Here is a 60,670-nt window from a genome sequence, read left to right as displayed (position 1 = left end):
TCATTTTCGGTTGATGAAACGTGTGCACAGATTGAATGATTGTACGTGTTACCAATCAAATTGATCCACTGAGGTTCAGTTTGTTCAAGTAGGGAACTAGAATGTCTACCGTTCGGCTGTGTATATGTCTGAGATCTGAGATCGGGCTATTGAGGTTTTGTGAAGTTTGACATAATCGTAACGCTTATATTTCTGTTTCTTATATATGTGATTAGGCTACGCTCAAGAATAACGGTAAGGGGCTGAGGAATTCGTGGTGGATTCGGAAATTTTGGGAGATTGCATTGAAAGTTTTGATCTGCTTATAGGGGAACCTTACAATGTTATGGTTCCCTTTTACTTTTTACAATTCCAAGGTTTCCAAAGTAATTTAATGTAATTTAATAGCATTTAAATGTCACCCGATTGTTCCAAAGTTAGTAATAATTAAACAAGATTTCGAATCGTTTTGTCGCATTTCATTTTTTCTCGAAAATATCTTGTATTTTGTTCTGTCTTGCTGTTGCATTATTGTTCTAATGTATCGTTATGTTTCGCGTTTAACAAGGTTGCATGAACTTGGATATCCGTTAAGCATTCTACATGCAAATACTTTTCATTTGATACATCACTCGATAATTTACAAAGTATGTTCAGAGTAGTCAATAATACATTTCTAATATTATATCGCATTTATGCAAATTTAGTACCCGTGTGATTTATGTAAACTAGGGGGTACGGCAGTACTTGACAGCTAAATATTGTCTATTTTCTTCAAGTAGATATAATAAGCTTTCAAATTATGTATGATGTGGCTGTAAGATGTAGCTGTATGTGTTAACATTTTTAAAATATTGTTATTCAAAAGGGAAAATGTTTTTTTTTTCAATATAGATCTGAAAAATTTCAGTGAAATCAATTAAAATATCTTTTTGGATATCCATTTTGTATTCTACATGCAAATACCTTTCGTTTGATATATACTTTGTAGTTTAAAGGTATGTTTAGAGTAGCTAACAATGAATTTCTTAATTTTATATCACTTATATGCAAATTGGGTACCCATGTGAATTATGTAAATTAGGGGGTTATGGCCCTACTTGGCAGCTCCGAATCGTCGATGTTCTTGAATTAGAGATGATAAGCTTAGAGATAATAAGCTTTCAAATGATGCATGATGTGGCTGTATGTAAAGTTTGTACATTATGTGTCAAAAAGAAGTGAGCTTGCCGCTCGCCTAAGTTTGCAATAAACAGCGCAAGACGACGAAATACTCGGCAAAAGATTTCGCTTTGAAAATGAGTACAATTAATATTATCTTAAAATAGTAAGTCAGAATGATTTAGTAGATAACTACATTGGTAAAGTAATGCAGCTGTTGATGTACTGGAAAAAGGAAGCCACCTCGCAATCGAGCAACGAGGAACAAATTGGGATTTGACAGAATTTGCAATGAAACTGAGACCAACTGGATGGAACAACACTTATTGTTGAATTTTACTGTAGGTTAGTATGAGCCAGGCTTCTTTCCAGTTATTGCAGGTTGATAACTACACGCGCAGGAGATCAATTCTTGTTTACTTCTGAGTTTAGTCATATTTCAGGTCCCCAAAATACACGTGGTCAATGTGGGAAATTTATCAGCTTTCTAGACTGAAAGATTCAGTCGTGTGAGGTCGCGGGGGTCGCTCCGGCGCACTGCCACCTTTACCCTTTTGTAGGATCGTAGTTTACAGTGGGCCAGAGCACCCGCACACGACTGAATCTATCAGTTTACATCATATCAAATTAACATTGGTATATATTCAGGAGAAAACAGAAGTTTTATGTACTCCCTCAACGTCCACATAGTGTATTCTTCACTGGATGTACGCGCTTTACATGTACCGTAGCATTCGACTCTCCCGATACAAAACGATAATCCAGAGCATTATTGCGACACCTTTCGCAAGTCGGTCTGAAACATTCAATTAAAATTCTTTGAGTGGTACATGTTTTACTGACAAAATCATTAATCGAAGAAGCTGTGATAAGCATTTCTTTTATCCATCAATGAACATGATAAGTGACTCATGACTTTTGCAATTCGTTTGAAAAGTAATCACAGACAAAACATGCTCCATTTAAAGAAACAAAACTAAGGTCGTATGCACGCCGAAAATTTCCTCAAGTAAATTTTCAACAATTTTCTTTGAAAGTCAAGATAAAAAAACTAGGGTCACTAATTGGGCAAATTTTGGTACCCATGGAATCAATTTCTTTAAATTTATATATTTTTGAAATTCACAGTGGTGGCCATTCTTGTGTTGACTATAGGGAATTGCCCATTGTCACAGAAAATGAGACGGTTTGTAAATCTACGTCAAGAGCTTCAAAATGAGCCTAGCACAGATCGGGAAATTACTGAAAAAATTTTGATTCGGAATATTCGTCCCTTTGCAAAGTGTACATGTGGTAATATAGAAACAAATTATCGGGTACCTAACTATACTTGAAAACGACTGTATCAAAGCGGTAAATCTAAGGCTAAAAATAACACTTTTGACTTCAAAAAAACTAAGGCGGTGAAATTGTTTTACTCCGAGGGCTTTCAAACGCGTCCCCCACAAGTGACACATCAGAAAATCATTGTAATTTTTTGAGAGTCAAAACAGGTGTCCCCGGGGCGCGTTACGTTGTACCTTCAACTTCTTCCAATTTGGTCATACGACGTAAAAGAAGCTAGGCAAGACATAGTTTGAGGGATTCTAGAGTGTAGGGATTGTCAAAAAGAAAAACTTGAAGACCGGCCTTTCTCTACTGGATTCTCACTTTGATTAAAGGTTTAAAACGGTTAACCTAAAAATTCACCACTTTAATCTATTTCTAGTGATACAAAGAGAGTAGAAGCACGCCTTGCTCCTACCATCTATGGTAACATAAAAATGACTTGTGTTGTATGTTTTCTCGATAAAGATAATTCTATAACTTTGCCGTAGACACGTCTGCTTGAAGCCTCATGTATATTATAACTCCAGTTTTTAAGTCTTGAAAATTCAATACTCAACCATGAAATGATTACAATCAGTGTATTACACTTGAGCAACATGTTTCAACAATACCAAAGGAAAAGCTAAAATGCATTGACGACAGAAAAATTGCAAACATTGTTTCCCACCATACAACAAAAAGACTTGGAAATGTTATCATGGCTGCTTTTGAGACTGAGTGACGTTAAATATTTCATATCCCATCTTAATTTTCACAGCACGTGCTCTAATTCCTGACCTCATAATTTAAAATAGGAAAACGCTGTAGCTTTTTCATTTATATTCTTTCACAAGCGTAATTTCGAAGACAGGTCTCGTTGGAAACACTCGCCAAAGCTTCTATCAAAGCTGGTAGTTATTTTCATATAGGTAAGAGGAAATCTTGCAAGAGAAATGGACAGGGACTCGGGACTTCCCTGCTCACATGATGAGGTTCGCGGTGACAACAGCTAGATAGCGACTGATACAGCCATCAAATTACGTCTTTTTTGAAAGAATGCCAAATCAGCATTTTTTTCATCTATCTTTATATTATGGCTCACTTTACCCCGGCCAAGGGTGGGAACCATGTTATTTTCTCTCCAGTTGCAGAATGTATGGCAAGGCGCACCTCTATTAATTTGCCAAAGCAAGATATTGATGAAGCCAGTCAGCTTGCAGGTAAGTCAATCCACAGGACTGTGGTCAAGCATACAAGATGTCATTAAACGATGCTACTGGACCTTTCATTTTTCTCACCAAGCAGTTTCAATTAATTTATCAAAATGTGAAGATTCACTTCCTCTAGCGAAGACAAAATTATACGGAGTTAATAAGTCACAGTTTATTGACAGTATCACTTCTCTGTTTGTTATTGGTATGTCTATTCTTGTATAACTTTATGACTTCTTGAATGGTACTAGGCCGTGCGTGTGTGAAGGCGGGGTCTCCCAAGATACTGAGTATGAAATCTCGAATGAAAGTTTTGAAAAGGAAAGACAATCGTTCCATAATTTTGGAGAAGTTTGGATATTCTTCTTAGTAAGCACCCATCATAGACAGCAGGAATGACCGTTATTTTCGATCACTACGACTAAATTTAGTTGTTTTTGGGGGGTTCATTTTAAAGGTGTTGGATTAAGAAATATCTCCATCGTCTTAGTTTTCGAAAACAGAAAATTTAACTTTTCTTCATAGAGTAAACAGGGATGGTGGCCAATTTGAATTTCGCATATAGGTAAATGTCATGTTATTCGTTTCTCTAGTACCATACTTCCTTCGGTGACCTCTGATTTCTATTGTTGGTTTGGTTTTGTAAGAGAATGGTTGAAAGTTTCGCTGAGGAAAGTTTCAGGAAAAAGTTTAAATCTTTCACTTTCGAGGCGCACACTACCTTTAATCAACAACATCGTAGTTTGAGCCCGATGACACTGAACTTGTCAGCGCTTCAGTCACATGTATAAAACATGCTAGTGTCGTGCCGAGTAATTTCCAAAGTAGTGTGTTACCAACTCCTGCTTTATTTGCTTAAGGTAGAACGCACCTCAGGGACAGACATTCGGACTCTCAAACTTTTACAATTCTCTTTAGATATACCACATGTGGGGGGTTCATCTTAAAGCTGTTGGTAAAAGAAAACTTTTCACCGGCTTAGTTTTTCGAAATTCGAAAATTTTTATTTTCTCATTAGAGTTAACACAGGGATGGCGGCCATTTTGAATTTCTAATATCGGTAAAACTTGGATAATTTGTTTCTCTAGTACAAAAATTTGCAAGGTGACCCCCTATTTTCATTCTTGATTTTGAAAGAGAATGATTGAAAGATCCCTTGAGGAAAGTTAGAGCAAAAGTTTAAGTCTTTCACTTTCGAGGTGCATACTACCTTAAGCAACGGTAAACTCATTGTATCAAAATGCTTTGCACCTTTTATGGATTCTAAAAGAAGCGAGGCAATGAATAATCACAATCATACCCATCCAGAATCAAATAATACTAGGTGAAACTCGCTTAAGTATGGTAAGTTACAAACAAAGACACAAAACAGTACAGAACAGACAGCACAGTACCGGCACACACAGCAAAGTCAAATCCGCTTAGGAAAGATATATGGACCCCCGGCAAAACGATCAAGAAATGATGTCAGGTGTTTCGAAAATAATAAGCGCTTGCTGTCCCAAATGTGGTACCCGCCATATATCAATCTGTAAGTCAAATACGTAGTGGTCATCAACTAAGGCCCAATTTAACTGATGCCATCAGCGATCATTCATCGAAGAGGGACATCATACTTATCTACCAGCTCGTAGTGCCAAAAATGCTAGTCTGCTCAAGAGGAAATGCCGAGGTTTTCTAACATAATGTACTACGTTCTTTGAAAGTACTTCCATCATTAAGTTTGCCCGCACCATAACAGTTTGTATGTGAGTACTCAAAGAGAATACCCGTATTAAAGATAGACAGATCTGGAGCCAGTGGAATCAGTAGTAGCATCCATTATCGACTTTATTTGATTATTTAAAGATTCAGAATTAAGAATCCGTTAGAAAGATATCTATGCCTAAACAATCTCACTTCAAGCGAACTAAAATGCAGGTTCTACGGTATACGGAGTTATAGTTGTGTACTTCATAGCTTCATAACAATGATTTCTAACACCATCCTGGTGTCCAGGTGCCGTTGAAGAAGATGTTGGGATTGGCAACGTCGGCGTCGTTGAATGGATAGAAGGGTTCCGGTGCCCCTACTGTTATGTCTTCCGCTATCTGGAGCAGTTCTGTAACCTTCTCTGGCATACTGTCTGCCAAGTTGTTGATTTCACGTGGGTCAGCTTAAAGAGAAATATTTTAGGTTGTAAGTTTTTTTTTCAGCGAATGTAACTTGGAGGATATGCTTTCAAACTGGCGAGATATCTCAACAGTAACTCCCGAGTTGCATACACAGCTAAAGACTTCGTAATGTTTTAGATGCATCTCAAATAAAGGTGTATTTCTGTAAATATTTTAGTCATGCCCGACAATTTTATATTCAACGAAAGAGTGCTTTGTATTTTGTATAGTAAGTATTTTGGCTTAGTATGCAAAGGCCAATTAATAACACTTGGTTGCAACTTGGATGACTGAGAAACTATCGGAGATAAAATATTTCATGTCAATGTTCACATATCGGCATATGGATGAATTACTATACAGAGCTCTCACATTATTTAATATGAAACTTATGTACAATGTCACCTTTGTGGCATTGCAGTTCTCTTTGTCTTTATGATACAATGTTTTTGACTGTGGCTATGTTTCAGTTTCTTTACATCCTAAGTCTTCATTCAGCCGTGAATGAAACAAATTAAGTTAGAGTATATGCAATACTCAAATATACCATTACATACAGTATATATGTAAGTCAATTTTCTTCGCAGTAAGGCTGTAAAGCGGACATGTAGTCACAATTTTTCCACCCTTTGAGTCGAATCAGCAGATATTTTTTCAAGCTCGTTACAAAACTATTCAGTAGGTTTTACTCATTCATATTTATATTATTTTAATTTGGAATTAATTTTGTAGGCAATAAATGTTTACATCTTACAAATCATACATATCTGACATATGTATTCAAAAAGTGATAGATATGCAAAGGAGTATGACGCATAGTTGCACAGGTCTATTTAGTGTGCAATACGACCAACTATGGCTTTACGAGTCAATTCGTTATATTCGATTTCTTTCAAAGTTGATTGTAGAATATTTTGCACCAGTAACTTAGGTAAACACTTTACGATTAAGCGATAAAAATTTGTATTATTTTTTTATTTAGACAGAGGCATATAACAGAAGAATGCGTTTCTTTTTGCATTTCAGGCTCTCTAGATTTGTACTTCAATTGCTACTGTCCACTCAACAAGAACCGCCACGCACACTTTCTGTACCAGAATCGGGATACCAAAATTTAAACACATCTAAAATTAGAGAATTATTTGGAAATTACCAAAAACAAATATAGGAGCATATACATTCTGGATCAGCAATTAGAATTTGATGAAGAAAAGTGGAGAAAACTCATTTTACATGACCCTGTGTTTTATCATTCAGATGATATAAAATGAACACAAAATTGTACAGCTCTTGTAGCAACAGCAAGACAGTTTTGATTTTAAAATGCAAAAACGAAGCTACGTATTGAATAAAATGATTCAAAAGTATTCCCCGCAGTCTCATTGAGACTGCAAAGAATGCTATAAACTGCTCTGCGGAAGACAAGTTTATCTTTGGTAGTGCTTATTACAGTAACTTTGAAATACAACAGTTGGTTAGGTTTGTCCGAGACGAGACGAAATCAAGATCACAATACCTTCTATGTCGAAAAGCTGTGTTCCAACCTTTGGTGCCACAACGTTCGGCACATCGGGATTCTGTAATTCAGGTGGCGGAAACCATGAATCTGTGGTGTTAAGCATAAGCAACCGTCAAAACAATCCATGGTTATTTTTTATTTTTTTTGATTTACAAAAATATGCAGTAGTATACGTCACTGCGGTGTAAAAAAGGGGACGAAAAGTTGACTGTGCTCGATGATCAAATGAATAACATTGACGTTTTCATCAAATGTTAAACATCATGCAGTGGTGACTTTCGAGAGTTCAGTGTCATTATGATCATAACGTTCATGACAAAATAAAATTATCAGCGTGCTCCTTTCTTACCCGACGGTAAGTTATCAACATTGAAGGTGATATTCCTCACGACGTCATATCTTCCATCAATAATCTTATAACGTCCGACCCTAAAATCGATCAAAATAAGAAAAGAACAATAAGAATAAGGGCCATAATTGTAGTGACATAGTGGTAGGTAGCCTACGTTCACATATCAGCGTCACATTCAACTCCCCTTCGATTTTCCTAAACAATGCATGTGACCTTCGGTAGAGGCCGCTTTTGATCGAATAACAATCAGTTTTCATCAACCCCACAGATTTTTCTCCTATATGGTCGCAGTTTCTCCATCAGCTGTCCACCCTAATTTCATTTAAGCAGGTCCACAATCGCCATTGATAACAATGGGTTTAGGCCAAACAATTACGGTGAAGGGGTGATTATTTATACGCTGCAGACCAGTCATGATGACTACTGTATAGGGAAATCCTTATGGTTTTGACTTGTACAACGTTTGTTCATTTTGCATCAGACCGAAAAGAAAGAAGTTTGTAACCAGTAGCCTTGCCCATGCTTGTCGACACCCCTTCACTTTTTGTGTGCGTCCGAAAATTCTCACTGAATAGGAAAAAGTTGCTAAACTTGCACTTCCCATAGTGATACCAAAGGATATAAATGCTATGCCCTTTATCATCCCAGCATTAACAGATAACTTATAGGAAACGAAGTTCAACAAACTATTTACATTTGGTGGTCGTCTGACTGTAGCTATACTGATGACCTACCTAATGCTGGTGCAGGGACTAACGGGATGTGTGTCGTAGTGCAACAACGCCGTGGTTCTTGGTGATGACTTGTCCTCCGATATGGTTTCCCAAACATCCATGCCATCCATGTTAGGATCTTCGGATGACATTTGAAAGAAAAGAAAACCCGAGTTTTATGCGGCCTGTCTTAGTTTTGAGCAGTGTTATTGTCAGTTTTCATTTATCTTATATTGCTCACTTTGTACACTTCAAGTCTGTCGAAACGAAATCAAGCTAAGCGCCTGACTTCACATTGTATATAGCGGTACATCACTTTCAAAACGAGTCTCGACTAACTAATATAATAAGAGTGCATGGGATATCGATGTTTCAAATGGGAGACAGACGGCTGGCAAAGGGGTTATGCAATGTGATGCAGAAATAGTCTACCGTTTGAAACAGTATTGCTGCACACTCCAAAACAACAATGCCCCTTGATATTCCCAATTGATTGAACAGCTACAATCTCCTGACTTAAAAATATTATTTCCTATAACCAGTCCCAAACGTGAGAATCATTTGCCAGCCTTGTCTGGATTATACCTTTGGTTTTGTAAGAGAGGGCAATAACCCCTATACTTACCTGGATCTCCTCCTGCCAAAGACAATAGCGTTGGGTGGAAATCTGTGATGTGGATCAATCTACAGCAAAATCATAAAATAACAGAAGCAAAGTTGGCGAAGTATTTTTTCACGACACGTTTAAAACAGGTCGCTAGAAGTAATCTTCCCGAATACATTCGAAAAATAGTTTTGAACTACCTTCAAAGTAAATAATATATACCTCAAATGTCCACGATTTTAAAGACTCAAAGATAGTATGTCCAGCAACAAAATCAAGAGAAACATGTCACGATATTACTGTATTGGATATTATATATTCTTATTGGACACTCAGAATTGAAAGACTTCGTGGTAAAGAATAGTATTACGCACAGTAGCTGTATATTTGTTACCATGGTTCCTATAAATGCAAATGATTTCTCTGACAACTAAATTCACAATAAGCTATAACAATTACTTAAATGTGTATGTGTCCAGGAATCACTGCATCGACAATGGAAGAATGGAAGATATAGAAACAACACTAAAATATTAAAATGTAGATACAATTTAAACACTGCTCTGCTCCACGGTTATCAAGTACAAAAAAACCTCGAAATTCTCACTCGTTGTTTACGTATCCTGTCTTCTTCAGCAACGGACTGTGCACAAAGGCGGTTGACCTCACTCCACCCTCAAAGGGACTTCCTCCAGCACCACGCAGTGGCCACTGGGAGCCGAAAAACCATGGACCACCATTCTGCAATATGATTGTCGGTGAAACAGAGGTTTATGAGACTCGGAGAAATTAGAGTAGTAATGCAGGTGTGTCATTGTTAGGTCGAAGGCAGTTGAGCAAATGCTGAGATATATTTACTTACATCACTGAGGTACACGATGACTGTATCTTCGTACATGTCGTTATCCTTTAGTGCCTTTGTTATGTTGCCAATCGCCTCATCGAGCATAGAAATCATTCCTAAAATGACAATGGGAAAGTATATCGTGTTACCTAGCGTTTGCGAGTGTGCGTGTTCTAAGCCGTGTATTTACCTGCATAATTATCTGGCTGTTTGCCAGATTTATCGATTTCTTTGTTTCGATGTCACCCCTCAGGATTACATGTATTTGCGATACAGGCAAAATACCTCTTTGCACACAGCAAAATATATAGCCATATAGCCATATATAGACAAGCGCACGTTTGGTCCGCATTGGCTTTGCTTTTTTAACCTGTTTTGATTTTATTGACAAAGCTTTGATAAGGCAATATGAAGAAAGAAAGACCACCCTATTTGCTAATCACATCACTCAAAACATATCTACAGAACAACATAAGATCAGACTGATGTCTAGTTTGTACTTTGTGACTAAGAACCATACTTACCACGGTATGTTTGGAGACCAGGCACTGGTAGCGGAGCATACATATTCGTGTAGCGGTCCGGTGCCTAAAAGGAACAAGCGGAGAGACTCTTTTTGAAATGTCCCTCTTCATATTACGAACACAGCGAACATATCTCATCATAGTTCTTGCCAAGGGAAGAACCCATAGATTAATGGAACTCACCTGGAATGGGAAGTGGGGCAGTAGGAAACTCATGTACAGGAACATTGGTACGTCTGGATTATGATTTTTTATCATCCACGGCTCGTTTACCAGTGTGTTCCTGTAATATGAGATAGTGTGATGACGGTAAATCATGCAGGTCAACAATTGTTATTCATTTTGAACAGAATAGATAACATTGAACGTCATGTGTGCTCTTTTAATGTTATGTCTACACGAATCAAACAACGAAGGACAAACATAAACAACGACAAATGTAAACAGTATAAATCGCAGAAAAAGCTATTACAGGAAGATACATCTATTTTTAGCAGATGGTGAAGCGATATCAGGAACTTCTAGACTGAAGAATGCACCTATTCCGTCCTGAACGTGGCACCCTCTATATATCACCCTAAGACGACCAAGCGTTACATGATTGTACACGTGCTTCGCTTATAATTGCAGACTAATAAAACGTTCATATTCGACACCTTGGACGCACAATGCAATCGTGATCAGTGCTACACGTGGTAAACCATTAAGATCATAAGGACCAGCTACTCTTTCTGTGTTGCTTTTCTTCGAATGAGTTTGCAGAATTGTTCTGTCGTGGTATATGTTTTGTGAAAGTGAATATCTGTTATTACGCCTCTCGCGAGGGCAGCAGTGAACATGTGAAATTTGACGAAAACTTCACCAGCATAACATCGAGATTATTACTGATTATGTATTTACTTACGCTAGCATGGGTTCCTTGGTGGTGGAACATTGTTCCCGTGTTATCCTGGAAATCGAGTCCTGTCTCCCCTGGGTCCTGTCCAACAACTGTTTCACGGGATCAAAGATCGACACTGGGCCAAGGATACATAAGAAAGGAAAGTATGAGTTTTTTGTTTGAGTTCATTCTATTTTGAATTCGGAAAATGACACTATGATGGCCTTTTTTCATTTTCAATCCCATTCTACCTTGGCCGTTTAATGCCCCGGCAGTAGTGGAATACAATGTATTTCATCACAACACGAATAACTGAGATTTACCATAGTTCATTTGGAAAGATCTCCCCTTTGAATTATTTGACGGCAGAAGCAAACTTCTGAAAACGTCAAGTCGATAAGTTTTTAACTCTCTTTGCCTTATTCAGCCACAATTACTACCACCACCATTACTAAAGCTATCATCAGTTAAAGAGGGAGTTTCCTACCTGTTTGAGAGTAGTAATCAATCAATGGATTATATATTCCGTAAAACGAGTCAAATCCACGATTTGTCGGTGTAACATCCCAACGACAAAATCCAAGATGCCACCTGTCATAGGAAGGTAGAAGAGAAAGCGTTTTCATTCGAGAACTTAGCAATTTGTGAGTGATAACATTGTTTATGATATGCCTTCAAGGAAATGCGTAAGCCATTTCAGAGTACCAGCATAAAACTCAATCGGATTCGAACTCACATGATAACTAATTTGCAGAGCAAATAAGTTAGCCATTAAAATGGCTCAGCTATGTTGTCACCTCAAATTACAGGAAAATATCGTCAGATATAGAAAGCAAAATCATGCTTGATGCTTATCACAGACAAGGAGAAACACTACTGTTTCTCTTTGTCTGTGGTCTTATGTAATTGATCTGTAAGGTTAGTGTGCGGGATCAGTTAGCTAACGAAGTCTCAGAGCGCTCGACAGCAATTACGGTGTTCAAAATAATGATTGCTGTCTTCGCTTTGGGTACATTATTCAGTGATAGCTTATCGATATTGTTGCGTGTGAACATGAAAGAGTGAATGATGTAAAATGGTATAAGAGAGACTGCTTGTGGTGCTTCAAACTAAACCACTTCATATTGGTTGAATTAAAACGTACTTACTTCCCCACCATGTAGTTCATATATCCAAGTTCCTTGAGATATTCTGGCAAGAGTTTGTACTCCCTGGACAAATAACTTGGCTGGGCAGGCATAATCATGGCATGCTTCAGCAAGTAAAGAAGATAAATAAATAAATAAATAAATTAATTAATAAACGAATGAGTATGTAAATGAACAAATTAATTAATATTAATTAATTAATTAATTAATTAATTAATTAATTAATTAATTAATTAATTAATTAATTAATTAATACAATAATTGAATGACGAAATCAAATAATTTCAACTACAATAATCATCCTGAATTTTCCATTAAACTATCGCCCTCTTCCGACTATGCTTTTTATTTAATCCACTTTATAATGAATTAAGGAGGGAAACAGTATTTGATATTTGTTTAAAAGCATGTCGTTATACTTACGCCTAAGCCGTATCTGAACGGATAGTAACCTGTCATGAATGCCGCTCTTGTACTGCAGAAACAAGATGAAAGTGAAAAAAGTTACATTGTACCTAGCATTATTAGATGATATCATCGTGTTTAAGCCTCAGCTAAGTAGCCTTGATTGTATCTTTTTTCGGACCAGGGAATTGTGATACTGTTTGTCTTGTGTATACTTACGGCGTACACACTGGTTGCACGTATGTCTGGTTCAAAATAACGCCATTTCTCGCCAGGTCGTTCATATTTGGAGTTTGCATCACACCCACTTGGTCATTCCATTCAACGTCAGCCCAGCCTAGACGAAAATTAATCTTGAATTAATGCTCTACGTAACGCGAGGTTCAATACGTACATGCTAGTACAAAGAGTGCTAGCAGCGCAAGCATAGGTTCTCTTTAGAGACTGTTGCTGTAAAGGGGCTAGTTATTTTACGACGAATTAATTCAAGGAAAGGTGAGACGTATTGTTAACAAATTATTAGATACGATTTTTTTTCACAAAATAATGATTGTTCCTCATTATTTAGCCTTACAGAGTTTATATGCAGTAATACCATTTTCTAATCAGATGAATTTAAAACGTTAAAAAGTAACAAGTAATTGTACGTGCATATAAACTGAATATACTATAGAAAATATTCAAAACCAAACTAATCATCGCTTGAGCACTGAATCATTGCAATAACATTTTAGGGCATCGATGACGTTGGAACGTTTGTTTTCATTCAAATATCTTATGACAATATGAAATGTTGTTAGCTGATAGAACTTACCAGAATTGTCAGAAAGCAGAAACACAATGTGTGGCTGTTTTTTCTCTGCAAAGAAACATTGAGTTGAAAATGAATCTTCAATGAATAACATAATCAGAAGTATGGTATGCTGAGATAGTCCCTTAGATATGTTATTCAAAATCGAGCCGAGGTTACGAGTGTTTAATCCACAAAAATTACTAAATAAGCAAGATTTCACAGTACAGACTATAATGTAGGAGACAACTTCCATCACGTCGCTGCCAAACATATACTTCGGCTTTTTGGTTTTGTATATTGTTACATAACGTAAGATTGCCAGTCTGGGGAATATATACAGCAGTTGCTTTATCTAAAAAGATGACTGGCTACTATAACTGTTGGCCAAGACAAGAAGAGGGAGGAGAGTAGCATATTGCTTACTTTCTGATGAACCGCTTGAAGAGCTACTTGATGAAGAACTACGAGCATGTCTCTCTGTGGGGAAAAACACGGTTGTTTAACATTATCTGGTTACTCACACAGACAGGGATACATGAAGTGAGTTGTGACAAAGACGGGAAAATTTTCCGAGGCTTTTTCTTCTGTATATTCATTCACAAATGTATGTGATGACTTTCAGCAAATTATGCGATGTGACGATCGACTGTTCTCTGACTTGAAGAGGGGCAGAAGCGATCCAATTAAATGAGAGGTTTTGTAAATTTCCTTCAATGGAACAATGGATGGCGAAAATCTTACAAAACTTTAAGAAGCTATTGAATTCATGTCTATCAAAAGACCAGAATCTACATGCGCGTTCTGAAGCTGTTGTCTTTAATCATGAAGAATCGCACAGCCGTAAACACGACAGTTATGTCAGTTGGGACGTTGCTATATTTGTTGCACGATTTAGGGTAAATGGACGACAAACCTCTCGTATGAACTTCAAAGATGATCGTTTTGTTTATCAGCTACATAGTTTATCCCCATTCCTAAGAGAAACCCCCTTTGTCTACAAGACAATAATAGGAAATGCCGATGTCGACTATTCCCATTTGAAGAAGCAGTATATATGTATATGAACGTCGCGATTAAAAGACAAAGGTAAAACTCACCCGGGAATCCGCAGACCACACCTAAAAGCACGGCAGCGAAAACTATCGAAAACTTCATCTTTAGATCAGCAAACTGTTGGAAGATAATCACAACGATGTCATTTTAGTACGTATACATTGAATGGCGTGGCATCGCCACAGGCAACAAATCGGGCAGCTAACAAATGTAAGTGGAAATATCGTCCTACCTTCTGATGAGAAGAGAATCGAGGAAAGCTTCACTTTCTCCTCAGAACTTTTGGTGTATCGAGAGTTGCGCGCCTTTTTTATCGATAAAGGGACTCCAACAGGGCTCCGCCTCCCTCTGTTACCAGCAAATCAGAATCTTCCACATTAACCGGAAACGATTTCCTTTTAATGATACTTTTTGCTAAAACAATGACGCACATTCTGTACTTTGACATGATTTATTGTTTTGGAGTAGCTTCCATCGACAATCAGATATTGAGTAAATTCGCTGTTTTTAAATTTTGTTGAAAATCTGATCAAGAAACAAAAATATGTCTGATATTAAAAACTCAAAGAAGCCACTTCGATGGTGCAATAAAGAGAACGAAATGTTCGTTTTAAAGTTTTATCATACACAGTCTATTCGAAAGTCTAACTGTTGGCAACAATTTTCTATGCTACCCTGAAATAATTGCGATCCGGTCCCTGATAAAAGTAGAAATATCGTCATTCGTAAGTCACTCGCTCGCTACAGGAATTGGCGTACAAGGTGGGCTTTGACTTGATTTTCGGACTCGAGAACTTTCAATAGAGTTCCGCGAAAGGAGACGATCGATTAGATTTCCTGAACGACACCGAACCAGATTTCCGGACAATATGATTTTGCACTAGATTTCAGGACAAGATGATTTGTACTGGTTTCAAGGTAAAGGGAGCAAAGTGTCCGGTTGTACAACGTATGGTCCGTTCATTCAACCTTGGTTTAATTATCACATGTTGTGTGTCGTAAAATTTTGCATAGCCACTATCTCTTGTGACCATATGTCATTGTTTACATCGTGTTTTCATTTTAGGGAGAGGTGCTCAGGTCATCTCACTCTGAAAGTCGGATTACAGAAACAAAAGTTACTACTCTTTACAGTATTTGATTATCAAAGTGGCCGCGACTACCATGTTAACTCTTAGGGGAAAATACATTCTTGATTCACATTAAAGCAGGCGGCGACAGCGCAACTTCTATGCGGGCTTTATAAACAAAAAAAAGCATGCTAGTAAAATGTGCAAAATTTGATTAAACCGAATATCTCTGTCCCTGAGGCACACTTTATCTTGAACAGATATCGTGCACAGCAGTGCAGTTACTTTGCAGAATCTATATCTATAACAAGTCTATGTGTTCCTTGTCGATCTGAATGCTTATTTTTTCCAGTGTGACATTCCAATTTGGTTTAAGGCGACTGTGAATGTTAGTGTATTTAACGTTTGAGATAATTTATCTAAACTGTTTAGTTGCATAAGGCTTTAGGCCTACAGAAATATAAAAAACAATAATTTTTGTTTTACATAGAACGTGCAACAACACGTTCTCAGCCACAAACAAAGAGTGAAGAACATTTTATCATAAAACGTTTCTGCATTGTCTACACAGGAAAGAGTTAGCGAGTCTGCAGGTATAAACACTCTCATGATATAGAGGGCTTTAGATTTCGTGTTTCTCCTGATAAAATTCAAGGTATTTTACTAATTTATTGATCAAAATATAAAGACTGCACAACAAACCCATTACTTGCACTACAAATCACAGACGAATTTAAGTTTTCCAATTTACACAAATGTTATACGCTTCGAAGACTTTGACAAAGACACCCAGGAAATTTGTCGGGCCTGTGAATCTTCTACGAACCTGGCATTATCAATAATCAACACTTTTTCCTGTTCTTATTTGAGCTTTGAAAGTATCAACTTTTCTCGATTGTTACTAGTATCTGACACGATTTCTTCAACGCGCACGCCTCAGTGGATGTCATGTTCAGTAAATTTATTTAGCGATGTAAGGTCCTTCAAAATCGTCACAGCTTCATCGATAAACCACCCTTGAAAATTAGTGTGATCACTGTGACTGAATTTTGATGTCTTCCAAATCTCTCTGTCTTTCTCTGTGTGTGTCTCTCTGTGCCTCTCTGTGTCTGTGTCTGTCTCTCTGTATTTATCTCTCTTTGTGCCTCTGTCTCTCTCGCTCTCGCTCTCAATTTTGGTCTTCTGCGAGGTTAGCATGTCTTAAAAGAATAACTGTTTTAATATGCAGATTTGCGGGGCCTTTGCGACAGGAAATCATTTGCCTTGGTACAGTGCCAGAGAGAGAGAGAGAGAGAGAGAGAGAGAGAGAGAGAGAGAGAGAGAGAGAGAGAGAGAGAGAGAGAGAGCAGAAAGACAATCAGACAAAACAGAGACAGGCACCGACAGACACAGACAGATAGACAGACAGAGTGAGACACAGAAAGAAACACAAAACGACACAAAGTGAACGAAAATGAGTGAAATGATTGGTAAACCATCATCATGTTGATAACAAGTGTCCGAACTGCATGCACATTGTGTGTAGAGTTTTATCATCGTTACATTTGTTGTTGACTCCTACCCGGCGAATACGCCGACCGTTGCTACGCAGCATCCACAATTGAATACACTTTGATGTTAAAGTCAGTTATCGAGAAAGGGCCCATGTCATTTTTTGAAAATTTCTTAGTGGCAAAATCGGAGTCAGCGTTCAACTCAATTTCGAGCCAAGCATCATAAAAAATGTTATCGACAACCCATGTCTAACAAAACAAATTTGTCGTATCTTACTCCAAAGGGTTACCGGGCATGGAAACAATACTCTGCGGTAGCAAGAACTAATAAACCAGTAGATCCGCTCATAAATCAGGAAACGATGTTGTTGCGGCTATTTCAACCAAACATTAATGATTATTATTGACATCAAGCATATGGCTGAGATTCCGAAAACAGAAGAAACACGGCGATAGTTTCCTGGCCCGACGGACACGCTACTTTTAGCGCTCTGCAAAATTAAACTGCCTAAACAATCCCTGGCTACCAAGATAATGGTTCGGTGAAATTAGACTTTGAAATAATTCTTGAAAGAAGGGGAAAATTAACAAAAAACAACATGAAGTCAACCATGTATCAGCAACAATTTACATTGTGTATACATGCATCAGTTGCATGTTAAAACAACGAATTTTTCTGAGATCAAAGGTCAATGTCGAGTAAAATAATGACCTGGCAATGGAATTCATGGTAGTCATGTCATGATTCATATACACACATACACACATACATGCATGCATGCATACATACAAACATCAATCCATCCATCCATCAATTTATACAAACATCCATCCATCCAATGGATCCATCCAATGGATCCATCCATCCATACATACAAACATCCTTACAAACATCCATCCATCCATCCATCCATCCACCCATCTATCTATCCATCCATCCTTCCATCCATCCATCCATCCATCCATCCATCCATCCATCCATCCATACATACATACATACATACATACATCAAACATACATACATACATACATACATACATACATACATACATACACACACACACACACACACACACACACACACACACACATACATACATACATACATACATACATACATACATACATACATACATACATACATACATACATACATACATACATACATACATACATACATGTAGACAGACAGATGCCACTGACTTATATTATCAGATACGCGACTTTGGTATGTATACATATTCTAAATGAAGCTAAAATTACTCACTTTTTAATCTGTAGCATTTTTCATTCTTTTCTATTACCTTTGTATCATTTCATAACTGCACTCAACGCTTCAGTACATTTCCCCAAAATTGAGTAGCCCCCACTTTTCTCTCCAAATTTTGAGCAACACTACCTTGTAGCTTTCAATTTTTGAGTGACCCCCTCACATTCCTCCGACCCTCAGCCGTAAGGGGCCGTGATAATTAAAACATGCGCTCGGTAAACGAAACAGTGCGTTTTTCCTCAACCCCCTCCCCCTCCCATAAACGAAAGTTTGGAAGTGCGAAAATCCAACCAAGCCTCATTCTGTACGTGCATCCAAAAATCGGTGATTACGTCGCTATGGAATCACGCTTACTCCACCGACCCCCCCCCTCCCGCATATAAGTTTACCCCTTATTTTCTGTTCAGTGCCAACTCAACAAAAACGCAACCAATAAAATGAAATGAAACAGTGTATCCAAAATGATTGTTACATTATTTTACTCGTGCACTGATTCCTATGTATGTCAAATAGATATTGCGATAGGGAAACTTGTAGTGCGATGTTTGCTCACGGTAATCGAAATACAGCCAAACCCCCTCCCTCCCTAAACACAGAAGTTGCGTTTACTGTGCGCGTGTTTTAATTATCCACGGTCCCTAAATAGTAACACACGAATATTATGGACCAGCAGGACACTCGGCGGCCATTGGACTATTCTATTATTTAGCATGAGACAACAGAAACAAAGTACTAGCAAAGTACTGTTTTGCCTGCCGTTCAGCTACAGGATTATCAATGTCAAATAATTTCAGCTTCTTTAATGTTTTTCTGGGTATAATATACGGAATTTTAACCACCAAGTAATTCACGACACTGAACTCATGGGCAAGCATCGTTCACAACAAACAGTATCTCCATTACAGCTCTTCATTGTGGAACTGCATAGGCCTACGCTCTTTGAATTCGAATCTTGATGAAGATTTTTTTCAGTTTGGCTGGGCTCGGAAACCGTCTCTGCGTTTGCTTTGTGCTTTCGTAAGGCAATACAGTTGTCCATTATACTCCATAGCATTTGGTGCCGAATGACTTTGCTACTCTCCTAAATTACGCTAGCCCGTCGGGCTTGTAGGCACCAAAAATTACTTGCCCGGCGGTAAAAACTGCTATCCAGTGAGCTCTGGGTAGTGCATTTGCTCACCCTTGCATTCTAATACAATTCTGAACGGAGTACTCGGGTCGCTTCCAGAACCCGGAAATAATAGTGCAAAGGCAGTCGCAATTGAGTGATCGATCCAACCAAACCGTTTTTTCGGGTCGAAAATTTGAATTCGCATGCATGGCTATATAATGACTATCAAAAAAATTCGCAAAATGAGTTTTATTCGCATTTTGCGAGAGTGGCGCGAACACTGCATATGACTAAGCCAGTTTTACTTGTTATATTTTCAAACCAGGGGGCAATCCCGCATGTTAAGGAAAACGGTCAAAAAATCAACATCTGTGGATAATAATCTCTATTTCAAAATGGAATAAATTCCCGCCAGATCATAGAATAGGTTTAGTTTGTCAACAAACCAACGATGACCAATTTTTGCACAGTGATCTTGTGGCGTGGAATACAAACCATTAATTTCGCCTCTTGGTCACTGCCTTTCACAACCATAAGTTTTCTGGTTAGGGTACAAACCAGTATTTCATGCTCAAAGACACATAAGTTTGCCCGCAAACCTAATTGGAATAAATACTAGACAATGTTCTGAAATTTCAATCCAGAAGAATTTGCAGTGTAACAGAAACCACATAATCTTGACAGTGCCAATGTGCAGTCCGATACAGTGTGCGAAATTAACGTCGCTTAGAGACCGACAGATTTCTGGTAGGGCCGAAAGTTTTAGAGCATGTCGGTCCTAAAATGATGAAAAGTTCTCCGTCAAGACCTGCAACAGCTTTAATGCAGATAATGACTATGAATCTGCAAGAGTGTGCAAATCAGCTGCACTAGCCTGACATTACGGCCAGCAGCAGTTTTTCCGCCAACCAAGTAATTTTTGGCGCCTACTATCCAGACGGGCTAGCATAAATTAGGAGATGAACCAAGTCAATCAGCCTCCAACGACATGGAGAACCACATTGCCCAAAAAGCAAAGCGAACACTGGGACGGTTTCCGAGCCCGACTGACCTACAATTCTTCAGTCGGGTTTAAATTTAAAGAAGCTATGCAATTCTTGGTTGAAGTAAAACGTAGTGCTGATAAATTACGGCTTGATTTAATCTTGAAAAAAGACAAAAGTTGTAAATGAAAACGTCAAGCGTCTATGTAAAAATTCAACTGATCGGTTCAATACATGGACTATGCAGTGTAAGTAAAAGCCTTTGCAGCATAGAAAAACACAGACATTTCAAAGATCAAAATAAAAATAATTTTGCTATGAAATTCGTTGTAGTCACAAGTGAAATTCATTCATCGTGCTGTGAGAGATAAAATAGCCCGTGTCATGAGAGAACACGTCCGTCGCGTCGCGACGTTAAGTAAGCTTTACTGGCGCATGGCAGCATGGCGGATATGACAAAGGGACTCGTCTATTGGGGAAGAGGGACATAGGATTAAAATAACGAAAACAAGTTTGGCTTCACTTGCTCAAATTTCGATTCTACATTATATTATCACGATTTATTGCTGCTTTTCATCAATAAGGTAATCTTATCAAACGTAATGATTTGTAAACCTTACTGAAATTCACCCATCCCTTTCAACAAATAATCTCCTCATCATAGCCTGCCATGCTTTCCATACAATACATGGAGATCAAGGAGTCAACTGTATCATCGGATATCGCTATTGACACCACTTGGACGTATGTGCATGCGATGCTATGCGAGTGTTTTTTTGTTTTTCATTTCTTCCCTCAATAATTACATTGGTATCAAGGAACATAGGGTCATTGCGTTCACCTAGATATTCACATGGAGGTAGTTTGGAATCACAAAAGTATCACAGTGGAGTAGGGAATTCCTTGGAGAGATTCACAAAGGTACCGCATTACAGTCGTATCATTTACACTCAAAGAATGGTCATTCACTACGCTTAAATAACTTATTGGTATCTTGCTATATTTTTGGTTCAACGTTTCGTTAATTTTATAAGCAAAAATCTTCATGCCAAAACGCAGTTTTCCCCCAACGTTTTGCAGTTGGAGAGCACGCAGTGAAACCATGAGCTTTAATTAAAGAGTTTACAAGTCACTGGCGGGCTAGTGGAAACCCAGGCTGGGCTAGTAAATATTTTGATTAATTCGGGAACTAGTGACTCAAAAAGGTATTTGCTAACCCCAATCTGTTTCTGACTATTAAACATGTGATTCAGAATTCAATGACAGTGAGGAACATGAGGGATGTGATCTTTTTGAGATTTCAGATAATGTAGATGGATTATTCATGATCATTCACTTACACTATCTACAATCTATGTAAACAGTGTTCCTTTGGAGTGAATGCTTGCTGACCTAATATTGTATAGGCTCAGCCCTTGGTGTCGCGCCGGAGGTGAATGTTAGAAATGTTATTTGTATTGATTCATGATAAAATAGAATTAATTGTTACTTGCTATCTATACGTTTGTACAACAACTATGCCCAGTTTACCCTCTGATGGAAACAATTCACATACACGATGTCAGACCCAGCAGGTATAGATTTTCTGTAATGTGTAAAAATGTTGGACAAAAATTGGCAAATAACAACCTATTGTGTTTAACAGGGACGTATTGTGCCATCATTATCGTTGCAATAGTAACTGCACTGCCTAACTTCCACTTGCAAGCTGAAAACTACAAGTAGCATTCTGTCAAAAAACGGGCAATTTTTGTATTTAGCTATTGACACAGGGAAAGCTTTTCTAAAATTCAGTCCAAGCATTCTTTGCGTATGCCCTCTTTCATATGCACGACAGTTTTCTTTCTTTTTTATTTTTTAGGCGTGAATAGTAACGATACTTTGTATCAGTGACACGGTGGATAATAATAATGGCATATTATGAAATAATACTTATTTGTTTATAAAGGCCTACGAGCACTCAAAACAACATGGCGGCGCCCATGAATTTAGTCGGTTACACTTTCGGTTACTCGCATATTTTGTTACGGATCTGCACATGCGCATTACATAAGCCACTGAAGCAATAACCCCCGCCGCAAGAGGGTATACACGAGATTTTGGTACAATGCGCGACATATAGCACTAGCCGATAGGCTATATGGAGCGCAATGAACCAAGATCGAGTGGATACCCGACTGCGGAGGGGTTATTGCTATTACATTATATCAACTTGTGTGTCTTTGTTGTCCTACTTGGGTATTTTCACCACTTTTAGCCCAAATGCAGAAAACGGACGTCTGAGAGATCGAACGTCGGAAATTCTGCGCTTGAGATCGAGCATTTTCATAAGTTGGGATTACGTACAGGCACACAGTATCGTACGATAAATACGCACCACGTTCATCAACATCGCATGCAACACGAACACTAAGCTTACTTGTCAAAATGTACCTACTGCAGAGACAGAAAACGGGTCAAGAGTTGAAATATAAGAAAAAGTAACAATTTTTTCGTAAATTTACATTAGAACAATAGCCCTTGCTTTTTTGGCATTCTAAAATAGATTTGTCTCATTTCTGTACCGCATACGCGTATCGACGCGTCGTCGCGGCATTCAGAATTGGAACAGTGAATTTACAGGATCTTTTGATGGATAATTTGATCGTTAATTGTACCAGAAAACAAGCAGTTTTGAAATACACTATAATCCAGACGTGCGATGACTGCAACTGTGATCATAAGTTGTGCAGATTGTGTTACCCGATGAAGCGAGAGCTGGACGCTGACACAGGGATGTCAAATTTCGTCGACGTTGTTATTTTGAACTTCTAGGTGTACATCGTCAGGACACCCTGGTCTGTTACAGCCCAAACTTTGGTAAAGAATATCTGACATACCGTTACTGTGAGGAAGTGTCAATTATTAGTGTATGAACAATACTAGCTTCATTTTAAAGAGCGGTAGGATGATATATCACGTCTCGACTCAAGCAAAGTGCACGGTGCATGCGCTGTCTCGAGCTCCCTGATGGAATAATTTGTGTACGTACATCACACCCACGTGTGCTACTTCAGAGATGTGTTTCATCATCAATCCCAACTTATTTTTCACCAAGAGGTGAGTTACAGACCCACACTTTATCTGTGTATCAAAATTCGGTCTTCGCTCTTTGAAACAAAGCGGACTGTTTCGGGTTATCTCGAGGGTCTATGGCTTAGATAGGTACGTTCAAATGCACCGACTGGGCAATTTGCGAAAATGCTGGTTTAGGGGCCCGTTTTAGCACCGCTATCAGTGCTAAAACAGTATTTTAGCATCGCTGGCCTGAGCTCTCGTCCAATTAGAATGGCGCATGGTAGCATGATATAATATGATAATAATTAGTTCGTTGCAGTCTCTTTCAAAAGCAGAATGTTGAAAAGACATATATTTTCACATGTTATAACATTCAAAAAACATTGTATTGAGGGAGAGAGTGTTGTGTTTAGTAGTATTGCAGGTCATTAACAACCGCATTAAGTGCTTGGTGCAGCTGGTCCTTATAACCTGAAGCTATTTCTCTAAATTTCGTACACTGAGTCCAATACAACTTCCTTCGATTGATATAAGGCCAAGTGAAGTTTTTTCATAAGCTTCAGTAGGTCATTCAGCATCGTTGATGTCATAAATATAGTAGATAGAGTCTTACACTTGAGCATATAAGCTTACCATAAAGTCGCATATGATACACGCATGTAAGACATGTAAACAGGATTATAGAGCTCTCCTTCTCTACTCAAATAAGATCAACATCACCCACAAAGTCCGAGGCTCATATCGAAACCCCAACATCTTGCCGGGACCGAAGAGCCGCCGACAGTCGCTTAGCCATTCAAGAGTACAGCATCAGAATTGACTACGGCGTGTAGCCTTTTTACCTACTTTCCTATATACTTCACAATCGCCGAGACAAAGTAAATTGTTAAAAAGTGTCAGAATTGACTTTACTGCAGACATTTTTAGGCTAATATTTCCGGCGTTGAGTCTATAAGCTAAAGGAAGGTGCCCGTTCACGCACGGTCAACTGTCGCCACAGTGGCACGGGTTTTGGTGCAAACATAACGTTAGTCGTGGTCATTTTGCAAGTAAATCCTCTTTCCTAGGAGGTCGGTTTGTTGGTCACGTTGCATGGGTATCGGGTAGCAGGTTTTCTATGCTAAAGGAAGGCAAGATGATCTTTCTAAATTGAAAAATATGCCACCTTAAATCGGCACGGCATTTGTCAAAAGTTCGTGACCTATCACAGCTGATATTTAGTTAACATGTTATATCCTTGGCAGGTAGGCCGTACTGACAGATATAGGGGCACAAATGTTTATACTCACAGGAGAAAAAGTATACATTGAAAATTCCCATACCCTCCACGAAATGCAATCAAACTTCGCTAGGGGAAAAAGTCGCAGTTCAAACACATTGCCTTGCATGTCAGCAGAATTAGTATGCCAATTCTATTCGAGTAGTTTGATTTAAAAAAAAATACATTTGAGATTTCATACTTAGTATGTTGGGAGAGACCCCCTTCGCACACGCACAACTTAGAACCATCCTAGACTGGGATAGACTGATAATAAATACCAAATAATAACAAACACAACCGAGAAGTGATACTGTAGTGAATCTTGAATCGTACAGCTTGATTTATCAATTGAAACAGCTTTAAAATTCGAAAGTCAAGTAGCATCGTTTAATGACATCTGATATGATTTGAAACTTACCTGCAAGCTGATGGCATACTAGATGCAACAATGTATCCACGGGGACAGCGCGAGGGTGTTGCACCTTGCAGCCATTAATAGCATACCCTTACGTTCGGTAACGCCTCAAAACACCTTCTTTCACAGCAACACCACAGAGCAAAAATGCATTTGAAATAGTTTCACGCGTCTTGGGGACAGACATTTGGACTCTCACACTTAAACAATTAGTTTCTAATCTACTACTTAGCGGGGCTCGTGGCGTAATTAAAGGTATGACCAGCTTATTTTGTCGAAATATCAAACTTTTGCCAATAGAGTTATGTGCGTTGGGGACAGATATTTGACATCGCAAACTTTTACAATACTTTTTTGACCACTAGTGGGGCTCAGTTTTGAAGGTAATTGAGTAACTAAAGGTTTCATAGGCCGAAAAACAAAAACTTTGAAAAAGGGTAAAGAAATTTAGGCAGTATTTAAATGAAACTAAATCATGGTTCCTTTTCATAAGGGTCAACATCACTGGTCTTGCACAAAACGACATGAAACCGACGATGGAAGTATTCCCATACATTCCCATCTCTACAGTGAGATTAAAATGTTACCTCTTGGTAAAATTTTGGACTTTTGAGGCAAACCTTACGTGTAAAACAGTACTTCGACAATTGTTGTGATCCTGAAGGCCGAAAAGGGCACCCGAGTGCGAAAGATGCGAAGTAAATAATAAGGTCATAATAGTACTGGTGGGATTTTATAATACTAGTTTAATAGCGGTAAAGATAAAGAACATGACTAACGCTTCATAACATCATTACATCAGTGTAGCGACATAATTAAACATTAATTTATATATTTCTCTATGATCACAAATAATCAACCGTTAACGTATCGTACCTTTTTTGCCCCTCCTTTCCACTTTGAAAGAAAAAAAAACTAAATAGGCCTACATTTTACTAAACCATGAGCGTAACGCATATTCAATAGTGAAATCGCTATAGGAATTTGTTGAAAAGTTGACACACGTATATGGTTGGGACAACGAAATGTTTCTGATCAAAGAACTAATGATCATTCGTTGGTTCTTGGCTCGGTACATCAACGTGAACAGCAACCTGGTAGTCACACTGGACCGGCATGATGGCATCATCAGTCATACAAAACTGAGCATTCAAAGAATAGCAACAGTATTCTGGAGACGACACGTATCTGAAGAATGGAACACAGAAGAGTTTTGATAAAATATTAGCATATTTTCTAACTCTTCTTGCGCCACACTTTATCGATTTACTGATGAAATTTTAAGATGAATAAATTATTAGCAAAATTCTGTAGGCCCAGTAACAATCATCGATAAAAGTGTATACCACCAAATACACGGATGTTTGTAAGCATGCGAAAACAGGCACACTTCAGAGTGTGACCTTTACATTTTAAGAAAGATATAAACGCAACAAGTTACACAAGTATTTACTCACAGGTGTTGTAGGTTTTCCAGGGATTCAAACATTTCTTCTTCGATGTTACTGATCACAACATTGTGCAAATCTCTGTTGGCCAATGAAAGTAACACATACAATAAGCATGTGATGAAATATTACAATCTATTCGAACACACTCTTTTGTATCTTCAATGAAATGAATTTGGTTGCCAGAGGTCATTGAATACTGACTTGGATACTTACAATTTTCGGAGTGCCGTCAAGTTTCTGAAAATATCTACGGGCAGACTGGTCAGCGGGTTATCTGACAGATCCCTGTTGAGGAAAGGGCATTTTAGATTCCTTGTTTTTCTACTGAGATGACATCTCTTGCCTTCAGACCAGTATTGCAGGCTGACTACTGATTTCTATGAATGACTACACCTTTCTGGTCAAAGTATCATTTTGCAGTTTCCGTGTAAAATTAACGCAACGTGTCTCAACATTACACTGAAAGTTCAAGTGACGAAGTTTGAAATATGTTCTCTAGTTCATGTGTAGCTTAACAAAAATGATGGTACTTACAGGTCGGTCAAATGAGTGAGGTTCCCAAAAGTGCCCGATGCGAGTGAAGAAATATTGTTGCCGGACAGACCCCTGTGATTCAATAAAATGGAGTGTGTTTTTGTTTTCGCAAACGAAGAGTAATTTTCATTTGTAGTAAGACTGAAATATACAGTACGGTAACACTAGCTTTAAAATGTACAGTTTCATCTTCTACTTGCCATGTTATAGTACTCGACTAGATTGGTACACATTAATTTCTATGCCGTTATTCAAATGTGAGAATTCCTGTTGTTAGGCTTAAAAAATAAGAAAACGGGACAACAGCTACAATTCATTCCTTATACAAGTCAAAATTAAAACGATACTCACAGGTCAATCAAGCCTCGAGTGTTTCTAAAAGCGTCTTCAGCAACAAAGCTGATACTGTTGTCATTCAGAGCCCTAGTTATATGCAAGGAGAATTTACATTTAGAACTTGTCTGAAAGCTATTAGAGTTCAAGGATATGTGGTTGGTTTGATGAAAGGAAGGGTGGATGAATGAGTGGGTGGCACTAGGTGGAAGAATAAACAAAGGAACGAATGAATCAATACATAACAGATGGATCTACAGTGTAGAGGTTGATAGATGAATGGTTACAAGATCCGCTGGATGTATCACTGAATGTATTTTTCCCAAATAGGGCATGTTAAATCGTTATATATTCTCGCATTTAAGACGTGAGTGCCATACATAGATCAAGCATATACGAATGCATTGCATATTTCAAGGATATCGAAAACATTGACGTCCAAGTTTTTTTGTCAAGTGCTGTGTATTTGAATACACATTTTCCAGGACACTTAACGCCAAGTGCTTAAATAATTGCCCTTTTCAATTTATTGCCTGAAAAGTTTGATACAGGAGCAATTACATGAAAACATTTCAACTTACAGCACTTCAATCATATTCTTTACGGGAAAGTCGTTCGGTTCGAGTTTTTGGAGATGGTTGCCATCCATGTTGCTTAAAAAGTACCAGATTGAGTATCGTTATTGCAAGTGAAAAATTAGTGTTAAATGTAAAACCAACTATGCTTTTAACTTAGAAAGAAACATTTGCCCCCTTTTGCAGAAGTCAGACATTCAATTAAGTTATTTATCTTTAGCGTCTTCTCCATTACCTATTTCAATGCTGCAATCCAGTAATCTTACTTGGCCTAAAATGCATCTAATTTATCAACACTTTTTGGCATGTTCATATGCCGGAAGAGATACGTTTGTTTGGCGAAAATAAATTTAATTGCTCTGTCGGCCTACATCATCCAATACACGGATTTGTACAGGACCTATCAGAGTAATGCCGCGTTGTATAGGACATAATACTATGAGACCATCTCCGGAAGGTAAAACTTGAAATAAAACCACTCGCAAAAAAAAAATAAATAAATAAAATGAATTTCGTAATAAGCCACAATGAAATCATGATGAAAACCCGTCGTGAAGCAAAGGATTGAAGCTAAGGAGAAAAAGGAAAGCAACATTTTCGTAGCACAGTTCCCTCACTAATTTAATACAACCTGTTATAGTACCATGGAATGACATTGCCATGTCTGAATCACCTATTCATTTTGCACCTTAACACTTTATGCAGATTCGTCGCATATTTCAACTCTATACTAAACTGTAGGAAGGTTAGTGTTTGTGTTTGTGTTTGCGTTCTGTCCGTGACATTACATTATTGCAAAAGGTTGTGATATGTTTTTTCTCTTTTGTATACCTACAGCCATTCTAGCGCTGGCAACTCCTCGAAAACTTTCGCATCAAGTCTTCTGATATCATTCCCCGTTATATCTCTGCCGATGAAAATGACGGTAAGCTTAAATCAATGGAGGCATGACTTAATAAGCAAGCTGAATTATTTACCATTCTCTGACAGGCTAACGTGTTCATTTGTTCTTCTTATATTTCCTCACCATATTATTTTTGTCATCATAGTGGATAAGCTTTTACTCATTCGCGAATCACAGAGCGATGACCAAAACAACCACAACAAAAAACAAAAGCACTTTAATTGTTGCCTCGTATAGCCTCTATTACGTTTTAACAAGATACAATTCATTCACAATGAAATATATTATTTTTCAGGGCCGCAAATTGTCCTTGGCAACTCGACATCAATACTGTGAGCCAATTGTTATCTTTCAATCTAAATCTCTGTTCGAGAAATGTTGTATATTGCATATTTCTTCAAGAAATTGCCAAGGCAAGCATGCAGGTGTCAAAAGACTGTCGGACTGCGAGGAAGACGCTTAAAAAGAGCATTTTGCAGCGTCATTCAGGAACAGATATGTAATGGCACTTACAGATAATACAGCTTGTCCAAACCGATGAACATACCGACGGAAAACGCTGAAAACCTGTTATTGCTGAGAATCCTGTGACGCAATTGCAGTCTGGGAATTAGTAGACTCTTAAACTTTCAAACAGTCAAAACATTAATTGTTGTGTAGGAATAAATAATCGCCATACCATTATGATCTTATTTTTTCTCGTTGAAACCTTATGTTATAGGCTTTCTGTTATCGCTAAATATATGGAGCTCGACTGAAATACTTTGGATTATAGGTTGAACCGACAGTCTCCCATCTTCCTTACTTTTAAATGTCAAATAATCTGGATTTGCATCGAAGTTGTAAACGTAATTATTACAAAATAGTCTGCAGAGATAAGATTTTCTACTTCGCGCAATTATTCTTAAATAGTCATTCATCATATTCAAATTTAATATAGTTGTTTTGCTTGATACACTAGGGTGGTTACATCAAATACACTAATAACAATTATGAATTCATCCTGATGATTTAATTACGAGAACGAAGTAAAGAAACTCTTGCGCGGTGTAGAGAATGTCCACTTATTACATGTCCAAGAAAGTCACTTATTCATGCATGACTTGTTGCTAGTTATGTCATTGCACAAAAAGGGAATAACGTCCAGAAATCCCTGGATCAGTTTGCACCGCAATAGTGCAATGGCCTATAGAAGATCGAATACTAACACTTACATCCACGTGAGGCTTCTCAGTCCTTTAAAAGCTCCTGGGTGCACAACTGCAAGTTCGTTTTCATTGAGATACCTGAGAATAACAAGCAATTGACAGTTGTCCGCCTCTGTGACTAAATAATAGCTTGATTGCTTTATTCGATCAATCTACCTTCAGGTTTTCTTTTTTCGCTTGCGATATTTGCTCAATACAGCAGCTATAATTCAGAATCCGTAAGATGAATGATCTGTGGTGACATAAGCAACCCGAAGTGACCGATGTTTCACGTCCATGGAGAATTGAATACAGATTGGTAATATTTCAGTCCAAAGTTCTCTCTCTTTTCTCCAATTGTCAAACCGGCTCAGCGCATTGTACAACCCTTAATGTTGCATATATTATCCTTCCTATTGAATGTTGATCTCGAGGTATATGATTTTAAAACGTTCCGTCGACAATCATCGAAAGGTCTGGCACAGGACCGAGGCAACCACTATATTCCATGCATTGTCTAAGAGGACGGAAATGTAGACAGGGGTGGGCGACCCCTTAGCAGAAAGGAATAACAGTTAATGAAGAACGACGACTAAACTGAATCTCAAAATCTTCGCCAATGATATTTCTAAGGCTCGAGGAACGTATATAGGCAGTGAGTGGTCATACAAACAAAGCTCTGTTTAATCTTATTTGAAAAGACAAGTTGGACAGTTTTCTTGAACATCATCCTAAATTTATCAAAAGCAACTATAAGCTAAATTCTCTCAAGTGATTGCAGTGCCATTGTACATACGTGAATAAGAGAACCCTAACATATCTAGTCGCGATCCCTTTGAGTATTGGCTGTAATTAAGTTCATATTTCCAGCACCTGAGGACGCCGATTCAATAGTGTATTGTATTTTTGGTTATGTATAATCTTCTTCTATATTTCAATGAAACCAGAAGGGGCTTTGAGATATCGATTTACTCCCAAAAGTGTTTACTTTTATAATAGGCCGCCAAGTTGCATCCTCTTGCCGATGAGAGATTAAAGGTCGAAAGTGATTTTCAGCTCGTTAGTTAGGGAAAATACTCATGCCAGATGAAATGTAGAAACTATATAAACGGCAGTTTAACAACGAAACGAAAATACTGCAAAAGTAATTTAGCCATACAATGAATCATGATCTGAAGATAATGTTACGTCAAATTGAAAAGCTCCGAAACCAAAGCCTGTGTAAAATAACACTGATAACTGGTCATAATTATCTCTCCAACAGTTTAACTTTGACCCCTGCAGAATTCGAGCCAAATGACATTGCTTGGTCCGACTATTTGTGCTATGGGGTCTGATGCATAATAATATATATACAAGAAGGCAAAGTACCTTAAAGAGCCTTATTTTATTCTCAGTAAAATTATAAATTAGGTTAACCTTTTAAGAAAGTACCAGTGCGCTTCGAAAGTGGAAGACTTAAACTTTTGCTAAAACTTTCCTCATGGAAACTTTCAACCATTCTCTTTCAAGACCAAGAATAGATATCGGGGTCATCGAGCAAACTTTGATACCGGAGAAACTAATCATCCAAGTTTTACCGATATTTGAAATTCAAAATGGGCGTCATCCCTGTGAAATCCCTGTAAATAAAATTTTCTATTTTCAAAACGCTAAGACGGTGACTTCAAGGGCTTCGAAATGAACTCCCACAAGTGGCAGATCAGAATAGAATTGGAAAAAATTAGAGTCTAAACATCTGTCCTCGAGGCGCATTCTATCTTAATGATCACAATGGAGTTAGAATTTTGAAATTAATGCTTTAAGCAGTCCTCTAAAAAGCCCGATAATAAATTAGAATGAAGGCGTTTGCAGGTATTCTTACTGCAAAGAAGTTAGCCTTGAAGGAAATACTGTCACAATTCGAAATAGATTACTTTTAATTTGATATGTTTGAAAAATAGACTACTTTTAATTTGATATTTTTATGTTACAACTTGTTTCTTTAGGGGCAGCAAAATACTTCTAATACCTGTTAAAATGAACTTACAAGATAGGGATAATGATTGGTCTTGCTCGATACTTACAATTTAGTAAGCTTTCCGAGTTGATCGAACACTCCGTATGGAATTTCTTTAAGTTTGTTCCCTTTAAGTGACCTGCAAAGAAAAATGTTACCAATTCAAATGTTCGGAAGGTAAAGGGAGGGAGAAGCTACGCAAGAACACAAAGCTTCAGTTGTGTACAGGAGTACATCAATATTTTTAAGACCTACGACAATTTTGGTAAAAGCGAGCCATAAAATTACGTCCATGCTGGGCTTAAATGAAAGCCTTATATTCACTATGGCTGACCATTGTCTGACGAGAAATACACTAAGCCTTCTATAAACTGTAGATCTAGTAACAATGCGCTCCCCAACGTGAGCGAATTTGCCTTGGGTATAGTTTGAAATCTGTGAGATTTGGAAAGAGTACTCACATTAATGTCAGTTGATGAAGTTCAAGGAACGATTCCGGATTCAAGTCTGTAATTTCATTGTCTTGTAAATACCTGATTGGTAGAAAAAGTATCATTTAGCGTAGAAGTTACACACTAAACAATTCAACTTATGTCCAATTTTACAATTTTAAATATCGCAGAACTAGAAACTCTCGCCTATTCTTCAATACTAAATTGTTATTTAACTTAAAAAAGCTTTCTTTCGTGGTCTACATGTTGTACAAACAAAATGTTAGCTTGTCTTTGGCATTACCCCACTCGTTTACTAACTTTTTTTATCCATATACCATTCATGTGTCTTTGTGCATTTGTCTGAATTTTCTACGACGATTTCATGCTACGATCTGCGTGAAGCATAACCCTAAATGATCACAGCAAGGCTTCGTATTTTCATCGAGCGTTTTCAACGTATCGTTCAAGAAATACAAGGTATTAATTCCTCGAGAGCGCTAATATCAAATTCATGTTTTCGGAGAACTGCAGCATTCATTCAGTTCGTTCAATTCTCATCACGGCCGGGCCAGCATATCAGACATCTGAAGGAAACCCAAGGTAAGCGCTTGGTTTACTCACAGAGCTGTTGTTTCTCTTGGAATGTCTTTCGGCACACTGGTCCATCCCTGTCTGGCACATTGAAGTCTTGTGGCCCTTTTGCAAATACAACCATCCGGTACATGCTCTAAGGCTGGAAAAGTATCAATTACACTTCATGAGAATACCGTCTCGAAAAGAAAATTAAGTAACTGCATGCTGGGATAAAGGTTGCTCTTAAAATAGAAATTTACGTGCAATTCCATTTACTTATATGTTATAAGACGAATCCTCATGACGAAGTCAAATTATTAGATAAGTCCTTATTCTCCTTATTCATGGTTATTGAGTTATCAATGAACGGAAATTGTTATCATTTAATGGTTCAGAGTAGGCATATTAACTGTCTATAGATCCAGAGAAATTGATACTTCGCCTTTGATTTTGTCGTATCCGAAAATATCTTGTTTTCCTTTAGCATCAACCTCCATATATGTAATACTAACTATTTGAGCTATATCGATTGATAATAAACTGAACATATACCGCTATAATAATTCCTTATCGGGATATTCATGTGATGGTGGATATTTTGGTATGCAATGTACTTTATTCTTTTCGAACAACTCTTTAAAAGAGTATAGCGAAGTCCATTCACCTGTAAAATCCTCAAAATGTTAATCGAATCATTCCGGAAGTGGTACTCACCGCATGTGTCAATTTTCTCAAACAGGTTTCGAAAGTGCTGCAGTGGATTCATAATAGTGAAATGCTTATCGGAAAGGAGGCGACTCCATCCACCAAGGTCTTTGGCTGAAAGCAAACAAGTTAGTCAACATGTCTGTCAATCTAATGCATGGATTTACACAAGGCAACACAAAGCATTAACTTTGTGTTTGAGTAATAAGAAGCAGAAAATAGAAAAAAAAAGATATATAGGTAAATTCGAAAAGACTATTTGCCCGACCAAAATAATCTATTTTTCAGAGGAACGAGGCAGAAAATAAATGCCTTAATAAATGCCCTATTTATATCGGTCTTCTCCAAGGCAGACGGTCAGATATAAGGCAGACGGCCAACTTTAAAACAAGTAAGAGGTTCATTCAACTTCGCAGAAATAGGACTTTATGAAATTACAATCTCACGATAAATTTCTTCTATCTGTATCCTTAACACTAAATATTTAGGGGAAAAGAACGTTTAATGGTGCCTACCACAGCTTTCGCCTTCATCAGCGCCATTGGAACATTGGCTTACGCTGTCGCACATGTATTCTACGGGTATGCACTGCCCTTGTCCGCAGTGGAACTGATCTTGCGTACAGTCTTCAAACGCTGCAGTGGACTGGCCATGTACTACAGAGAATACGGTTATATCCAAATTAGAACGACTTGAAACAGATAGCAAGAATATCAAGGACTGGAGTTGCTGTTATAAATCATAGCTTTTGTATAGAGAGCTACAAAATACACATTTTACGTGCATGTGTCAATGAATTTCGATGTTATATATCACAGAATACATTAAAAGATCAACTTTGACGTCATGCGGTATCATTAATGTGATATCTTATTCGTCTTGGTACATCGGTGATGAAATTGTTCTATCAGGTTTGTATTTTAGCTCGACAAAAGACAAACATAGACCATGAGTATCTCGTTTGTTGATGACTCATTCAGTTTCTTCAAACATCCTGTCATCTGTATCTTTTTGCATTTTGCTTTCCAAGCAAATACCATCCATTCTTCAAAGATACTTTTTACTCTCATTTTGAGGCCCGATATCTTTGGGAATATCAAACGCGATTGGAACTAATTTGGGAGAATTGGATCCTCATATTTTTCGAATTTCTCAAATCTTAGGTGCTCTATAGCTGAATGTTGCAATATTACAAATTACTCATAAAAACAAGTGCATTTAAAAAGAACAGCAGATGAACCTACATTTGCAGATTAAACCGTCATTGCTTCACTATCCAATTATCCCAACTTAGTTCCAATCGTCCAATCCAATTCAATCCTTGGCGATAAATTGTTCACGGTCTTTGTGTACTCGCTCGCAGCGGCCATGTATGAATACCGAGTCAAACGCCATCTACTTGTTAAAATCTACGCTGTGTACGTTCGTTGCCTATGTTGGAAACGTTCTGTAGTCACACTTTGGTAAGCATAATTATGTATATTTAAGTTGCTTTCGATATCAAACCATCTTATCAATAATGAAATGCTAAAAATACAGCTAAATGCTCGCGGCTTTGATGTCAAATCTGTTAGGATGTTAGCATAAAGACACTTAGCTCACCTTTACTGTCCTGTCGAAACGCTACAACCGTCAACAATAGGATGATACGAACGCAAAGGTTCACAGCCATAGTTCTTTCAGCAATCTCTCTGACTTGGTGAATGAAATGAGAAGGCACAAACTTATGGACTGACGACCAAGAGATCTTATAGAACGCTTCTTCGAGACATACTTCTAGTTAAAACATTTAAAACGAAGTACAAGAGACAGGCACAGAGAACTATGTGACAGAGACAGACGTCTGCTATTAATTAAGGTTTTTTCGTGAGTCCCTCTGAGATATCTTAGAGTCAAATCGTCAGTGTTTTCCCGGAAAATGCCAATTAACTCGATTCATGTCATTCGATGTTTGACCGGTGATGGTATACTCAAAGGATATTATAAAGAATGTCAGTTTATATAAGGATGCTCAAAGGGATCTAGGACAAAGACTTGCTGCGTTCTGACTCGTGGTTATGAAAGAAAAAACTCACAGACTGTATACGACTTTTTGAACTTTGGGCAATATCGAGAGTCTTAGTTCCTCAGCAGTGTGAGGGACTGTAACCGCAAATATTCATATTTTAATATCATGGATAATTAAAAGATACAAGGGAAAGAGGGTGACTCGTTTGGAATCTTAAACGCGCCGGCAAAAGCTAATCTGTGTTCCCGAAACAATGGAATGAAGCGTCCCCGGTCTCCATTTCACGTGTAAAAGCGAAGCAGGGTTTGTTGCTGCTGTCAGCCGTTTGTGGCAATATCAGTGACATGTCAAAGGTCAAGTGTTGTATTGATATCCTGAGATAAAAATGAACAGAATTTTTTTCACGAAAATATACAACATTATTTTCAGAACATGACAGAGTTGCAGCATATTGATTATACATAGCTGAATGGAACCCGCATGTTATTTTGGAATTATGTAGTATAATTATTATACGTCTTCATCGGAAAACTGATTTAAGTTCATGTTCCAATTTTTCCGGATGACTATCTATTCTCTTATCATTGATAATCTCAAACTTAAAAAGTTGTAATTTACTATCGATACGGAAACTTCGTTGACATTGATTATGATGTAAAGACTAATTAAAAGAAAAATAATTGATATGTTTGCCATGACTTTGCTGCTACATCTTTAGCGTTAAACTATAAGACGTCAACGCATTATCAAAATATCTCACAATTTGAATTTGTTAAATAATATTCCTCCATGGTAAATTATTAAACTTGAATCGTAATGACAAACATACCTTTCCTTACTTCTGACGTTGATCTTCAGTCAGTCGTTGACCAACACGAACTGATTTCAGTGATTGTACACAGCGCACTACCGTTGAATACGATAATTGCACTGCTATTTAAAGCCGCTTATAGTCACTCGATTGGATTGCGATCCCGATGGACGACTGCGTACGTCTCAGAAAGGCCTCATGGGAAATTTGTTGAAACAAGCGCATTTATTTGTCAAATATTATAACTTGTAAAAAATTGATCTTTGCAAAAATTTCAAACAAGGTGTGAATGCTTCCTCATATCGTAAATTTAATGAACTTTTACATGTCCGGAAAAACGCGTGGTTAGTTTTCGCGCCAAAGTAAAACTACTTTAGCTCCTTCAACTAACTTTCGAGAGCTTAATTTTTCCCTTGATGCACCGCCATTTCAATCAATTTTACCCATAAAACGTTCATAAGAAAGCATACACTCGGATGAAATCACATCCATTACTCAAAAAGCCCGACCAAATGATAACTGTGAACGTAATCTACCGAACCGCATCGCAAGAGGTGCACATGTGGCGCCAAACAACTTCAAATCAACTATTAATTTGTTTTGAAGGAAGCAATACCCAGGTTTCTATTTCCAATGATCAAAGTTAGATTCCCTCACCTGAACAGGTCAATTGTTGTCGCATTTGACAAATTACTGGACAACCAAGTTTCCGAAGCAATTCATACTACAGCCTGTCTCTGTCAAGTGATCGAAAATATGTCCAAAAAATGATGAAATTGGATCAATACAATATTTTACGAGAAGATATCAGCTGAGACGATTTGTCATCCACGCATAGTAACAACGCAATTGGATGCAGGCGTTTAATTAGTTCTGCCCCTGTATAGAGTATGTACGCCGGCAGAACGTTCATTATGACCTTCATGAAATTGACAACGCAATGTATACATGTAGCAAGAATCATTTCACAGCAGAAGCTCTTAATAGGAATGAACTTTCGTTCAAATAGACTTGGGAATGTCTTTAAAACACTAACAAATTGTCACACCAGTAAGAAGATTGAGATACATGAACAAACAAATAAATAATAAATAAGTAAGTAAATAAATACCGTTACATAATTTATTCTCTCTTTGTTCTTGGTGCCACTACAAATATTTCAATTTTGTCTACAGAAAAAAGTTTAATTCGCCTCTCTGTCTGCCAAGTTAAAGTGTGATATCCAACAGAAATATTCGTTGCACACACTTTCAGGGAATTTACGGTGGCATTAGCGAAAACAGTTGTCCACTATGTTGATGTATATATGCGTATGTATATGTATATGTACTTTTCCACTTAAGTTTAAAATCGCACTGTCAAAATTTCGTTGTTCCAATCATAGTTTAATAATAGAAACTGGAAGACATACCCACCTAGATGTACAAAATAGAATCTGTCCTTTTTGCGAAAAACGAAATGTATTCATCCGAGAGGATGAAATTCACTTTATTGCCTATTGTCCACTCTATGTATTACTTCGTAGGGATTTACTTCCCGTTAATATTAACGAAAACCCCACTAGAGATAAAATCACATCTTTATTTTCAACAAGAAATTCTGATACTCTTTTTAAATTGTCTGTATACATTTACAAAGCTTTACTGATGAGAAGTGAGTATTTGAAGACTCTGTAAATTTCCCTTTTCCACATTTGCCTGTATACTTGTTAGACTTTGCCTCACGTGACCATACTTTGTTCAAGATTTATTTGTAGTAACTTGTGTTGTATGACTGGCAGGTGGCCCTTTACATAGACAAATAACTCAAACGTATTCAAACGTATACATGCGTTATTCTCAAAAGAAATATCTTTGTAGATCGTGGAATTCTTACATTGCGTCAATTAACTTTTTTTCATCTGGGGTCTCCACTAACATGTTCTGTCGACCTCTCTGTCGGTACCCATTTGTACATCAACATTATCTTTCTATCTTTCTCTAGCTGATTAAAATTGAATCTTATCCCTGAGTGAACTTGTTAAGCGTTTTTGTGACTTCCTGAGAGTGCGTCTAACTTCGGCGGTGCCGTGGTGTAATGTTCGCATGTCATCGTGTATATTTGCCTGCCGAGTTACATGTCCGGAAACTTTGTGTCGCGTTCAACTCGAAAGATACGTGGGCGCAGGTCTGTCATAAAGCTTCATGTACATGTTGTGTGCATGTCCTATCCTATCGTTAGAAATACAGATCAAAATAAGTAATTTGTTAATTTAATGGCATGCATGCTCGAAGGTAATGATCATAGGGACGTACTTTTTTAAAAGTGAACACACACACATTCATAAACTTAACCTTGATAGCAGACTGGTACTCCATCAACATAAAATGTTCTTGTCAACAAATAAAGTACATGTATACTGAGGGCGTTACCGGGTACTATACCCTATCTTGCAGGAGAGCGCCCCCTCAATATCCCGAAGCATGCATATACACTAACTCTGAGACTGACCAACCGGTCGTTGCAATTTATGAGAGCTTCCTAAGTCTCACAGTAATTACATGTTGTCAAGGAGAGACTCATGGTTTGCGTACGTGCTTTCTTTGACGTTTGATATCCTCTAGATAGTTCCCATTGTCGGTACGCAGTTGCCGTGGTTCCTCTCAATGTCATCGTTACACAGTCACTGAACCGATGCTATTTATAGCGTATTGAAAGTTTGAGACTAGGCTGTAAGTTTGAAGACTCTTCAGATTAGATCCATTGACCTTATTAGCTTGGTGTCATTCAAAGCTTATGAGACTGTCAAAGTTCTTCCAAGCATTTTAACCCGGTAAGTCACTTTTGAGTTTCCGCCTTGGAAGAACGTGGCATGATTGTTCTTGAAGACTCACATGGGAGCAAGTCGTCCGACATTGCTATTCGAGAATATCATACAACATCGTGTGCATTGTACACATCAATGAACACCGCATTTTGCTTGTAAATAAGCGGTTTATCAGCGTGCTTTTCGAACCCCTTTCACGCGTATCACGACCCTCTTTTCAGGTTGTCAAATTCATAGCGATGTGAGCAACAGTATTTTTGAGTTTATTCGTTTCGTTCATGCTATCGCAGGTCTGTATTGACCACTACAAAATGTCTGTTGCAGTTTTACTGTGTACCATCATTGTAACCCTGAAATAACTGATTCGCCGTTGCCAGGTTTCTGTTAGCTGATTTATAGCCTAGTCTGTTTGCCAACTCTGATACCACAACAGCTACCGTCTTGCCTTATTACAGCGTAAAATACAACTATTGTACAGGGTATTGTTGTTCCTCACACTGGTACAATACTCATAGCGACGTGATATATTTTCCTTTGCCATAGGGCGTCGGGGATTCGATTAACAGTCTTCTTTTTCTATCCGTAAGGTCGTGACCTGTACCGCACAGTGTAGCCCGACCGAAGGATCACCCGGTGATTAACAATGACGATATAGAAGTGTCTGCACGAGATTTAGAATCAACATGGGAGCAGGCGTTTCTTTGCCAGGTGGACGAGATAATGCACTCTCTGATTTTAAGGTAACTTTCAGCAAACCGATACTGGCTATTAACCCTCCCTCTGAAAAGAACAATTACATACTGTTGTATTTGCGATACTGCTACAAGGATCTAGCCATCTCTGAAGAATCATTGGGGTATATGTAGACAAATTACATTTAATTCAGTCGCTTTGAAAATGATGCTTGATGCTTACCTATGACTCCCTGAACTGTATTTTCTGAAATCTTCGGAGTTTACGCGCGCAGGATCAGTGGGTAATTGCGAAGACTCGTTTAGCAAGTATGGGTATGAGCTGTGGTACACGACAGACATATATAATCGAAATAGTTAACGAATTATGGTTCTGAAGTTAAGGAAAAGGTGATTTTAAGGAAAAGGGTCTAATCGTCGATAATATCCACTGAAATTAAGTTGATGCTCTCGTCTTCGGTTCTGGTAGTTGTCACGGCGTAAATGTGATATTGATGATGATGATGATGATGATGATGATGATGATGATGGTGGTGGTGGTAGTGATGGTGGTGATGGTGGTGGTGGTGGTCGAAATTCATATATTAACCCCTTGCAGCATATTCTCCTCTTTTATTCGATTTAGAGTTTCACAATTCACTTCAATTCTTAGAAAGAACAACCGTTCTACGTTCTTCATCATATTTCACAGCCTAGCCAAGGAAGATACCCTATCAGAAGAGCCAAAACGTCTCAAGATACCTTTCGCACAATACACCTGAAGAAGGAAACGGAAATACGTGAAGTCGCTGTCATAGGTACTACAGTCCAGATTCCCCTGGACGAAATAGTTCCCGAGGGCGCTCGCTCTTTTATCGTACAGACGACTCATCCCTACCACGTTGACATACGCCATGCTCATGAGACGACCGGCATCAAACCAACCAATATCACGTTTCAAAGTTTTATCCCGCTTCAGAAAGAGAGTCGCTTGCTAGTCGATGCTCTCAGACCAACAAATAAAGACATACAAGTGAGTGGAAATCGTTCTCAATAATCAGTAATAAGAACAATGTAACGTTTTAAAGAGATCAGGAAATACCTTAAATCTGCGTCCTCGTGCATAAAATATGATTCAGTGTAATATGAGGATAATTCAAAGACTGAAGAACTTTCTGAATAATTTTATTCGGCTTTTTATCCTTTTCAGATTATAATCGATTTTGATTTTGAGGAAAACGATAAGACTGCTGAAGACAACTTTCCAAAGCAAAGGTACCATTTCATGCCATCGATTCTCTGGCTTCGTCTCATCTATCTTTCGATTGATGTTGACGCCGACCGCGATGGAATAGTGGAACATAATAGTCCTTTCAAGGTAATGTGTTATACTCAAGATCAAAATCTAAGAATAACTTCTCACCACTTAATAATTTAGTTGCCAAGTAAAACGTTTCACAAATGTCGGTCGCTGTGAAGGGTTCCTATCACATCCACAAAATGATGATTGCGATTAGCAATACAGGGCACATATCTCCCATATGGTCTAGTGGTTAGGATTTGGCGCTCTCACCGCCAAGGCCCGGGTTCAATTCCCGGTGTGGGAAAACATATTTTTATACCGTCTGATAAACTTATTTTGTCATAGGCGTGAAAGCTTTGTTCATCACAACTATCAAGTTTAGTTTTTGTATGGTTTTGGATTTAATAGTTGATAACAAGTGAATGCAGCCTTGACATTCTGATTCCGTCTTGATCTCTGTCTAATTACATATTCGGTATCTATCGAGTAATTATGCTTATGTGCGTGCAAAAATCTTGTACTAGCGGGCAAGAAAACGGAAAGTATCTACAGTATGTCCGGTATTGTTCATGCAACAATAGTTATATCAATAGTTTACATGGCCGTCCGGACGTACTGCAAACAATGCAAATCTTACTATTGGAACGGTACAAAAGACAGACAGTGGGCAAGCAACGTGTGCAATCGAGAAAACATATTAAGATATGCTAAACAATGGTTAACTTCAGGATTAGGCATACACGCAAAGATTTTGGGTATAATAATTGACAATATAACACGAAGTTTCCATCCCATATGGTCTAGTGGTTAGGATTTGGCGCTCTCACCGCCAAGGCCCGGGTTCAATTCCCGGTGTGGGAAACCATGTTTTTTGAATCGTCTCATAAATTTATTTTGTCATAGACGTGAAAGCTTTGTCATCGCAACTTTAAAGTTTAATTTTTGCATTGGATTAGAGTAATAACAAGTGAATGCAGCCTTGACATTGTGACGGTCTTGGGTTCTGTCTGAATACATATTCGCTATCTAAGCTTATCGGGTATTACTGTAATGATTACGTGCGTGTCAAAATCTTGTACTGGCCGGTGCTATACTATACCACTGTATCAGTCGCAGAAAACGGTAAGTAGTATGTCTGATATTGTTCATGTAATAATAGTGATATCAATAGTATACATGGCCGTCCGGACGCACTGCAAACAATGCATGCAAATCTTTCTATTGGAACTGTACAAAAGACAGACAGTGGACAGGCAACGTGTGCGATCGAGATGACATATTAAGATAAACAAAACAAAGCTCAAAGATCATGGTCTAATAATTAACAATATAGCAAAGTAAACGTATCCCATATGGTCTAGTGGTTAGGATTTGGCGCTCTCACCGCCAAGGCCCGGGTTCAATTCTCGGTGTGGGAACACACACTTTTACGTTGTCTCAGTTCAGTCAGTTCCAGGATCTTTTTAACCCTCGAATGCTGATGAACCTTGAGGCTTCTGATTGGGATGTTAAATTAATGTCGTATTAAAGTTAGTTACGACGAACTTCTACTGTGCCACATCCGTGTAAGTGTTGTGTAACGTTAGAATTGATGAAAGATGGGACTATTAAAAATTGTCTTTGCGGGGATGCTCTAAGTGTATTATTGTTCGGGATAGGGGATGGAAATTTTCTTTGTGTGGGCTTTGCCACATGTCTACTGTGCAAACCGATGTTTTTTTCCAAAAATGACTAACAAATGAATAGATGAAATAATGTCAATGCATGAGAAAATTAAATCATGTAATTTATCCTAAACGGATGTAATTTGTCAGACTGGGCCCCTGAAACCCAGTGTTTATGTTTGTAATAAGCGTCGTAATTGATTGACAGAAAATCAAATCCAACTTCAACATCATCCTGTGAATCAGAATTTAAAATTTATGCTAAAAGAATTGGGGTTGTTTATGCAATACAGGATTCGAAGGGTGATGAAAATGACCGGTTTTTTTCCAAACAATTTGCCTTCAAGCGATAATTCTGTAAACGCAAGCGAGATATCCATCAATCAAGTGACTATAATGCTTCCGATGACCCTTGACACCTTTTTCTGACCTTTTCATACATCAAAATGAGGAGCCGTGTCACGCTAAACATCCATGGTATGTTACGATATAGTACCACGTTGCTTTGAAGCCAGGAAAGATGACATTCATTTCACGCTTTGACCAAAGTTTATCCAAAATATGGATGATGTTTGTAGTTGAATAATGAATAAAAATGCAAATACTGAGTCCAAAAGTATTGTCAATGTAATCTCAATAAATTCGCCAGGACTTCTGGAATTGGGGAACAGACGGTTGTGGACCAATTCTTGCTGTGCGTGGCGACGAAATCGTAGCACCTTACCAGGAGAATAACCTGGATTCCGATGGCGAAAAAGATGACAAGGAGAATAAATCGACCGACAAACCCCGACCCATCAACACTCTAGAATACACAGCTCTGAAAGTCCGATCGATGGGATCAGAGAAAATACCAAAGGGCTATCAACTTAGCATTTCAGTCGAAGACAAACGTGATGACGAGGTATGATAACCGACTAATTTATTGTGCACGAAGGAGGGAGGGGAAAGAGAGAAGCAGACAGACAAAAGGATTGACAGATAGACAAAGACAGACAGACAAAGACAAATAGAGACAGAGATAAAGCAGACAGAGACAGAGGGATAGAGAAAGACAGGGAGAGAAAGAGAGGCACACAGACAGACTCATCATACGGGGACAGGACAGACGGTGTAAGGCCTAGGAAGACAGACACAGACACAAAACGAAATAAACAAGGGTATACAGACACAACTAGCACAGGGGAACAAAAGACAGCAATTCTCCTCTAACCATCTCTATGAAAGGGGGCGTTGCTACTTCAGGTACAGATTGTATGCAAACTTGAAATCCACCTTTTCCAGGAAAACCCAATAGTCCGTAGTGTTGCCTTGTACTTAAACAACGGATCAGAAAAATCCATGATCGGCCAAGACACCAACGCTTCACAGTGGAACATTCCATGGCCTGTGGCAGGGACGGGTGCATCTGACGACGTATCGGAGATTGAAATCTTAGTGGAAGGATTCCAATTATATGATGGCACATCGAACAGTCTGGAATTCATACCTATTATCCTAAATTTCAGTAAGGTAAGAATTTTTGTCTTCAGAAGTACGACAGTATTTTCCTTTGCCTTTTTTAAATATAAGTCTGCTTTCACGTCTAATAACCATAAAAATGATTACAGCATGTCGTCAGATTTGCAACGGCTTTTACTCCGAACGTTTTTCACAGTATCGCTACGTGACTTGTGGCCAGAGCTGTTTACTTAAGTCACAATATAATGAATTTCAAGGAATATGTTATCCATATTCGTAAGTCATCAGAGATGTTGATGCTTTTTAGCTTTTGACAGTGTTCTTGACAAAAAATTATCAAGACATAATGATTAAAATAAAGGTTTGCAGTTACGAAGTTTTCATAGGACAAGGTTCCTGATCTATCAATGTTTAGTCAGCAATCGGGCTGTTAGATTCATATCCAAATTTACAATATATGTTTATAAACGGTTATTTAAGTTCAATCACATAAAAAAATGTTGCACAATAGACTTTGAAAACGAGGGCAGCTGTATAGTATTGTTAAATATAAGTCATAAAATAGCAAAATGCATATAAATGGAGGTCAAGACCTTGAGTTTAACCTTTTGGTATCAAGTTATATGCACAAGGTAATAAGACTCAATGGCTTAGACATATTTCGTTTGCAGGGAGATGAAGTTGTTTACGAGGACCGGTTGGAATTACGTGTCTGCCCGTGGATCGTCCCGTCGCCGCTAGCAGATCCTGAGAGTTTGTTTATTGTAGACAATGGACGGAGAGGCTGTTCTGCTCTCATCGATGCCGTCTCCAGAGCGTCTGAAGAAGCAGGAGCCTACATCACAAAGTTACCCGAGCAGGAAGTGACGTCACATCCTGATGGCGATGCTCTGTCGGTGAGTTGATCAACGAATGCCTTCAGCTAAAATCGATGGCGAGACACACCCACATAAGTTAAAATGCAGATGAAAGAAGGATAAATGCATGGATGTATGGATGTCTGTATCACCCAAATAATTAACCTAATATGTAAGACTACCCAGTATGAAATCGTACAGAGGGTACATAGCCAATGCAATGTATAAATACACAATTGGCAGACTCGATCGTAAGTCAAAGATGGACTAAATTATGAAGCATAAAAATACCGGGCGTTCTTTAATTTCAGAAATGGATTTGCTGTGGCTTCACACAGACCGTTGGGAATGTGAAGAATTTGATAGCAGTATCAAAGCCTACCAAAACGACGGAAGAAACAGCAAAACATTTGATCATGGTAAAGTCACATTGAAGTGCAGAAAATCTCACTATTATGGAAAATTGTAGCTGTGCACCGTCATATTACCTCACTGCAACAGTAGGTTCCGAACATTTGTAAGATTATTCAGTAATTCAATGTTCTGTCAGCTGCGAACATGCAACCTATACGCTGGCTCATTCAGCAACGGAACCACTGCAGCACTGTAGCTGCATTCCTAGCGAAGTACTCGGTAGCATAGACTGAAAGATTCGTCGCTCGAGGGCGCTCTCTACGAGGAGGGGAGCGTATAGAGAGTGTCCTCGATCGATAGCATAGTTTCTGGGAAAAATGGCTAAATAAACCAGCAGTTTTTCACCCTCATCGCAATCTTTACATTTCTGGATGAAATATAACACATATTGCACCATAGCAGACAAAACACGAATGCAAGTTCGATCGCAATGGTAAAAATATCGCATAACTTTCTGCACAGAGTTCAGATTTTGAATATTTCACCATTGGAAAGCGAGGCTACTTTGACAAAATGATGGCAACGCCGGCCATGTACCCGGATTTCCCCATAGGAGCGTTACTTGTAGCAACACTGTCGCCGGGAGGACAAATCCCAGGGTAAGAGACGTTTAGCTTTCGTATGATGTTAAAGTCAGACGTTTCAGAACATATAGGACTCTGAACATACCTTTTCAGCCTTCTTAATTGTGCACAATTTAAAATTAAAGTAGTGACACTAGAAGACAGTCACATTGCACACATTGTACTTACCGGGCCTATTATTTGATCAAAATAATTTACTAAAGAAGAAATGTAACTTCAGAAACATCAAAATATTATGTTTCATAATAAGACTTGCCTTTCAAATGATTTTATAATGTAGAGACTGGAAAAGAGGTAACAGCGATATAGGCTTTATACCGCGTCCGCTTGGGGACTTTCTTGACGCTCAACAGGTGCAACCACTGGTGGAGGTCTTCACTGACTGGTTGGAAGGTGGTGACATTACAAATATGGTGAACTTTGTGCCTTGTAGGAGTTCAAAGGTCAGCTTCACATCGTAACGTTGATGACATTGTTCCCTTGTCCAATTTTTATTTTTGTATGATATTTTTATTTTCAAACGAACCTGTTATTGAGGCACCTGTTGGTTCCAGATTAAATAATAAAAATAAGATTAAATAATAAATAATAAAATTTATCTCTGAGTGTATAGAGTGTACGCTTTATAGCTCTTCATTATATGTATACGTTTAAAGTTGAAAGACAGAAGCTGGATCATTTCGTCTCAAAAACGGTAAATGTGTGTACGATCAGAAGAAATGTGTTAACCACTTAATTTCATGCCAGGTAAATGTGTGAACAATAGCAGTGGATATTTGCCAAGCATTTAAGATAACATGTACAGGAAGAAGCAGCATATGTACTTGTCTGCAGAAGCATATGTGAAATATGTGAAATTTGTCATGCAATGGTTAGATAATAGTCTTGCAATGGTGTATAGAGTATCTCCATATTTTATTGTTATAGTCACGTGCCCCTTAAAATATGTGACCTAGTATTTCAAATCGAGAATAAACTTAGATATGAAAGCCAGTATTTCAGAGTCCGAGGATTGGTTTTCAAGTCATGATTAGTGAATAATAAACCCAAAGATGTCTTCATTTCCTGAAAAATTCTATTGCTAAAACAGCAAGAAATCTGCATGAGAGCCGCATTACTAAATTTAACTTTAGAGCCTTAACCCATGTTATATTAAACTCTGGCATGATTCCTTCAGGGTTTCAAAGTCGTGATGCCGAGCATTCACATCTGCAGGGACTTGCTCATCGATTTCAGGAAGAATGGAGAAGGCTACATGCGTGCTGGTATGTCATGTTGTTACAGCAACATACATATTGTAGTCAGTGAACTTTGGTTGCGTTGGGTAGAAGATCTTTAATTAATACACAGTTCTGATTTTGGAAAAAAGGTTGATGCGTTAGACTTTGTGTACTCATTTAAAGTATGAGTAAAGTAAATTACTGCTGAATTGCATTTCGTTCGGTATGGGTTAAGAATAAAAACAAACCTACCTAGTTAATAAATATATAATGATTTCTTGTTCCTCGTAACAATCTGTCGTTTCATAGCTGTCGGTCGTCTTGCTTACAGGCAAATCACTGGACGGCGAGGATGCAGCAATAAAAGTTACTGATGTGCTCAATGATAGAGATTTCTGGAAAATCAATCAACACTTCCAGGTATGATATTGTCTAAAATTAGATAAACACAATTGAACTTCAGTGAAAGTAATCTATCACCAGCAAATTCCTAATGAACTGCCTACGATTTTTGTTTGTAAGTTTGAATTTGATTCTATATTTTGCACTTTGTTCTGATAGGTGAAGACGAAACAAGGTTATGGCTAGCCGATTCTTCATCACTTTTACTCCTTAGTTGTCTGTTCAGATACAAAGGTTATAGAGTGGAGCTTCCATTATCCTTATTATAAGCATAAGCTGTCTGTGAAGCAATTAATGCTTGTTTAACCCCGTTATATGCAGCAACACATTAAATGTCTCCAGAGAAGAACAAAATTCTTAAGTAAAGTTTTTGTGTTTATTGGTATGCTTAAACATTTTTCTAAATCTGCGATCGAGTTGATGCTGTGTTGATACTTTTACTGCCAATACCAGATCGTTTGCTTTTGTTTGAACTTTGATTAGAACTTCATCGACTGGAATAAACAAAGGCTAAGGTGGCAGCTTGGGTTACTTACTGATGATTTCATAGAGATACCTGCACTATGGCAACAAGGGAGAGGTCACGGCAGCAGTCGCAGGGCCGTGCCTTTCTTCCCGAACATGACGACACTCATCAACTTGGGTGGCAATGTGGGTATGTATGATAATGGTTTATAGTTATATGATATAGCCCTTGTGAGCTCAGGACAAGGTCATATAATTTTAAAGAGGCAATCTCCAATCCCTGGTTCTCGTATAAGTCCTTTTTGACATTTGATCTTACATGATATTACCCTTTTTTCCATTGAAATTTTTATCAATTTGGTCAATTTACTTTTCGATAAAGCTGATAAATGACCTGCCCAAGTTAATGCTAGACTGATATATTCCCTTTCCCGTAGAATGTATTGAGGTAGAGTGAGGATAATATTTTATCTTAGAAGCAGTCAACGAAAGTGATATAGAAGTAGTATGATCCATCCTGTTGGAATGTATATCTATTTGTAGATAAGAATTTACAGAAATGAAAATAATGCACAAAACAATGAAATGAAGGTAGTATGCGCCTCGAAGAGGCGCATACTATACCTTAACATGACTTAAACGTTTACTTAAACTTTCCTTAAGGAATCTTTCAACAATTCTCTTTTAAAATCAAAAATAAAAATCGGGGGTCACACGCAAAGTTTGGTACTAGAGAAACAAACTCGAGATTAACCAACATTTTAAATTCAAAATGGCCGCCATCCCTGTGTCAACTCTATGGAGAAAAATGAAATTTTCGAATTCGGAAAACTAAGCCGGTTAAAAGTTTTCTTATACAGAGAGCTTTAAAATGAACCGCCACAAGTGGTATGTCAGAAAAGAATTGAAAAGGTTTGACAGTCCGACTATCTGTCCCCGATCGCCGTTCTACCTTGATATAGTTTTTGCACTATTACATAAACTCATATAAGACTGCACTGAACCCAGCATTAGACAGGCAAATTCAATATTCCAGTATTGGGAAAAAATGAATCAACTTAACTTATCATATTACTCAAACTTTTGTCTTACAGTTATTCCAAAACCCCATGGACCAAAGAGAAGTTACGACAACCCACAAGACAGATTAGAGAGATATATGGTATCAGAATTCAAGGCTAGACAAATTACTGCTGAATTGCATTTCGTTGATGATTGGGACTGCTATTTTGACCGTCACGGTCCCGAAAGAAGTTCTCTCTACAAGCACTTGCTTGTGCAAAGACGACCGGGGTCTCATCCAGCCTGGTGGGAACTTGATATGAAATGAAATACCGATAACAGAGTCAGGAACAACGTCGGATAGCATACTAGATGTCGCTTAAATTTGTGTTTTGAGGTTACATTCCTAATGCAAATGATACGAATACTATTTATTTGAGGATGTGGACATCTTGTTATTTAAAATGGATAGACAATTTCCATATTTTAGTACAAGGAGTGAATGCTGTGACAGGGTTTTCTCTAAATGCTCAACATAACATTAAGATGTGATACCCAAAATTGTACATCAAGAACGAGGAAACTGTCATTTATGAAATTCAAGAATTATACCTTTTGTGTGTAAATTGTTCGAAGAGTTGAGTCTTAGGGTGGACGCGTATGCTGGATGACCCAGGTCTACACAGACGCAGATCTACATGTATGTCGCTGTTCATGGATCGGAGAGCGCCCTCACATTTCCACATTCTCATATTTCCATGTTTACACCAGTAACATTCAGTCAAATATATTTAACGTATTGAATTTTAATACATGCAATGATGGCGCAACTTTATCTGTTTCATAACATGATAAAACAAGAAAAATGTCTACTGTATTTAATCAAATCGCGGAAAATAATGAAGGCTCTTCATCATGTCATTGAATAAGTCTATGAACTTCTGAAACTCAGTACAGGGTTCAGGGCCTTTGGGAACTCGTGTACCTTACCTTGGCATTACGTAGAGTTTATCAAGGTTCGCGTACCGACACAGATATGCGTACTATTTAAAGTCAGTGCTTACGTGTAACATTGTGCAACCTTTCCTCTACGGACACTGTTAAACAGGCGAAACTATGTAAACCTGCAAGTATCAGTGAAGTATCATCATACGAACAAGTGGGCCAGTTTGTCAAAATTTGAAATAAAATCTTATGGCTTTGAGAATGAAGGTTATGGTATGACAATTTATCCGATAAATTACTTAGCGATGATGGGTTGTGCGTTAAACCAGACTGAGTGATGACAGTGTGATTGGACTCATTATTATCCAAACCAAATCCCTCCCCTTTAAGGGGTATTATTCAAGTTAGCTACGGAACCTCGGCATGCGAGGCGGGTATTTAGCCCAGTGGCTTGATTGCTGACTTCTTTCCTCGAGCTCGCAGCAAGTTGAGATAGTACTGATGTTACGTAATATAGTCTAAATAATTGAATGGTTTCGTAGATTTCGAGTTTACGATTTGAATACAGCACTTCAAGTAATAGTGTAATAGACAAGCTTGTAATGCCGCTGTGAGGGGTGAACTACGACAATTCCCAATTCTACTGGAGATCAAACTTAATATTGTTAAATACTGGCTTCATATCATACAACTGCCACATTGTAATCTTCCTAAAGAAGCTTTTCTGGAGCAAGTGGTAAACAACACTAACAATAGATCCTGGTTTAACTGTTTAAGTGCTTTAATTAAAGACAATGGAATGGACTTTCTCCTTGTTAAAGCTCCATCACTTAAACACCATAAAGTTATAACTGGATTAATGAAAACAAATTTAACAAACAATTATGAAGTCTTTTGGAAAAATTTGATCACTGATGAAAATAGTAAACTAAGAATGTATGCCAAAATAAAACGTAATTTTTAGATTAGAATCCTACTTAACACAGTTACAAGGTGAGAAAAGAAAATTACTCACCAAACTTCGCATTAGCAATCATGATTTAGCCATTGAAAAAGGGAGACACACTGTTCCAAAAAACCAAATTACTGAAAGATACTGCAATCAGTGCAACACCAACAGTATAGAAGATGAAACACACTTTTTATTAGTCTGTCAGAAATACAAAGTCCAAGGAAAGAACTTTTTCAGTAAAATCAATTTCCCAAATGACAATACTGAAAATCAGCTTATTTCTCTACTAACAAAACAAGAGTTATCTTTTAATAAACAACTTGCAGACTGTATTTTTACTTTATATAAACAAAGAAATACCTAGTTATATTTATTATTAGCTAAAATTATTATACTGTAATATTATATCTTTATTGAAGAAAATTTGAACTTATTTTTGTATCACACTTTTATTGCCACAAATGTGATGTAAATCTATATTTACAAGCAATAAAAATATTATTATCATTATTAGTAAATCATGACGACGCAGAGCTCCATGAAAGAAAAAGGCTACAGCAACCACGACAAGCTAGGTAAACAGTTTCATTTCGATTCATTTAAACTCCCTGTAAATGAGAACAATCGTATTGACACTTTTAGTTGATTTTTTTATTGAAAGATGCCTGCAGCCTCTATCTAATCGAACGTTCGACAGCAAATGCTGAGCGGGTTAGTTAGTTCCATTCACCTGATCGATGATACAGGGTCGCCCGTCTTCAAACAATACTGATCCTTAAAACGTCTGTATCAATACTTGTGGACTCATTGACCTAGCCTAGATTCTATTTGTCCGCTTGCCTCCGTACCTCCGTACGGAGGCAAGCGGACGCTGGAGGTACGGAGGCAAGCGGACAAATAGAATATAGGCTATCGTTGACCGTACTATGACTCGATATTCTGCAATCCCATGATAGTTTTCCTTGGACGAATTCCAAACTAGTTAGCGTTAGCCAAATATTTGCAGGAACAAATCCATTTAACTATAGGTGTCCCAGTTAAATAAATCAGACAGATTGCGTCAGTTTTGCCGTCTTAGACTGTAATATTATTTTCCTTCAATTTTAACTGCAGACGGCGACGACAATTTAGAATTTGAATACCAGTACATTCGACTTTCACTTGTCTAATGAAAAAATGGATTTTCATGATAACCGCTGACTTTCCTTCTTCTATTGAAAGAGAATGATGTACATTTTCTTCTGGCAAAATAAGCATTGCAGATTACAGCTCTACTTCTCGAAGTGCATACCACGTAAAGTGGCAAATGATACTCTGCGAAATAGCGAAATGGCGAAATGACGAAATCACGATTTTTTTCAAATTGCAAAATGAACAAATAAAGATACTACACATAGAGAAATTACCTGTCACCTAGAGTATGCTATATAATCGATGTTAAGCCGAAATACCCGGGTGCACACTGCGATCTGCACGGTGGATTCCAAAACCCATGTGTATGCCGTACATAAGAAAATCTGCTGAGTTTCATCTGAATGAAGTCAAATTCAGCGAATCTACACATGTTTTGATTCTCAACATCAAAGTTTAGCACCAAACGTACGATAAATTCGGCAAAATCGCGCGATCGCGAACCCGGAAATTGACAGCGCACAAGACCATGTGTACCTCGAGGCTTAGGGACAGACCATTAGATCTTGGGAGAGGGGTGGTCACGATCAGATTGTGAAAAAAAAAATTGTACAACTGAAAATTTAAATTTTTTTTTTTTCAAATGAAAATAGATGTGCAAATTATTTTTCTGAGTATTGCAGATTTATTTTACTCAATTGTGTTCTAAATATTTTGTTTATTTTGCAATGTAGTGTGAAGATTTTTCACCTCAAACTTTCTGTTCTGAATTTTTTTTCCGTTTCTGACCACTCTTCCCAATATCTAAAGGTTCGTCCCTTAGATCTCTTGTACCGAGATAAAAATGTTTTGCGTAAGCGTGCACGGGTACACGTAGTTTGGCAGGAGTATACGATAAAACGGCGGCCAAACAAATAAACTAAACCGACAATGGTATCATCGCTAATCAGTGCCTTTTCTACCCTTTTTTGACTGACACAGGGTAGAAAAATGTGACCGAGTGGAGAATGATATTCAGTATTTTTCATTTCATTTTTTAATTTATTGCTTTCCATGAGGCTGTCGCTTGGCTTTGTTTCTATGTATTAAAGTTTTAACAATCCCTTGTGGTCACACATGTTTACAGAGTAATATTGTTTCCCTTCTCTCAGCTGAGAATTTGCAGTTTTGAGCCAATTACTGATTTAATGTATTGATCAACTATGGTTTCATGCATAGGCCTCTTTATATGACATGAAAGTTCAAGCATTCTGTTCACGGGTTAAACGTCTTGTATTCTCTGTGTTTGTTGTTTATACATTTTCTCAAACCTCTAGGGGGCGCTGTTTTAATGGCAGGTAAGGCGTTAAAAATGTGCCATTACTTTATACTGCAAAACAAATGCCAGTAATAAACTTGTTGTGTCGAAATACTTTTCATGTGACAGAAAATGACTTTTGTCAGTTTGGAAAAAAATATATGCCAGCTGTTTGTTCAGTTACTCGAAACTGAATTTGATTCTGAGGCCAATTTCAGCGATGTTTATCATGGCGTTTTACAGGTAATTTTGTACTACAAAGAGTAGGAGACGATGATAAAGCATACTCTAGGTGGCAGGTAATTTCTCTGTGTGTAGTTTCTTTATTTCTTCATTTTGCTATTTGGAAAAAATCGTGATTTCGCCATTTCGTCATTTCGCCGTTTCGCAGATTACCATTAGCCACGTAAAGTCATGACAGAATTGCAATTTTTCGCTGGTCAGTCAGCAGAGTAGACCATCTCCAGTTGAAAGTTTGGGCATGACAAAAATATGTGTTCTTTTGCATTTATATTCGAATTTCAAAAAAGCTTGGAATTACAAGGTGCTAGGGTGATTAGAAAAAACGTCTCTGGAGACACAAAATAACGCCGACTGCATCCATTGCAAACGTTCTTCTTTGATAGATTTTGCAACAATTTAACCAATACGAAGTCCGCTGTTCTCACTTACAGAACACGTTGATTGTAGGAAACACCAATCGTTGTACCGACCCGTACACACTGTACCGAGAAAAATCTATCGTTAGCGTTCTGTGTAGTTTCATCAACGGGAAATACGATAAAGGCAATACAAGAATGTTCAAACAGTCAGTGTACGGGTGAGTGTTTCAATGGGAGCGCGGCAGCACTGACGATGTTGACTGTGGCACAGTGAACGTCGTATTGGGTTAAATTGTTGCAAACTTTATCGAAGGAGAACGTTTATAATGAATGCAGGTGGTGTTATTTTCTATTGCCAGTAATGTTTTTCTTATCATCCAAAGCACGTTGTAATTCCAAGCTATTTTGAAATTCACTGTTAAAGCCTCTAATCTTGTCTACGGTACTCAAGATGCCATTGTCAAAGTCTTTATGTATGTAAGCCTTTAGTGCACGTGGAAACCGCGAGCTATACATTCAAATGCGCTAGGACCCCTTGAAACACATGTTACATTAATTTGTCAATGGTGCATATACGAGACATGACATAAGCATTAGTGTTAAATGTCCATAGTCTCCATGTTACAAACTCTATTTTCGCACTTTGTACAGCTCCCTTACGGTTATATTTTTCATGAACAGAATAAGTGCGACATTTCTTTTCGAAAATAATATTTTGTACCGAAATGCCTAATTTTCAAGACACTTGAGGAGATAACATTTATCAAATTGATTACGAAAGAACAAATGCCGTCTGTATATTCTTACATGCTTTTCTTCAAGTGTATTGGTTTATACTAAAATTTCCTATTCTCTCCCCAGACTTAGATTTTAATGCAATTATAGAATTATATCATTCTCAATATTTGAAATCTCACTAGTTTGTCTATGTTATCGAACACTATAGGCCCTACATGTCATCAGTGCACATGGTACGGTGCTACAGTTTTATCTGCAAATTTAAACACATGCACCGTGTGTGGGCATGGTTCTGTTATTCCTATCGTGATACCTAAGTTGATACCAATACTGTAATTGTAAGACCACATATATTCTACCGTATAATATTCATTGAATAATGAGCTTTAGTCGGAAGGAATAAGGAGCTGTTCATTAATGACAATCTTCGGCTCTTGACGACTGATCAATTGTTAGATATCTAGCCCCTTGACAATGTCTTGAGAACTGGCTTAAGTGACGCATGATTGATTATCAAGAGACTCTAAATAATCCTTCCCAGGCTACAGGTATACAGCAAAGCGACGAATCAACAAAATTTGCGGTTTGTATTTTATCTCCCCCCGACACACTCGCCAAACGCATTTTTCAGACTTCACTTCTTTGAGAAAAAAAGCTACATACATCTTCTTGGCTCCAAACTTCTGTAATATAAATTCATGTACTACACATGCACATCATTTCAACAATTGGATGGCTTGAAAAATCAATGTTCATTCTGTCATTCTTGTAATTGATTACCTTTATTACCGACCTTTACCCTCTTCACGGAATACACTACACAGGTCTTCTGTGGTAGTTACCGGAATCGTGTTTGGGCAAGCATGTGCTGGTCTGAGATACTATTTTGGACAGAGTTTATCGAATCCCCGCCCAAAACAATCAACAGACTGAATTCAAAGTTTGCGGTTTTCAACTGACCGATGTTTCTTAAAGTAGGAGCTCTGTTGCTATTGACCATTCAGTTGCGAGGAGTTAGGATCTAAAGCTCTCGAAGATTGAACGATTGTTAGACTTTAAAAGCCCTTGAATAAAACCTTGGAAACTGGCTGGAGTGGCGACATGATTGATAATCATGATTTGATACTTAATCCTGGTGAGACTGTTAGTATCTTTCCCTACGATGAATTGACAAAGCGTGTGTTTTGTATTTAATTTGGTTTCCTTGACAAACTTGCAAAGCATATTCTCGGGCTTCCCTCCTTTTGGACAACAATAATGTCATGCATTGTACATTGACGTCATTTTCATTAGCTTTAAATCAGTGTTCGTAGTGCAACCATTTCTGTTATCGATTACCTCAATACCGCGACCTTTACCCTCGTTTACAGAACACTGCAAGGTTTTTCTGTAGCAGTTATCTCAATTAATCTTGTCGGGCATGTATTGGTTTGCGATACCATTAAGGATAAAGTATGACTATTCCTTAAAGTTCTGATCTAGACGCATATTTAATGCCAAATCAAGTTCACTCAAACCATGGAGAATGTGACATTTCGTCTGAGTATTGAGGACTTTCTAAATTGGTTTTAATTCATGATGTCTTTTGTTGGTTCGAATCCAATGTGATTTCACACTAGTGAAACATTTCCCACTGACCGTTGAAAATGCAATAGCGGTATCAACGCCTACTTCAACGATCAATCAAACAGCAAAAACACGATTGGAACTAATTTGGGATGATTGGATTTTCATATTTTTCAAATTTCTCAAAAGTGTTAGGTGCCTTGTAGCTAAATGTCTCAACATTACAAATTACTCACAAAAACAAGTGTGTAACTTATAAAGAAAAGCAAATGAGATTACATTTGTAGATGAAATAGACATTACTTCACCTTCCAATTATCCCAAATTAGTTCCAATCGTGTTAAAAGAGTTTTCACTGCAAATCTTAAAAAATCGTGGTTGTATACCGCAACATTTCTGTCTTTCACCCAGTTTAAGCGATGTATTCATTGCTTTGATAAAGTTTGAATTGTGTGATAGACAGTGTACAAGCGTGAGTGCTTCATGAACTCTACAAAGTGTAGAAGGGTAAGCTTGGTTATTGACTCACTCTTTATTGAGAGTGGGAATTTGGCCGAGCGGGTCTATCTGTTGCTCCTCTACTTGGTGACTGGATGCCATATATTATGAGTTCGAATCCGCTTGAAAACGTGAAAATTTGTGGTGAGTCACGTGGTTCAGCTCGACCAATTAAAATGCGACGGATAGGGGATGGTTATTTAATGGTCAGGACGTCGCCCATTATTACTATATTATTTGAAATTCAAAATGGCCACCATTACAGTCTTAACTGAGACGGTCAAAACTTTTGTTACTCCAAGAGCTTTAAATTAAGCCCCTAAAAGCGGTAGATCAGAAAAGAATTGTTGAAATTTGACAGTTCGAATATCTGTCCTGGAGGCAGATTCTACCTAAAAGTATGACCTTAAATTCACGCCAAATCAGGAAAATCCTTCTTATTGAGGAATCAAACCAGCATCTGTCGTACTCTTATGAGCCATCATGAGCTATCGTTCGACGTACATATTACGTCTCCGCAGCACCAACGACCATGAACTGGTTGAAAAAGAATTTCTTTGTGCCTAGTGGATTTCTGTAGGAGAAGGACTGGACCAATCAAATGCGCGGATAAAAAACCAACAAAACAAAACAAAACCAAAAACTACGATTGAGTTCACCTGTGCCATGCGCCCAAACTGAATACTTCAAACTGTATTTCTCAGGCAAGAGTTATGGCTACCAGTGACAACCTTTTACCTGGAAGTCAGTGGCTGATGTGTAGCGTCCTGTAACCTTTCTCCTACAGACGCTTCTTAACCTCGTGAAATTTGGTAAAATATTATTTTGGGGAGATTAAGGTCAGATAAAATAATTATCGTAAACGCTAAGTAACAACATTATTATCTTTTGTGTGTGTGTGTGAGGTTGACCATTGCCACCTGATGAATGCCACTCAACGGTTACTGTGGTTACTCAAAGACAAAGGGGAGTTTCCAAAGATTGTATCTATGATTACTGCCATTACTGGCTTATATGCATGCTGAATGCAGACATCATGTGTTCTTTAGGTGTTATCCTTGATGCCACTCAATGATGCCTAACATAAATGTATGTATCTTACGTTTGAGGACATTCATCCATGGGTCAGGTTTTTCTCTGTTTGCACTAAAAGTGAATTTGTTTTCTTTAAATATATTCAGGATTTCAAAAACATAATTCATTGAGTTTTCAACGTTCTGGGGGCTCATTATCGCGCCCACAAATTATGGCGTGGAAAAACGTAGAAGGGTCAATGGTCAGCTGCCCTTTTGACCGATCGAAAAACTGCCAGTTTGCCCAAGTAGAGATGAGCATAACCTCTTATACATTTAACAAGATCAGCAAGGCAAATAGAAGCTGACAATATTTTGAATTGATAGCAAGTACTAGACCTTCAGTCTCACTCGTCCTTTCATCACTACTATATAAGTACTTTATGGCCAGTTGACAATGCTATGCCAGTGACGTCATCAAATTTCTTGTTGGATGGACTCTGAAACATTTTAGGAATAACGAACAGGTATCAGCATGAAGTCTTGAGAACGGTTTCATGAATTGTAAAAATCTTCAATTTAGAACTTATATCGGTCATTTGAAAGTGGCAGAAGAAATTCATTTTTGAACATTTTTCTATTATTATGTACGAAATGAAAACTGTTTTTCTTTGAAGTTGACAGTGAGAGCGCAGACCATTTTAACTTGGATGCCAGTCTTAATCCCACTATGCGTATAGAAATTCTAGATCTCATATTTTCATATTGTGATTAAAGCTATGGTTTACAGAGTCTTTCCTAAAGTGCGTACCATCTCATTCTAAAATCCCAACATAACAATACTTTGCTAGTTTCGTCACTTATAAGAATAGACAATCTACAGTTTAAAGGTTCCGTTAGTGACAATGCATTGTTTTCTCCTTCTTTGTTAAGCATCCGCTAAATTTAAATACGGTTTGTCTGCGAAATACTCGACGTAAGTGAAATTTATTGCACAAGCTGTTGTCGTGTTAAAATCCACCACAGACTGAGTGTAGTCAGTCAACATTGCGTGTAAAAGGCAACTGTAATGTAAAGGGATGCACCTATCTCCAGTATTTAGTCAGCAACGGATCTCTGCGGATTATTTCTTGCACGACCCTCTGAGGAAATAGCTAATTTCTTGTTCTAAATGAATATGCTCCCATGCATAGCAACATCGCCCCATATATTTTAATGGCTTAGTTTGAAATATATTTTCAGGTAATTCGTCATATGTTTTTGGTTTTTTTGATAAACGACTGTCAGTATATACATTTCTTGTTCAAATTGATGATAAATGTATTTAAATTTAATTAACATAATTTAGAATGATTCACTGTACTTTCAATTTTGAAGTAAGGCGATCACTGAAATATGTTGAAAGTTTTCCATCATAGAATTTCTTCAGAAAAGTTATCAAACAAATTATTCATGCTGGTGCACACAATATGAAACCCTATTATCCGCAACCAGATAAATGGCACATTCCATTTAGAGAGACCAATATAGTAAATAGCCTTGTAGTGTTGTAGATAGCTTGGGATGTTCTACTAAGATCTCACCCATCTAATAGTCAGCAGGGCCCTTTAATACCTCATGACTGACGTGAACCAGACCATACGATTAATGGCCAACGAACCAAACGGGAGCTGCTGTTTGTCTTTCCGGATATCATGTGTCAAGAGCTAAACTCTCCGATCTGACTTTGCTGAACGAGACTGTGGTGAGTTTGTTTCAATTTCAACGTCCATAATATTTCAAAACTAATATCGCTCACCTGACTTCAATGCAATTGTCACCTCGTAGTTAGGGGAATTTACGAGTTGTGGTACCAGTTTGGATCGTAATGCTTTCAATAACTGAAGCTGACACACCAAGATGTAGATTGTAACGCAACCTTGTACTTTATTACAAGATGGTGACCGTGTCGTTCATTGTCAACGGTCTGATCCCAAGTCCCCTAGTCTAAGCTCTCAACAAAGTTAAATACATTTTCAAACTTACATAATTACAAAGTCATCACGTGGTAATTTTCCCGCCAGTCTTTGATTGTTTCTTAAGATTAAATATGATCACACCATGGGATATCCCGTTCTCGATTGTTCTCATTGAAATCTTAACCAATAATTAATTAAACTATCACACTATCTCTTATCTGCTTCTCGTACGATCTGAGTCAATGACCTTCACACGCCTTGGCCACGTGAGGGACGCTTCGAGATAAAATCTCTACAGG

General features: G+C 37.8%; 3 protein-coding genes and 3 non-coding genes across 7 annotated transcripts; 4 read left to right on the top strand and 2 right to left on the bottom strand.

The window, feature by feature from the left end:
* Nucleotides 1-5,464: 5,464 nt before the first annotated feature.
* Nucleotides 5,465-14,994, bottom strand: LOC139130476 (arylsulfatase B-like). Its single transcript, XM_070696257.1, has 18 exons — nt 14,880-14,994; nt 14,692-14,764; nt 14,018-14,071; nt 13,616-13,660; nt 13,021-13,138; nt 12,820-12,871; nt 12,397-12,500; nt 11,736-11,839; nt 11,273-11,384; nt 10,552-10,651; nt 10,369-10,432; nt 9,863-9,960; nt 9,608-9,741; nt 9,022-9,080; nt 8,418-8,535; nt 7,681-7,760; nt 7,329-7,418; nt 5,465-5,814 (listed from the first exon to the last, which is right to left on the bottom strand). Exons 2-18 carry the CDS (start codon nt 14,747-14,749, stop codon nt 5,636-5,638), a joined length of 1,569 nt encoding a protein of 522 aa, XP_070552358.1. The 5' UTR covers nt 14,750-14,764; nt 14,880-14,994; the 3' UTR covers nt 5,465-5,635.
* Nucleotides 14,995-26,054: 11,060 nt separating this feature from the next.
* Nucleotides 26,055-36,916, bottom strand: LOC139130475 (relaxin receptor 2-like). 2 transcript variants are annotated; one of them, XM_070696256.1, is made up of 16 exons: nt 36,841-36,916; nt 35,606-35,694; nt 34,519-34,659; nt 34,013-34,117; nt 33,347-33,458; nt 32,753-32,824; nt 32,359-32,430; nt 30,320-30,391; nt 29,619-29,690; nt 29,037-29,108; nt 28,208-28,279; nt 27,645-27,716; nt 27,294-27,365; nt 26,973-27,044; nt 26,766-26,837; nt 26,055-26,496 (listed from the first exon to the last, which is right to left on the bottom strand). In XM_070696256.1, exons 2-16 carry the CDS (start codon nt 35,673-35,675, stop codon nt 26,352-26,354), a joined length of 1,293 nt encoding a protein of 430 aa, XP_070552357.1. In that variant the 5' UTR covers nt 35,676-35,694; nt 36,841-36,916; the 3' UTR covers nt 26,055-26,351. The 2 variants fall into 2 exon arrangements, with proteins under 2 accessions (XP_070552357.1, XP_070552356.1); XM_070696255.1 differs by having other exon boundaries at nt 35,606-35,698; nt 36,841-36,911.
* A 2,415-nt stretch (nt 36,917-39,331) lies between these two features.
* LOC139131305 (protein-arginine deiminase type-2-like) lies at nt 39,332-50,878 on the top strand. The gene is made up of 14 exons (XM_070697313.1): nt 39,332-39,634; nt 40,216-40,368; nt 41,012-41,332; nt 41,510-41,677; nt 43,916-44,170; nt 44,551-44,778; nt 45,399-45,623; nt 45,896-46,003; nt 46,461-46,597; nt 46,863-47,025; nt 47,760-47,847; nt 48,134-48,222; nt 48,688-48,859; nt 49,764-50,878. The coding sequence occupies exons 2-14, from the start codon at nt 40,312-40,314 to the stop codon at nt 49,997-49,999; spliced, it is 2,247 nt and encodes a 748-aa protein (XP_070553414.1). The 5' UTR covers nt 39,332-39,634; nt 40,216-40,311; the 3' UTR covers nt 50,000-50,878.
* On the top strand, nt 41,835-41,906 carry Trnae-cuc (transfer RNA glutamic acid (anticodon CUC)). Its single transcript has one exon. It is a non-coding gene; the product is annotated as a tRNA-Glu (tRNA).
* Trnae-cuc (transfer RNA glutamic acid (anticodon CUC)) lies at nt 42,392-42,463 on the top strand. Its single transcript has one exon. It is a non-coding gene; the product is annotated as a tRNA-Glu (tRNA).
* On the top strand, nt 42,949-43,020 carry Trnae-cuc (transfer RNA glutamic acid (anticodon CUC)). The gene has a single exon. It is a non-coding gene; the product is annotated as a tRNA-Glu (tRNA).
* Nucleotides 50,879-60,670: the final 9,792 nt, after the last annotated feature.

The sequence above is a fragment of the Ptychodera flava genome, chromosome 4 (genome assembly GCF_041260155.1).
Source record: "Ptychodera flava strain L36383 chromosome 4, AS_Pfla_20210202, whole genome shotgun sequence".
Lineage (NCBI taxonomy): Eukaryota > Metazoa > Hemichordata > Enteropneusta > Ptychoderidae > Ptychodera > Ptychodera flava.
The sequence above is the reverse complement of the archived record's forward strand: the minus strand, read 5'-3'. Positions and strand labels throughout refer to the sequence as shown.

Bases quoted from the DNA above. Each gene is read 5' to 3' on its own strand.
- LOC139131305 (XM_070697313.1), top strand. From the start codon at position 40,312: ATGGGAGCAGGCGTTTCTTTGCCAGGTGGACGAGATAATGCACTCTCT. The intron at 48,223-48,687 runs GTATGATATTGT...AACTTTGATTAG, and splicing joins AAATCAATCAACACTTCCAG to AACTTCATCGACTGGAATAA. The intron at 48,860-49,763 runs GTATGTATGATA...TTTGTCTTACAG, and splicing joins CAACTTGGGTGGCAATGTGG to TTATTCCAAAACCCCATGGA.
- LOC139130475 (XM_070696256.1), bottom strand. From the start codon at position 35,675: ATGGCTGTGAACCTTTGCGTTCGTATCATCCTATTGTTGACGGTTGTA. The intron at 27,717-28,207 runs GTAAGTTGAAAT...GCATATAACTAG, and splicing joins AAGAATATGATTGAAGTGCT to GGCTCTGAATGACAACAGTA. The intron at 26,838-26,972 runs GTAAGTATCCAA...ATTGGCCAACAG, and splicing joins TTGACGGCACTCCGAAAATT to AGATTTGCACAATGTTGTGA.
- LOC139130476 (XM_070696257.1), bottom strand. From the start codon at position 14,749: ATGAAGTTTTCGATAGTTTTCGCTGCCGTGCTTTTAGGTGTGGTCTGC. The intron at 10,433-10,551 runs GTGAGTTCCATT...TGTTCCTTTTAG, and splicing joins TGCCCCACTTCCCATTCCAG to GCACCGGACCGCTACACGAA. The intron at 9,961-10,368 runs GTAAGTATGGTT...TTGTCATTTTAG, and splicing joins TGGTCTCCAAACATACCGTG to GAATGATTTCTATGCTCGAT.